This window comes from Capsicum annuum, chromosome 10 (genome assembly GCF_002878395.1).
Source record: "Capsicum annuum cultivar UCD-10X-F1 chromosome 10, UCD10Xv1.1, whole genome shotgun sequence".
Lineage (NCBI taxonomy): Eukaryota > Viridiplantae > Streptophyta > Magnoliopsida > Solanales > Solanaceae > Capsicum > Capsicum annuum.
In genome coordinates, this window is record NC_061120.1 from 62,766,286 (window position 1) to 62,838,374 (window position 72,089).

Sequence of the window (72,089 nt, forward strand, 5' to 3'; positions counted from 1 at the left end):
CTGAAGGTTTTACTATAATCCAAGCCTTTCTTTTGGCTGAAGCCTTTAGCCACAAGCTTGGCTTTATATCTTTCCACCTCATCGGTGGAGAGATACTTAATTTTGTAAATCCATCTACAACCAATGGACTTCTTACCAGGTAGAAGATCAATAATGGATCATGTCTTCTTGTGTTCTAGTGCAGCAATTTCTAACTGCATAGCCTTGACCCATGCTGGATCAACAACAACTTCTTTGAAAGACATAGGTTCACACTGAGCTGAATAAGCTCGCAAGATCTGTCTATACGAGAGGGACAGATGATAATAAGAGAGTCGATTAGACAGAGGGTGAGAGCAGCTAGTACCTTTTGGATTAGTAGCAAAATCTTACAGCCACAAGGGAGGCTTACTATGCCTGTTGGACCTCCTAGATGAAGCAAAACAAGGTAGGAAAACCAATGATGGTGTTGCTTCAGAAGGTGTAGGATTGTCTACAGCAGTAGTATGGGGTAAAGAAATGTTGACATCAGAGTTATCTGCAGTAGCAGTGATATCAGAAGTAGTAGTAGTAGGGGTGTCACTAGGAAGTATGACTTCAAGCATAAGAAATATAGGATTAGATCCAGTTTTGACATGCTTAAAAGGGAAAAAATCCTTTTGAAAGATAACATGTCTGCTAACAAATAAGGAGTGGATATGAATGTCATGTAGTAAGTACCCTTTCTGTGAAGATGAGTACCCCATAAAGACTGTAGGAACTGATTTTGGAGAGAACTTATCCAGGATGGTGGGATTTGCAGCATAACACAAACAACCAAGAACTCTAAGATGAGTTAGAGAAGGATAGTGCTGATGTAGTATTTCAAAATATGACTTAAAGCCAATCACTTTAGATGGGAGTCTATTTAAGAGATAGACTACAGTGGTGACACACTCACCCCAAAACCTGAGTGGTATAGAGGCTTAAAACCTAAGAGACCTGTCCATATTTAAGATAGTTCTGTGCTGTCTTTCAACAATACCATTGTGCTGAGGGTGTACACACAGGTACTTTGATGAGCAATACTAAGACCACTTAATAGAGCTTGAAATGCATGGCTGAAAAATTCAGCCCCATTGTCTGTTCTCAAGGTCTTAACTGTGGTAGAGTATACATTTTGCACATGTGTAAGGAAGTACTTGAGGACCACAATAGTGTCAGCCTTAGTAGCAATTAAGAAAATCCATGTATATCTACTATAATCATCCACTACAGTAACAAAATACCTTTTTTTATTATGAGTTGGAACTCTATAAGGACCCAAATTTCACAATGCAACAACTCAAACACAGATTTAGAAACATGAGAGCTTACAGGAAAATGAAGTTTTGTGTGTTTAGCTAGTGGACAAACTATACAATTAGAGATTTCTTGACTTTTCAGTGGCCTAAGAAAGTCATGTTTCTTTATCATATCTACAGGTGCATAACCTAATATTTTGTGTCAAACATCAATAGACTCAGAGGTAGTAATAGAACAGACATATTTATTGTAAGATTCACTGATAAATGAACTAACCTTTGGAAGCAGCAAGAGCAACAACTGATCTTACTATCACTATTTTAGTAACAGGACTGAAGGTTTCACTATAATCCCAGCCTTCCTTTTTTGCTGAAGCCTTTATCCACAAGCCTGACTTTATAACTTTTCACCTCACCGATGGAGAGATACTTAATTTTGTAGATCCATCTGCGTCCAATGGCCTTCTTGACGGGTGAACGATCAATAATGGACCATGTCTCGTTGTTGTAACGACCTAAAAATTTGATAAAATTTGTAAAATTTGTGATTTTATATGATTTGACTATTTTACCCCTCTCCATAGTTGCATTATGGTATTTCTGGAGTGTGAGAGTGGTTGACATGATTTTTGATGCATTTCGGTATCATTTATGCAATATTGTGATTTTTGATGGCTTCGAGAGCCTTATTTTGGACTTATATGGTTATATTTTGATCCATGCGACGGATGACCAAACGGACTGCACCAGCAGCTCTGGAATATCAATTTTAAGATAGGTAGAACTTTGGTTCGGGTCCTGGTTCACCGAGCTCATTTTGACCTATTGATCAGAAAGTTAGAAAGTTAAAAATATTGGTGTAGGACCCACATTTGATCGAAACGACCTCGTATGGAAAATTTGACTTCGCCAACCAATTTGAAATGTCGATTTTATTGTGTTAGCATATTTGGTATGATTTTATGACTGTTAAATCTCATTTCAACCCTCGGTTTTAAAAATTATGATTTCGAATCTCGGGGGTCAATTGTGAAAATAATTTTTTTTGGAAAATTTGATATCGCCATCACGTCCAGAATATCAAATTTAGTATGGTTGTATAGTTGGTTTGCATAAATAAAACTCCGAATAAATTCTGAGCACCCTGTCGAAGTCCATTTCGAGTTAGAATAAAAAAAAACTACTCAGTTATGCAGAAAAATTAGCAATATATATAACATCTTTTTCACATTTTTGGCCTATTTTACTCATTTTTCATCTTGTCTCTTGAGAGTTAAACCCTAAATATTTGGGAAGCTTAAAAGTGAAGTTTGTGAGAGCTTGGGAAGCTAGATTAACACCTATTTCTTGATTTTAATTACGGATTTAAGGTAAGAATTCACCCTTTTCTTAGAAATTTCTTGATAAATTTCTCAAAACCCCAAATATCTTAGGGCATGATTTTAAACCCAATTTTTACTCATTTTCACTTGAATAATACTTTTATCTTATAATTACTAGTTTTTCATCAATTTAACCTTCAAAAAAACTCTGATTCTGGATTTTAATTCGGATTTTAAATATTTTACCCGGTAAAGCTGAAAAATAGTTTTTCTTTGATTTGAACCTTGTTTTTGACTTGATTTAACTTGAGTTTTCATCTGTAGGTTCCTAAAAATATGGGGAACATGTTTTTGAAGTAAAGTTCCGATTTTGCCCATCTTTTTCAAAAATCCATTTTGAGGGTCTGTTTTGATCCCGAACCAAAAGTGGTCAATATGAGTGTCATTGGTTTTATTTTGATGCATAGATTTATATTTGATGTTTCTAGTGAAGTTTGGGATTGTTCGTAAAAGGTAGAGTTGCGGGTTCAAGTGTAGCGGACCGGTTTTGGCTTTCGAGGTAGGTTATGAATTAACTCTTCAGACCGGGATGTGCAGTAAATAATGGTATAAAATTCATATTAAGGGTGAGAACTAATCATGAAAAATGGCAATCTACATGTGGTGCCCGCGTGGGGGCCTATATGTGATGTAATTGTCGAAATTAAAATATTATGTGATATGTTTGACCGTGTGGGGTCCTATATGACATTGATAGCCTTGAATACATGTGAGTAATTGTATTGTATTGTATCATATTGTTTAATATGGTACCATGGCTATATTATGATTATATTCATACTTTACTGGCATATGAGATATGTGAAAATTCATGGATGAAATGAAAATAACGAGTGAATATTGGCTCATGTGGTTGTAGAAATGTATCATTGTGGTTGGTTGTGGAAATATATCATGTGGTCGATTATGGAAATACTTATTGTGATTGGTTGTGAGAATTACATCTTCAAATCATACTCATTCATAAAACATTGGTACCACCGTGGCAACATCTGAGAAACACTGGCAACACCTTTTTAAAAATATTGTAACACCTTATAAAACCCTTTCCAAGGGATGTGCCAGAAAGGAGATATGAGATATGTGGATTGTATATGGGTTGACGAACCCCCCATGGGTCCTATGTCGGGAAGCTTTGGCTCCGTAGGTGTATACGAGAATTGTACGATGATTTCGGAGGTTGTGCAATAACCTCGTGCATCATCATCATCATCATTATCATATACATTGCACTTACTTTATTATGTTTATATTGTGTTGTATTGCCTTGTTGACTTGTCATCTATGTATTTGTCTTAACCTTCTTTACTTATATTTGATGATCTTGTATCTATATGTTCTCTCTTATTCTATTTTATATATGACATAATCTATACCTGTGTTTTGTATCTTGATGTGTTTTTGTAATATATGTGAGATATATTAGAACTGTTGGTGCAAGCGGTGTGGGCTACCATTGTGGGACATTTTCTGATTGCAGGTGACGTGCCCTTAGTGTATATTTTGTATGCCTTATTTACTACTTTGCTTAATCGGCCTATGATACCTACTGAGTACAAGTGGATTATACTCATGCCTACTGCGTCCTTTCGGTGCAGGTCCTATCTCGAGTGCACCTCAGCTTACTTGATTCAGGCGGTTGTTGGAGCTTCCAAAGTAGCGGTTGGACATTCATGCATCTGAAGTTTACCTCTATCTTTCTATACTAGTTATGTCTTTATTAGTGTTTGGAGACAGTTATTATTTCTTTGTGGTTATTTTTTGATGTATTTGACTCTTGGATTGTATTAGTAGTTCTTACACTATTGACACCTGGTTTTGGTCATGATTGGTATTTTGGATAAGTTTTTTCCGCATTGTTATGATTATTTATATGGTTTGGCTTCATTCTAGAAGCCTTACCTTGGGAATTTCTATTTTTTTTCTCTATTCGTATCAGTTTGGGTGATAGACTTATTTGTCAAGGTACGCCACAACAAGTACCATCATGATCCTCATTTTTGGGTCATGACAAATTGGTATCAGAGCAGCCAAGTTTTATTGGTCTCAATGGTGTAAGAACGGGATGTCTAATAGAGTCTTACGGATTGGTACGCAGACATCTGTATCTATCTTCGAGAGGCTATAGGATGTCTTTAAGAAAATTCCCTCATTTTATTCTTTATAATGCGAAATTCTTTCATATCCTGTATTCTGAGTTGTGTTTCACTCTTTCTATGCGAATGGAGTTGCTTATACCTCTTATCAGTTGAGAGATGCAGCGAGAGATTATTAGATATCATTTATTGGTTGTAGGCTTGTTAATGCTCCTGAGTTGTCATAGGATCAGTTTTTTGATGCTTTTCTGGAGAAATTTGTGCCTTTTAGTTTGAGAGATCATATATGGGACGAGTTTGATAATTTAGAGCAAGGATCTATAACAGTTGTTGAGTATGAGGCACGCTTCCATGCCCTATCCAGATATTCCTATGATAGCATTTCTACTAAGTCTAAGAAGATTTAGAAGTTTGTGAAAGGTTTAGATGTCTCCCTTCAGTTGGCTATGTCTCAGATGGTTGTGTTTGGGGCTTCTTTTCAGAGTATTGTGGATCATGCTAAGATGAAGAGGGTATTCTTAGTGCATCTTATGGAGGCGCCAAGAAGGCGCGATATTTTAGTTAGTTCAGAAGTCAGACTTCTTGAGGTAGAAATTTTAGAGGTACTCATGGATACCTTGGTAGGCCAGTTCAGGCGGCATTACAGAGTTCAGGGGGTGGACCTTTTAGTCTAGCAGTTCAGGATGGCCGTTTAGGCACAATTGTACCTTCTTCTATTAAGACTAGTTGCAGAGGTTGTTATGTGTGTGATGAAATTAGCCATGTGGCCAGGGACTGTCCCCACTGGGTGATTTGAGCTACTCTTATTTCATTTGTGAGGGGTATGGGTACTATCAGAGGTACGGGAGGTAGAGGTAGTGGAGCTCGTGGGGTAGCCGTGGGTCCACTCAGGCATTTAATGGTAGTGAGGCTACCCAGGCAGCTGGTGGTCGTAGTCAGTGTTATGCTATACCAGCCAGACCTGAGGCAGAGATGTCTGATGCTGTGATTACAGGTATTGTCCTTATTTATTTCAAACCTGCATCTGTATTATTTGATCCCGGGTTCGACCTTCTCCTATGTGTCTGTATATTTTGCTTCTGGTTTTAATTCTGTTAGTGAGCCTCTTGCCATGCCTATTTGTGTATTCACCTCGATAGCTGATTATTTAGTGGTGGATCAACCTCATCGATCTTGTGTTGTGACTTTTGCCGGATGTGAGACTTTGATAGACTTATTTGTGTTAGATATGATCAATTTTGATATTATTTAGGTAGGGATTGGTTGTCTCCTTATCATGCTGTCTTAGATTATTTTGCCAAGACCGTTACTTTAGCTTTGCCGGGGGTGCCAAGGATATCTTGGAAAGGTGCACTTCATTCAGGTCCTAAGAGGATTATATCTTATGTTCAGGCTCGTAAATTGGTTGAGAAGGATGTTTATCTTACTTGGCCTATATTCGTGATGCCAGTGTTGTTTTACCTCCTTCTTTAGATTCTGTCCATGTTGTCCATGATTTTATGGACGTGTTCCCTATAGACTTGCCTGGTATACCTCTAGATCGAGATATTGATTTCGCTATTGATGTTGAGTCGGGCACCAAGCCCATTTCTACCCCTCCTTATAGGATGGTCCTAGCTGAGTTGAAAAAACTGAAGGATCAGTTGTAGGAGTTGTTAGATAAGGGATTTATCCGACCTAGTATTTCACCTTGGGGTGTGTCTATCTTGTATGTAAAGAGAAATGATGGGTCTATGCAGATATGTATTGATTATCGACAGTTGAACAAGGTGATGGTTAAGAATAAGTATTCTCTTTCTCGCATTGATGATTTGCTTGATCAGCTTCAGACCGCTGTGGTGTTTTTGAAGATTGAATTGTGGTTCGGTTATCACCAGTTGAGGATTAGAGTTTTAGATAATCCAAAAATAGCTTTTTGGACTCGATATGGTCATTATAAGTTCTTGGTCATGTCTTTTGGGTTGACCAATTCCCCTGCTTCATTTATAGAGTTGATGAATAAGTGTTTCGACCATATATTGGCTCATTTATTATGGTATTTATAGATGATAGCTTGGTTTATTTCAAGAGTGAGGTTGAGCAAGAAGAGCATTTGTGGATTGTGCTTTAGAGATTGAGGGATGAGAAGTTGTATGTTAAGTTCTCTAAGTGTGAGTTTTGGTTAGTGTCTATTTTCTTTCTTGGGTCATGTGGTGACTAAGAAAGGTATTATGGTTGATCCAACTAAGGTTGCAGCGGTTCGTGATTTGGGCTAAACCTACTTTGTCCATCGATATTTGGAGTTTTATTGGCTTGGCTGAGTATTATCGACATTTTGTTGAGGGTTTTTCATCCATTGCAGCTCCATTGACCAAGTTGACCCCGAAGAAGATTTCTTTTCAGTGGTCCGAAGCTTGTGAGGCGAGCTTCTTGAAGCTCAAGGATTTGTTGACTTCAGCTCCTATATTAGCTTTGCCTAAGGAGGGTATGGGCTTTACTATTTTTTGTGATGCTTCAGGTGTTGGGTTAGGTGCTGTGTTGATACAGGAGGGCAAGGTAATTTCTTATGCATCTCGTTAATTGAATCCTCATGAGAAGAATTATCCTACCCATGATTTGGATTTATGCGCAGTTATGTTTGCCTTGAAGTTTTGGAGGCACTACTTGTATGGATTCCATTATGAGATCTTCTCAGATCATCGTAGCCTTTTGTACTTCTTTATCAGCGAGATCTTCTTAGGAGGCAGCGTCATTGGCTTGAGTTGCTTAAGGATTATGACTTGACTATTCTCTACCATTAGGGAAAGACTAATGTGGTTGTGGATACCTTGAGCAAGAAGTCGGCTAGCATGGGTAGCTTAGTGTATCTTTTGACTCCGAAAAGGTCATTGGCCTTGGAGGTTCAGTCTTTAGCTAATCTGATAGTCAGGCTTGATATTTCAACACCAGGGCATGTTTTGGCACTTGTGGATGCTAGACCCTCTTTGATGGAGCAGATTCGAGCTCATTAGTTTGATGATGTTGAGTTGAGGTTGATTCAAGATAAGATATTGAGTGGAGAGTCTAAGGAAGCCTCACCTAATTCAGATGAAGTTTTGAGCATTGAGGGCTGAGTTGGTATACCGAGAGTGGTGATCGAATTAGGTTTAATCTTGGAGGAGGCCTATTGTTCCAGATATTCCATCCATCCAGGTGTGATTAAGATGTATCATGATTTGAGACAACACTACAGGTGAGGTGGTATGAGGCTAAATATAGCAGATTTTGTGTCTTATTTCCTATGTTGTCAGCAGGTGAAGGCCGAGCATATGAGATTTGGTGGTTTACTTCAGAGGTTACCCATTTCTGAGTGGAAGTGGGAACGCATCACTATGGACTTTGTGACTGGTTTGCCGCGTACATCTGATGGTTCCGACAGTGTTTGGGTCATCGTAGATTGATTGACCAAGTCAGCTCATTTTATTCCAGTTCAGGTCTCATTTAGTGCTGAGAGCTTGGCCCGTATCTACATTCGTGAGATTGTGCATTTGCATGGTGTGCCGGTGTCTATTATTTCAAATTTAGGTCCTATGTTCACATCTCACTTTTGGAAGACTTTTCAGGATGAGTTGGGTACTCGAGTAGATCTTAGTACAACGTTTCACCCCAGACTGATGGCCAATTAGAACGGACTATACAAGTTTTGGAGGATATGCTTCGCACATGCGTGATGGATTTTGGTGGCCAGTGGGAGCAACATTTGGCTTTAGCAGAGTTTGCAAATAATAATAGCTACCATTCTAGTATTGATATGACTCCTTTTGAGGCATTGTATGGTAGGCGTTATCGCTCTCTGGTAGGTTGGTTCGATGTTTCAGAGGTGAGACCTTAAGGTACAGACTTGCTTTGCGAGTCCTTGGATAGGATCCGGGTCATTCAGGATTAACTTAGAGCGGCTCAGAGTAGGCAGAAGTGTTATGCTGATCGTAGACTTCGTGTCTTGAGTTTTGGTGTTGGTGATAGTGTTTTTCTTCGAGTTTCACCCATGAAGAGTGTGATGAGGTTTGGGAAGAGGGGCATGCTTAGCCCTAGTATATTGATCCGTTTGAGATTCTTCAGACTATTTGCGATGTGGCTTATGAGTTGGCTTTGCCCCTTGATCTATCTATTTTTTATTCAGTTTTCATATTTGTATGCTTCGTTTCTATATTCTTGATAAGTCTCATGTCATTCGTTGGGATTCAGTTCAGTTAGATGAGTGGTTTTCCTTTGTTGAGGAGCCAGTTTCCATTTTGGCTAGGGATGTTAGGCAGATATGCTCTAAAGTGATCCTTGTGGTTCAAGTCCAGTGGCAACTTTGACCTGTAAATGCGATTACTTGGGAGATTGAGTCTAATATGCGTAGTTCCTATCCCTAGCTTTTCATTGATTCAGGTATTTCCTTGCCTTAGTTCGAGGACGAACTAGATTTTTAGTGGTGGATGATGTAAGACCTAAAAATTTAATGAAATATGTGAAATTTGTGATTTGATGTGATTTGACTGTTTTACCTCTCCCCGTAGTTGCATTATTGTATTTCTGGAGTGTGGAAGTGGTTGACATGATTTTTGATGCATTTTGTTATCATTTATGCAATATTATGGTTTTTGATGGCTTCGAGAGCCTTATTTTGGACTTATGTGGTTATATTTTGATCAGTGCAATGGATGACCAACGGAATGCACTAGCAGCTTCGGAATATCGATTTTAGGCTAGGTAGACCTTCGGTTCGGGTCCTGTTTCACCCGAGCTCATTTTGACCTATTGATTGGAAAGTTGGAAAATTAGAAATATGAGTGTGGGACCCACATTTGATCGAAACGACCTCGTATGGAAAATCTGACTTCGCCAACAGATCCGAAATGTTGATTTTAGTATATTAGCATATTTGGTATGATTTTATGGCTTTTAAATCTCATTTCGATCCTCGGTTTTAAAAATTGTAATTTCAGGCCTCGGGGGTCAATTTTGTGAAAATAAATTTTTCTGAAAAATCTGGTATCGCCATCGCGTCCGTAACATCGAATTTAGTGTGGTTGCATAGTTCGTTTGCATAAATCAGACTCCAAACGAATTTCGAGCACCCCGTTGGAGTCCTTTTCGAGCTAGAATAAAAAAAAACTGCTCAGTTATGCAGAAAAATCTGCAATATATATAGCAGCTTTTTCATATTTTTGGCCCATTTTGCTCATTTTTCATCTTGTCTTTTGAGAGTTAAACCCTAAATATTTTGGGAGCTTAAAAGTGAAGTTTGTGAGAGCTTGGGAAGCTAGATTAACACCTATTTCTTGATTTTAATTACGGATTTAAGGTAGGAATTCACCCTTTTCTTAGAAATTTCTTGATAAATTTCTCAAAACCCCAAAAATCTTAGGGCATAATTTTAAACCTAAATTTTACTTATTTTCACTTGAATAATACTTTTATCTTATAATTACTAATTTTTCATCAATTTAACCTTCAAAACAATTCTGATTCTGGATTTTAATCCGGATTTTAAATATTTTACCCGGTAAAACTCAAAAATGATTTTTCTTCGATTTGAACCTCGTTTTTGACTCGATTTAACTTGAGTTTTCATCTGCAGGTTCCTAAACATATGGGGAACATGTTTTTGAAGTAAAGTTTCAATTTTACCCTTCTTTTTCGAAAATCCATTTTGGGGGTCCGTTTTGACCCCGAACCAAAAGTAGTTGATATGGATGTCGTTGGTTTCGTTTTGATGCGTAGATTTTATATTTGATGTTTCTAGTAAATTTTTGAATTTTTCGTAAAAGGTAGGGTTGCGGGTTCAAGTGTAGCGGACCGCTTTCGCCTTTCGAGGTAGGTTATGGCTTAACTCTTCAGACTGGGCTGGGTAGTAAATGATGGTACAAAATGCATGTTAAGGGTGGGAACTAATCATAAAAAATATCTATCTATGTGTTGTGCCAGCGTGGGGGCCTATATGTGATGTAATTGTCGAAATTAAAATATTATGTGATATGTTTGACCGTGTGGGGTCCTATGTGACATTGATAGCCTTGAATACATGTGAGTAATTGTATTGTATTGTTTAATGTGGTACCATGGGTGTATTGTGATTATATTCATACTTTACTGGCATATGAGACGTGGAAATTCATGGATGAAATAAAAATAACGAGTGAATATTGGTTCATGTGGTTGTGGAAATGTATCATTGTGGTTGATTGTGGAAATATATCATGTGGTTGGTTGTGGAAATACTTATTGTGATTGGTTTTGAGCATTACAGCTTTATATCATATTCATTCATGAAACATTGGTACCACCGTGGCAATATCTGAGAAACACTGACAACACCTTTTTAAAAATATTGTAACACCTTATAAAACCCTTTTTGAGGGATGTGCTAGAAAGGAGATATGAGATATGTGGATTGTATATGGGTTGACGAGCCCCCCATGGGTCCTACGTCGGGAAGCTTTATCTCTGTAGGTGTATATTGGGATTGTACGATGATCCCGAAGGTTGTGCGACAACCTCATGCATCATCATTATCATTATTATCGTATACATTGCACTTACTTTATTGTGTTTATGTTGTGTTGTATTGCCTTATTGACTTGTCATCTTTGTATTTGTCTTACCTTTCTTTACTTATATTTGATGATCTTGTATCTACATGTTCTCTCTTGCTCTATTTTATATGTGACATAATCTATACTTGTGTTCTATATCTTGATGTGTTTTTGCAATATATGTGAGATATATTAGAACTGTTAGTGCAAGCAATGTGGGCTACCGTTGTGGGACATTTTCTAATTGCAGGTGACGTGCCCTTAGTGTATAGTTTGTATGCCTTATTTACTACTTTGCTTAGTCAGCCTATGATACCTACTGAGTACAAGTGAACCGTACTTATGCCTACTGCACCCTTTCGGTGCAGGTCCTAGCTCAAGTGTGCCTCAGCTTACTTGATTCGGGCAGTTGTTGGAGCTTTCAAGGTAGCGGTTGGACATTCATGCGTTCGAAGTTCACCTCTATAGTTTGGGTGATAGGCTTACTTGTCAAGGTACGCCGCGATAAGTGCCATCATGACCTTCGTTTTTGGGTCGTGACAGTTGTGTTCTAGTGCAGTAATTTCTAGCTGCATAGCCTTGAGCCATGCTAGATCAGTAACAACTTCTTTGAAAGACACAGGTTCACACTGAGCTGAATAAGCTTGCAAGATCTGTCTATACGAGGGGGAAAAGTAAGAATAAGAGAGTTGATTAGACAAAAGATGAGAGCATCTGGTACCCTTTGGATTAGTAACAAAATCCTGCAGTCACAAGGGAGGCTTACTATGCCTGTTGGACCTCCTGGATGAATCAAAACAAGGTAGGGAAACCAATGAAACAAGATAGGGAAACCAATGATGGTGTAGCTTCAGAAGGTGTAGGATTGTCTACAGCAGTAGTATGGGGTAAAGAAATGTTGACATCAGAGTTATCTGCAGTAGCAGTGATATCAGAAGTAGTAGTAGTAGGGGTGTCACTAGGAAGTATGACTTCAAGCACAGGAAATATAGGATTAAATCCAACTTTGAGATGCTTAAAAGGGAAAAAATCCTCTTGAAAGGTAAAATGTATGCTAACAAAGAAGGAGTGGGTATGAATGTCATGTAGTAAGTACCCATTTTGTGAAGATGAGTACCCCATAAAGACTGTAGGAACTGATTTTGGAGAGAACTTATCCAGGATGGTGGGATTTGCAGCATAACACAAACAACCAAAAACTCTAAGATGAGTTAGAGAAGGAGAGTGCTGGTGTAGTATTTCAAATGGTGACTTAAAGCCAATCCCTTAAGATGGGAGTCTATTTAAGAGATAGACTGCAATAGTGACACACTCACCCCAAAACTTGAGTGGTATAGAGGCTTGAAAACTGAGAGACCTGGCCATATTCAAGATAGTTCTGTGATGTCTTTCAACAATACCATTCTGCTAAGGGGTTTACACGCAGGTTCTTTGATGAGCAATACTAAGACCACTTAATAGAGCTTGAAATGCATGGCTGAAAAATTCAGCCCCATTGTCTGTTCTCAAGGTCTTAACTGTGGTAGAGTATACATTTTGCACTTGTGTAAGGAAGTACTTGAGGACCACAATAGTGTCAGCCTTAGTAGCAATTAAGAAAATCCATGTATATCTACTATAATCATCCACTACAGTACAAAATACCTTTTTTTATTATGAGTTGGAACTCTATAAGGACCCAAATTTCACAATGCAACAACTCAAACACAGATTTAGAAACATGAGAGCTTACATGAAAATAAAGATTTATGTGTTTAGCTAGTGGACAAACTGTACAATGAGAGATTTCTTGACTTTTCAGTGACCTAAGGAAGTCATGTCTCTTTATTATATCTACAGGTGCATGACCTAATATTTTGTGCCAAACATCAACAGACTCAGAGGTAGTAATAGAACATACATACTTATTGTGAGATTCACTGCTATTGACCAGCTTCTTTGGATATTACTTTGGTCCTTCTCTTAGTATGTAGAGGCCATGTTCTTCTCTACCAATCCCCTTCACCTGACTAGTGGGGAGATCCTGAAAAATACAGAAATCAGGAAAGAATCCTATCATGCATTGCAGTTCTTTAGTGATGTTGGACACTGACTATAGATTGAGTTTAAAGTCAGGTAAATAGAGAACATTGGAGATGGATTGACACTGTAGAACACAAGCACTACCAATATGAGAGATATCAACTATTTTTTCATTTGGTAGTTACTTCTGTCATTATTAGGTATGTGTTTGCTACTATCCAACACATCAAGACTAGATGTAATGTGGTGAGTAGCTCCTGTATCAACTACCCATTCACCTCCCTTAGTATTAGCACAGAAAGTCTAAAATAGACTACCTGCATCTGCAGTTGCAACCTAGATATGTGAGTCTACTCTATTTGTATTTCCAGTCTTGGACAACAGCTACAATATCTGTTGGTACTGATCATGGGTAAAGAAAGTACCTAGAGGTTGAGGCTAAGTAACACCACTAGTATTTTGTGGTAATTCAACTTTATTAGCATACATCCCTGTGTTCATGAGTTTTTTCTTGGACCTAAAGTCAGAAGGATATCCAACAATCTTGTAACACTAGTCTTTGGAGTGACCTTTACATGCACAATGTTCACACTGAAGAAGGTTCTTCTTCACCTTATATCGAGAGTGACTTGCACCATTACCAGAGCTTCCAGTTAAACCATATTCTCTCCCTACACCACTTACAACACCTAAGTAAGGACTAGTATAAGCACCCTTGGAGGTGCCAGCTCCATCACTAAAGCTGGTGTTCTTTCGACTGTATAGAATAATACCCTCTATACCAGGTGAACTGGAAGAGGCAAAACTAACCAAGTTCCGTTGACTTTCCTGATCAATTAACATAACATACGCTTTGTTCAAGGTAGGAAGAGGTATCATCATTAGCAATTGACTCCTAGGTTGAGAATATGACTCATTTAAGCCCATTAAAAACTGAAGTAGTCGTTGATAATCACAATATTCACTAAACTTCTTTGACTTAGGACAAGGACAGCTGGGACAGGGCATAATAGCATCATATTCATCCACAAATCCCTTAATCGTGAGAAATAGTCAGATATATAGAGAGTTTCTTGAGTAAGAGTGTGAATTTCCCTATGAAGGTAAACATACGTGAACCATTCACTGTATCAAATCTCTCTCTCAAATCAAGCCATACTTTACGCACATCAGAGACATACACTGTAGAACTAAGTAAACCAGGTCGCACAACATTCATAATCCAAGACAATACCATAACATTGCATTTTTCCCACTGATCATACAACTTCGGATTAAATTTACTTTTAGGAAATCGCTCGTTAACAAAACCTATCTTACTTCGACCTACCAATCCAATTCTAAAGGATCTACTCCACAAGGCATAATTTTCAGAACCAGTAAGCTGAAGTGTTATCAAGGAACTACCTGGTATATCTGTAGGTTGCAGAAATAACGGATGATTATGGTCTATACCTGGAATTATGGAGGAACTGCGAACACAATTCTCAGTGTCATTAGGTGGAGAGCTTGATGCAGGAGCAGTTGCCATGAAATTGCACTCGAGTAGGTAGAAACCTAACTCTTGGATGCGATACGCAATTCACCTGAAATTTGTGGGTGAAACTTGGCACCAGATGTTAGCTTCAACTACTCTGAAATGGCTACGATTGGTGTCTTTGATACCATGATAACTTCATACAGAAGACTTAAGAAATAGCAGTAGGAGTAAGAAGGAAAAACAGAGAGAATTGAAAGGGAAATTTTTTTTTACCGAGCACTGTTACATTGCAGTGTTACTTAGTTGCTAGCATCCACTCTATATATATACATAGGCATCTAGTAACCGTCCCTACACTAGTGTGACTGCCAGCTCATCATTCTCTGACTAACTACAATTAATCAGCTAACTACTTTCACCATAATCAATCAGCTAACTACTTTCACCGTACAACTTGTTTTCCAATCCTAGCTGTCAACACATAGTACATTCAAATTGCAACATCCATCTCATTTTACTGTCATTAATGTTATGCTGATAATTTTTGAACTCTATCTATAAATAAAAATAAATTAAAACCTTAAAAAGTTTTATACACTCAATTTATCCAACAAATAAATATATGAATTTGTGTATCTATAAGGTCAATAAGATCACAAAATATTCTACTTACATGAACAATCTGAAATCGGTCACCAGAAAAGATTTTTTCATCTTTACCCTCGATGTATAAACATGCAAATGTATTGTTGTTTGCCTAAACCAAACAAAACCTTTTTTTTATAAAGTAGAAAGCCAAATAGTACAACTGTTACTTGTAAGTTTAAGGGTTCGTTTGGTTTGAAAATAAGTTATGTTGGGGTTAGTTATGTTGAAATTAGTTATACTGAAATTAGTTATCCTGGTATTATTTTTTTAGTGGCTGTTTGTTTTGTGGTACTAAAAATAATATGTATTGCATTTTTTTTTAAGAATAAATTATTTGTATATGAAAATACCCCCACACCTTATTTAGCTTAATTATTTTTATGTGTTCATTCCTACGATTTTTATGTGTGTTCGACTATGTGTTCATACATAAGGATTTGAATTGTTTTATAATTGATGTAGTTGCGTAATTTGAAACAATAATATGTATCAAAACTAGACAGTGCCTTTATAATTTTTAAAATATTTAATTGCAGAAATAGAATAACTACCCATAGCAGAAGTAAAGATTCTTTGGGCTTACGAAGAATCAGTGATAGGACGTCAAGTACTCTATTGCCTCCTGAGTATTATTTGTATTTCAAAAGAAAAAAAAATAAGACAACTGAAGTATCTTGGCCATGCAATATTGTTCCAGACTTGTTAAAAGATAGACTAAAAATTATTGAGTTTAAAGATAATTTGATGTACTAATTCACACATCTTTTTAAGCAATTACTAGTTACTAGTACTAAACTTTGTTCGTCTCTTCCAAATTTGACAAATGCCCATTGTTCTTTGTAATTGTTCTGAATGTCTGTCACCAAATAATTTGCTCCACATCCAACAACTATAACCTTTTTGAATAGGACTCTTTTCCTTACAAAATTTACTAAAAATGTGTGAGCAAAAGTTTTCAGCTTTTTGTTAAATACGATAGTGGGTTGATAACTATTTTGTTAGACAAGTAAAGCTAATTTTATTTTGTTATTTTGATTTTTGTGAACGACTTTCAGTTGATCAAAGCACATTTTTGATATTTAGTTCAATGGGTGCTAGAATCTATATCTATATCTATAATTTATATCTATACTCTATAATCTATATCTATAATATATTATAAAAGTGTGAAGAGTCTTAAAATTGTTGTTTGATTTTTTTGCCCTTCATTAAAAGACTCCGCTTTAGACAAAATCGTCTTTTTACCTTTTTTTTTAATTATTTTAGTAATATTAAATATTGACTATATTACCAAGAAAACAAAATCTATCCTCGTGAAAATAGGATTCCTTTTTCACCATCTAAAAAAAACTAACCATATATAGAAACCGAAAAAAAAATTCCTTCCCCAATGTAAACCCAAAAAGTAGTAATAAAGAAAACCAACGTGAAACCAATCCTCCCCCAAGGTGAAACCAAGAAAATAGTAATAAAAATAAAATCACTCCCAACATGAAATTAAAAATAATATAATAATAAAAAATTAGTAACTAAAAACCCCCCACCCTATGTGAACCACCCCCCAAAAAAAATAATAATAATAAAAAAAACTCTATTCTTTCTGAATTTGATTTTAGCATAACTTTTTTTTATTGCAAAATATGGTTAAAAAAACTAAAAAATAAAAAATAATAATTCCTATCCCACGTAAAATAGGCTTTAACATACCTTTTACCAACTTCTATAAAAGTCATGCTAATTTCTTCGTCAACTCGCTTTAGTTTATTTGTGATAAATTTTTTTGCCTTTTTGGTATGTTGATTGTTGCTTGCTTATTAATAATTTAAACACAATATTAATTGACATACCGAGAATTTTGCTTATATTTTTAATTTATTTAATTTGTGTTATTAGTTGAATTTATGTTCTTAATTGATTTAATTTGTATTCTTTGTTGGATCTATTAATAAGTAATGCTCTTCCTCGATTAAATTCACGAAAACGATTCACATATTCAGGTACATTATTTACTCAACTCATCAATTTTTTTCAACTTATCAATTTTTTCCCTTCGACATCATGTGTTGCTTTTATAATTCATTTTCTTTAGGCTACTATTGCAATGGACCCAAGGAAAAGAGGTGCTGCATGACAAACATAAAAGTGATATTCATCAATTACTTGAAACTTTTGGTGGTAAAAGATATATGTGCTTACACTAAAATAGATGTTTATATTTACATTATTATATTTAAGTGTTAAGGATTTTTGAAAATTGATTTGAACTTTTTGTACATTATGACAAATCTCCGTAATAGATAAAATTATTTAATTTAAATAATCAAACTTTACACGTGCGAGGCACGTGTAGTTAGATTAGTTACTCAAAAAATATCTCTCTCTATATGTGTGTGCGCGCGCGTGTGTGTGAAAGTGAAAATCAAAAGGTTTGGGGGTAATTTTGTCATTTTATAGTTTTATCTCAAGGATAAATTATGTTAGGATTATTATACCACCAAATATGTAGGATAACTTATCCCGATATTAGTTCTTAGTCCCGAAATAGTTATCCCGAATATTCACAACCAAACGACGCACCAGCAATTTTATTCCAGGACTATTATATTATCTCGAGATTATTTGTTTTAGTACCTCATACTAAACGATCCCTAATAGTATAGAGATAAAGGAACTCGGAACCAAAATAAGCCAAGATATGAACAAATTGATCAAAATAGGTCACCTCTTTAATAAGTTACCAAAATAGGCTAAACGTAACAAATTATTACATTTTATCCATTTTTTAATGATGAAGTAACGAAGATCCACAATATTTTTTTTAAAACGTAACAATTTATTATATTTTACATGAAAATTCAAATATATATATATATATATATTGTCCCATCACCGCTTTATCTCAACTTTTAGTCAAATCAGTGTATTGTCAAAATTTTTATAAAATGTAAATATTTATTAAACAAAAATTATTACAAAAATGTATTGTTAAATCAACAACTTTATCTCAACTGTAAAAAATTATTACATTTTGCAAAAAAATGAATCGCCTTTTGCATTACACAAAATGAAGCTTTTCAACAAACTTCATCTCATTCTCCCATACATTGCTTCTCTCCATAAACACCATCTTGTCCATTTAACAATCCCCATCTACACCTTAATAAATTCATCAAATTAATAGTCTCTAATTAACCTAGAGAATATCTAAGGAAGGTTAATGTCACCATTAGGTGCCAGCACAACCCGATGGTTGAGGACGAGGGTTGAAGGAGGTTCTTGGTGTATCTTTTTGCAGTTTTTTTGATTTATTCTCTGTTTTTTCAAGCTTTCTTTATTTTGTGGGTAATCTGTAATTTAGTAAAGCTTAATTGTTGATTGTGACGGCTTCTGGGTTAATGATTTCTTGGTTGAAAAATTCAAATTTTGAATCCAGCATCCATCTCCAAAGATTCTTTGCTTTCTTCTATAGTTGCCTCTTACCTGTAATACTAGCCAGGCTGAAGCAATATCAAAGCAATGATAATCAAATCAGCATTGTAAAAATGTTTATGACTTCATTTTGTATAGTGCAAAAGGCAATTCATTTTGTGTAGTGCAAAAGACGATTCATTTTGTGTAAAACATAATAATCTTTTGACAGTTAAGATAAAGTTGTTGATTTAACAATACTATTGTAATATTTTTTATCTAATAAATTTTACCTTTTACAAGAAAAATTGACAATACATTGATTTGATTAATAAATTCATATATATATATATATATATATATATATGAATTTTTGTAAAACGTAATAATTTATTATATTTTACAATTTTTTTTACTGTGGATCTCCGTTATTTCACCGTTAAAAAAAGAATAAAATGTAATAATTTATTATGTGTAGCTTATTTTGGTAACTTATTAAAGAGATGACCTATTTTAGTCACTTTATTCATATTTTGACTTATTTTGATTCCGAGTTCGAGATAAAACATGTATAGACACCATGTCTGTTGATCAGGGGCGGACTTATATTCATTTATGGGGTGATCCAGCACCTACTAAACTCAACGCGAAATAGGTAAAATTACATAGAAAATATACGAAAATAGATATATAATATGTAAAAGCACCCACTAAACAAAAAGTTGGTTGGGTGCATTGATATTTAGGTTGACTTTAAGGTTTTTAAGCATCCACTACCCTTAAATCCTGGGTCCGCCACTGTTGATGTTAGGTGACCTAGACATTCAAAAATTTCATCAACCAACTCAAAATAGTGTCATGCATTGAAAGAATATCACTACGCCAATTATGGAAAAGGACTAAAAGGGTGCAACTTTTTCACCTAATCAACCAGCATGGTCCTCGATATAAAGTATGTGTTGAACTATACTTCTTACCTAGTTCTCTATCCCATTATGTATAACAAAGGTAATCCTTAACAAAGTAAGAAATCTCGACCAACTAATCCAAAACAGATATATACTAGTTGTTGAACCATTATAAATTGAGAAACCTTCCGTATGTTGAAATATTACTATTAAAAAATTTTACACAAAGGAAGTGTCAGGCAAGATTTTTGAGTAAGCATACATGATACAAGGTAAAAGATTGATAGAAAGACGGGGAGTGTTGATTATGTAATTGGTTTCATGAATTTTTTATTTTAGCAAAAGTTGTTCTAGTTTTTAGAGTTTATACTTATTTTGTTGCTGGAAATTAGTGACAAACCTTGTCTAAAATTATTGTGCTACATAGCACTCCTATTGCACTAGGATCTTTAAGCTAGTTAGATCTTTCATTTGTTACCAAAGATCCTCTGAACAACTAAAAATCAAAAGGTGGAATATATTAAGGAAAAACTTCTTAATTACTTAATTTCATACTAAAATATAATGAGAGAGACTCCAACTTTCAACAACAGCAACTCAAATTCCTTACTTACACAATCTGGAGGAAACAAAGTACATAATTACACAAACATGCACGTGCTGAATGTTAAAAATTGAGAAAGCAAAGGAAAGAAACCAATACTTAGCAGCTTAATTGAGACCTTTTCATTGGTCTGAACATTAGTCCTTAAACATGACACAATGAACCTTAAACCATGAAAATAACAAACAGAAATGATTAACCCTCGTTTCTACTAAGCCTGTCCTAAAGAATTATGGTGGTGAAATTACAATATTATTACAACTAAAAAATTACAAGTGAAGAAAATTAGTAAAAGTTATCTTCTTCTTCTTCGGCTGAGGCGCAGATATCTCTCTCTTTAAGGAGATTCAAGCCCACTGCAACAAATTGTTTTACCGGTCTAGCAGTAATCTTCTTGACTTGTCCTTAAACACGACACAATGAAACTTATACCATGAAAAATAACAAAAAGAAATGATTAACCCTCGTTTATACTAAGCCTGCCCTAAGGAACTATGATGGTGAAATTACAATAATATTACAACTGAAAAATTACAAGTGTAAAAGTTATCTTCTTCTTCGTCCTAGGCGCGGATATCTCTCTCTTTAAGGAGATTCAAACCCACTGCAGTAAATTATTTTACCGGTCCAACAGTAATCTTCTCGACTTGTCCTTGAGCAACGCAAGCCATCTCCTCTATCTGATATTCAACTCTTTATAGGTGAATACATACTGCAGGCTCTTATGATCTAACAAAATATCAACATAGACCTCATAAAAATAATGCCACCAAATCTTCAATGCAAACACCACATCTAACAACCCCAAATAATGATTCAGATAATTCCTCTCATGAACTTTTAACTGCCTAGAAACATATGCTACCACCTTGCCTTGATGCATTAATAAAAAATAAAGTCCCACATGAGAAGCATCACAAAAAACAAGGAAACCATCACTACTTACATGCAAAGTCAAAACCAAAGCAAAAGTAAATTTATCTTTCTGCTTCTCAAAACTTCTTTAACAAGCATCGGACCATAGAAACTTCTCCTTCTTTTGAGTTAACCTAGTCATAGGTGCAACAATCGATGAAAATATCTTAACAAACTTCCTATAATAACCTGCTACACCCAAAAAGCTCTGAATATCTATTGGATTTGCAGATTTAGGCCATTTCTTAACTATTGCAACTTTTTATGGATCCACTATGATCCCTTCACTAGAGACAACATGACCTATAAAAGTAATAACATTTAAAAAAATTCACACTTTAAAAACTAAGCATACAATTATTGACCTTTTAGGGTCTGCAACACAACATGGAGGTGATTGGCATAATCCACCTCACTTTTCAAATATACCATAATATCATCTATAAATACAATCATGAACAAGTCCAAAGAGTAATGGAATACCTGATTCATCAGACCCATAAATACCAATGGGCATTAGTTAAACCAAAAGACATGATCAAGAACTCAAAATGTCCACATCGAGTACAAAAACCTATCTTATGAATATCCTTATCCCGTAGCTTAAGTTGATGATAACTCAATCAAATTTCAATCTTAGAGAAATAATTAACACTCTAAAGTTGATCCAACAGATTATTAATCCTAGGAAGAGGGTACTTATTCATCAGAGTTACCTTGTTTAACTGAAGGTAATTAATACACATCTAAAGAAAACCATTCATCTTACACATAAAAAGAACAAGATCATCCTACAGAGACATACTAGGGTGGATAAAACCCTTATCAAGAAGATCCTTTAACTGCTCATTAAGTTCTTCAACTTAGTTAGAGTCATTCTATATGAAGGGATAAAGATAGGACTGGTGTCCAAAAGAAGATCAATCCCAAAATCAATTTCCCTATCGGGAGGGATACCAAAAAAATCATTAAGAAAAACCTTAGGAAATTCCCTAACCACAAGAATGGTTTTTAAAGAAGGACCCTCTGAGTTAGAATCCTTAATCCGAACCAGATGATAAAGACACCCCTTGGAAATTAAATTTTGGCCTCAAAGATAAGATATGAACCTCTCTATAGGAACCAGGGAACTCCTACTCCACTCAATAACAGGCTCATTAGGGAATTTAAATATGACCTTATGAGTTCGACAGTTTAAAGAGGAATAGCACAAGTGCAACTTGTCCATCCCTAAAATAATATCAAAATCTAGCATGTCTAACTCAAATAGATCCACCAAAGTTTCCATACCACCAATAGATATGAAACAACCCCTTTACACCCTTCTAGCAATCACCGAGTCACCCACTGAAGAAGAAATAGAAAAGGGTTTTGAAATACACTCAGGACAGTAACCAAAATACACAACCACAAATGGGGTCACATAAGAAAGAGTAAACCCCATGCTAAGTAAATAGTACACATCACAAGAAAAGAGTTTCAACATACCAGTGACGACATCAGGTGATGCCTAAAACCCCTGATAGGTATTAAGAGCATACAAGCAATTTTAACCTGTGTTGGTACTAGATGTGGCACCCCTTAGTGCAGTAGTTGACGACATGGAAACTGGAACCTTGTTAGCCCCTGAAGCAACCTTTCCCCCAGGGAAATCTATCATCACATATCCCAAATAGCCATAATTGAAAAACCAATTATTCCCCTTATCACAGAAGACACGATAAAACTATTTGCAATGTCTATAAGAAGGATATAATAGAATAGACTTGGCCCCACTAGCCTAAGATTAGTCACCATATGCCCTAGAACCATCACTACTCTGAAAAGTATAATCTTTGAATGACTTTGGATAGGGAACACTAGTCGTCGAATATAAAGCTATGTTGCCCCACCTCTTTTTATACCATTTACCACAATCTCTACCACTCTGTTGTTGACCTCTACCCTTATCTGAATACCAAAACTTCTTACTCCATATCTCCCCTATATCTACTTATTATTTATATTCTCATCAACCTATTGCATATATACCATGAGTTTAGAGATGTCCATATACTTGTTCAATAAGGCAACTTTGCTATCTAAAATCTACTCCCAAGACAAATTGGAAGTAAACTTCCTCATTCTATCCCTTATGCTAGACACTAGCTGATGAACATATCATGACAACTAGTGGAATTTCATGGCATATTCATCCACTGACATCCCAACTTTCTTCAAATTCACAAACTCCTATGCTTTTACCTCCCTCAACTCTTGAGGAAAGTAGCGGTTAAGAAAGGCACTAGAGAAATCCTTCCATAAAGAAGATTCACCATAATCACCACATAAAACACTCCCACTCCTCATACCAATCATATGCCATATCCTTTAACTGATTAGCAGGGAAATCCACACCCTCTACCTCAGTAGCATGCATAACCTGAATGTTCTTCTCTTTCTTATTTGTAAAGCATTGAGAATCCTCCTCAACCTTACTACCAGTGAAATTCAAAAGGCTCAGCCTCATAAACTAGCTAACTCTAGTGGCCTCAGATGAGCTCCTAGTAATACTAAAAAAATCCCATCTGATGTGACTAAGATGTCACCAATTGGGTCAATAAGTGAATGGATTAGTAAAACTTAGCATTAGTGATATCTCCTCGAGGTGACTGTATAAAAGTGTTTCAGAGACCGGTGGAACTCTATGGGGACAATCAGATGTAGTGACCCTTAACTGTATCTGTACCCTATAAGTTGGATGAGATCTACCTATATTGTCCTAGGGTAGGACAAATGAGTTCGCATAAGATTTAGATCGTCTTAGAGGCATAATTTGAAAGGCTAATAAATGAAAATTAAAAAAATCCAAGACCATAGACTCTATAGCCCAAAAATCTGATAAAAAAGGGAAACATTCTTAAATTCCTCATAGACTCATCCTTATAAGTGTGGTGCGCTACACAAACATAAAAGAAACTCTACTTTACATGGATTTGTGAACACCCCATGACACCAAAACCTGTGCTATGGTACCAACTTTGTCACAACTTAATCTAGAGCTTGGACATGATGGGTATCTCAAGTTCACCAAGGACTAAAGACCACCTATACTGCCCTGGGTCTGCACCCTAGATGCCACACGGTGCTCATGACCCTGAAGGACCATAAGTTAACCAATGACTGGCACCTTCTATGAGCACTGAATAATACTGAAATAATGCAAAAAAATTTGCTAAAATGCCATAAGGGTCATAATTTAAAAGCAAATACCGAATACAGATAAATAAATACTAAAAACTAAATATTTTTATGAAATCCTCTAACTGCCTGAACATGGAGTTGATGGGACAAGTCCCCAACTAACTCTAACTTCTAAATATATGAAACTACTAAAATACTAAAATAATAACTCTATTCTCGAACTATGAGAAATCACCACTAAATCTATTGCTGATAGGCTGGGTTGCTAAGTACGGTCAGGAGCCTATGCATCTAAACCTATGACACAAAACATCATAGCGCAAAAGAAAGAGTATGCGTCAGTACTTTGAATGTACTGGTATGCTAAGTGAGGTAGTCTGATATGCAAAGGTTCATATGCATGAACAATAACTGGCTAAGCAACATGAGTATAACTGAATCAGAGTATATATATATCTGAAACTATTGTAAATTCTGATTATGCAATATTGCATGTAAATCTACTTTACTATAACAGAGATTGCTGATTACTGAATTAATGATAACTAAGTTACTGATAATTTGGTGACTGTTTCTTAAAGTCTTAATTTTGTAGAACTAAACTAAGTTTTATGCTGACCTAGGTGACTGTGTCGGACAGTCCTGATTCTAAAAACTGGTTTGATTTTTATACTGAGTCTGAAACTGTAACTGGAATGATATACCCAGATTATAAACTGAGTTGGGGTCTAACCTGTGACCCTAGTTGGAAGGGTGTTAGCACCTTGACAAGGGATACTAATAATAGATGTGAGTTAGCCCTCTCTGGCAGAAAGATATTTTGTCAACCCTCATTGGTAGAAAAACTCATACGAGATGTATCAACCCTTATCTGGGAAGAAAATTGCTTAACCTATGCTGGCTATGGAGTTCTATAATACAGAGATTGCTACTAAGGGTCAAATCCTTCACTGACAAGAATGCCCCCATTCCTAGGTTCGCTCGATGTTTATTCTTACTCCCAACTGAATAGACACTGAACTGATTTCTAGAATTTACTAGATTTGATTGAACTGTTACTGATCATACTAACTGACTAAACCGGACTAAGTTCACTAAATTCTGTTAACTGACTAAATAAACTATTCATGATACTGAGTTGAACTGAACTGATACAAAGTTTCATTGAGTTCTGTAACTAATTGAGTACTATTGTTCGTGACATTACTGAGACTATTTTGTAACTACTGTAGCTCTAGGTAAACAACTAGATTTTTGGGCATTGAATACCCCCGAGACTCAAAAGCATGGAAAGTAAAGTATGGCATGATCATAAAAAGCATAAAAATAAATACTTGTTAACAATACATTCGCCTAGGCATCTTGTCAAGAACTTGAGATAGATGGTGACATATTATGATTTCACTATTCAATTCACATAGGCATTCTAGCAAACACTTGGGGAGCATGGTTATTTCATATGAAGATAGTCAATACAGGAACATCATGGATACAATAATCAATTGTAATTTCAAAGGTTTAACATGCTAATCATATAATTAACCATATATGCTAATTTAATTTCATGAAACTTATAGTAAATCACGGATTAAAACCTACATAATATCATGAACATGAATACAATCAAATTAAATATGAAATTCATGAAAGCAATCAACCTATAGTTTTAAAGGAGGTTCTTAAACTCCAAGGGTGGAAGGAAACCCTTAGATAAACACCTAACATACCTTGATTATTAATTCTCTAAAAGTTGTGGTGAATTTCTTGGGACTTGAATCTTGAATTTGATGGGTTAGAGTTTGTTCTTGAGAGGATTTATGAATAATGAGTGAATTTTGCCTTTAGAAAGTCTTAATGTCGTGTTTTGGGGCTGAATAAAAGTGGGAAAAAGGCCCAAATACCCCTCTGGATGTGGACTTTTAGTAACTAAAAACGTGCCTAGCGACGTGTAGTGTGATTCACCGCGTTGGTGGCTAATGCGATAGCCAACGCGATGCGTCGATATCACGTAGGCTCATTGGAATTTGCACTGAAGGTTGGTAAAAAGGTTTGGTTGATGCGATGGGAGATGCGACACATCGAGATCGCATCGATCCACTATTTTGGACTCCCAAACATGCCTTAAACGATATTTGAAAAATTTGAAACTCACCCGAAGTGACCTATTGACACACCTAATCATTATTCAATCCAAGAATCGACATTCTAAGGTCATAATGGTTGTAAAATAAGATCATGAACTTAAGAAGGCTAAAAATAGTTTCTAAGTATAAACACTTAGCTGAAATCTCTAAGTCTGGAACCTCTTTTCATAGTCTAAAGGACTGAGTTAAGCAAGGATTATGGGAGATCTTACAATATCCCCCTCTTGGGAACATTCATCCTTGAGTGAGACTAACTCAACTGAGAATACTAATAGACTGAGTCTACATACTGAACATGCTCAACTGAAGTATGATTACATGACTGAAACTACTGATATACTGATTTTTCATACTAAACATGCATAACTGAAGCGTGACTGAATTCTGAAGGCATGACATATGATTGAGATATTTCATGATGGTATGCATGATATGACGATATTTTGCAACTGTAATCGATCCAGAGTTTGCAAAGGTGATTTGAGGATGGAACTACAAAATGTCAAGGAAAACTATTTCTTTAAGCTGAGTCTGAGTTTACGGAGAAGAGGTAAGGAAACCTGGTCCGCATATCTGCTTGTACTTCCCAAGTAGCTCCCCTACGAACTGATTCCACCAAAGAACTTTGACTAGAGAAACTTATTTGTTCATTAGTCTGTGAATCTAATGATTAAGAATTTCGATTGGAACTTCTTCATAAGAGAGACTATTTTAAATATCTATTCCCTCTATAGGGATTACAATTGTCGGGTCACCAATGTATTTCTTAAGCAAGGAAATGTGAAAAACTGGGTGCATTGAAGCTAAGTCTGAAGGCAACTCACGCTCATAAGATACCTTTCTGAAATGGCTGAGAACTCGGTAAGGACTGACATATCGGGGACTAAGCTTCCCCTTCTTGCCAAACCTATTCACTCCCTTTATAGGAGAGATTTTCAAATACACATAATTACCAATATCAAACTTGAGATCCTTTCTTCGTACATCATCATACAATTTCTGTCGGCTCTGAACTGTCTTATGCCTTTCCCTGATCAACTGAACATTTTCTAAGGTATCAAATACCAAGTCAGGCCCTACCACTGTGGCATTACCCACTTTAAACCAACTAATGGGAGATCTACATCTCCTCCCATAAAGTGCATCAAATGGAGCCATCTGAATGGTGGAATGATAACTGTTGTTATACGAGAACTCAATCACAGGAAAACGGTCATCCCAACTATACTTAAAATAAATGACAAACGCACTTAAAATATCTTCCAAAGTCTGAATGGTCCTTTTCACTTGGCCATCTGTCTGAGGATGAAAGGTTGTACTAAGGTGAACTTGGGTACCAAGACCCTTCTGGAAGGTTTTTTAGAAATAAGAGGTGAACTGCATACCTCTATCTAAAATGATGGACAATAGAAATCCATGCAATCTGACCAACTCTTTAACATAGAGCTTGGTATAATCCTCGGTTGAATAAGAGGTGTGACCTAATAAGAAATGAGATAATTTGTCCATCCTATCCACAATGACCCTAATTGAATGTTGTTGATGATGAGTACAGGGCAAAACAGTCACAAAATCCATGTTCACCTCCTCCCACTTCAAAGTGGGAATATTGAACTCCTACATAGATCCACTAGGCTTTTGATGTTTAATCTTAACCTACTGACATGTCGAGCACTTAGCTTCAAACTCTGCAATGTCTCTCTTCATCCTAGTCCACTAATAGACTTCCTGCAAGTCGCGGTATGTCTTTGTGGCCCCTGGGTGAATCGAGTAGCGTGCACTATGAATTTCTACAAGAATTTGTTATCTCATGCTATCCATACATGGCACACATAGTCGACCCTGGCAACGTAACACACCATCTCCCCCAGGGAGAAAACCTTTACTTTCTGATCTTTGACTGATCCTTTTACCTAAAATAGACTGGGATACCTGTTCTTTTTTTCTTTTACTTTAGAAACTAGAGATAATTCAGAACTATTCTGAACCTATACGCTATCCTCCACTGAATCAAATAAACAGACTCATAGTTGGGCAAGCTGATGAACTTCCTGAACTAAATTCTTCTTACCATCCATCAAATGAGTAATACTACCCATAGACATCCTATTGAGAGAATCATCCACTATATTAGCCTTGCCTGGATGATACAGAACACTGATGTCATAGTCTTTCAACAACTCTAACTACTTTCTCTGACATAGGTTCAGGTCTTTCTGATAAAACACATACCGCTGGCTTTTATGGTATGTGAACATATCGACATGAACCCCATACAAACAATTCCTCCAAATCTTTAAGTCAAACACCATCACTGCTAACTCAAGATCATGAGTGGGATAGTTCTTCTCATAGGGCTTAAGCTATCTAGAGGAATAGGCTATGAACTTACCTCTGTGCATCAAAACACACCCCAAACTAACTCTGGAAGCATCGTAATATACCATAAATCCACCTGAACCATCTGGTAAAGTCAAAGCTAGGGCTGTAGTGAGTCGAGTCTTCAACTCCTGAAAATATTTCTCATAAGAATCTGACCACTGGAACTTGGCCTTATTTTGAGCCATTCTGGACATGAGGGATACAATAGACAAAGATCCCTTAACAAACCATCGGTAATAGCCAACCAAACCCAAGAAACTCCTGATATCTAACAAAGAGATGGGTCTGGGCCAGTTTCTTACTGCTTTATTCTTTTGAGGGTCATTTCTAATGCCATCACCAAAAACGATATGACCAAGAAAAGCTACTAACCTTAGCCAAAATTTCTATTTATTGAATTTAGCGAACAACTAATGGGCTCTGAGGGTCTGTAACACTATTCTGAGATGGTCTGCATAATTATATTCACTATAGGAGTAGACAAGAATGTCATCAACAAAGACAATGACGAACATATCTAAGTACTTCTTGAACATGCGGTTCATCAATTCCATGAAAGTTGTTGGGGCATTGGTAAGACCAAATAACATGACTAAGAATTTGAAGTGATTGTATCGAGTTCTGAAGGCTATTTTAGGAATGTCACATTCTATGACTTTGAGCTGATGATAACCTGATCTGAGGTCTATCTTAGAAAAATAACTGGCACCCTAAAGTTGTTCAAACAAGTCATTAATTCTAGGAAGTGGATACGTATTCTTGACCGTGACTTTATTCAACTAATGGTAGTCAATACATATTTTGAGAGAACCATCTTTCTTACACACAAATAAGACTAGTGTACCCCAAGGGGTTATGCTGTGTCTGATAAATCCCTTATCTAGGAGATCCTACAATAGTTTTTTAGCTCTCTGAGTTCAGTTGGTGCCATTTTATATGGAAAAATAGAGATAGGCTGAGTATCGAGAAGAAGGTCAAGTCCAAAGTTAATTTCCCGCTCATGGGGAACTCCAGTAAGATCTTTAGGAAAAACTTCTAGAAATTCACATACTACTAGAACAAACTCAAGACTAGGAGTCTCGAAACTAGAATCCTTAACTTGGCCAAGATGTTAGAAAGACCCTTTAGATATCATTTTTCTCACCCTTAGGTAAGAAACAAACTGATCCCTAATTGCTGAAGTACTACCCATCCATTCAAGGATAGGTTCATTCAGAAATTAAAAATAGATAATTTTGTTTCTGCAGTCAACTGAAGGATAGCATGAGTGGAGCCGATTAATACTGAGAATGATATCAAAATCCGTCATCTTTAGCTCTACTAAGTATGATGAAGTAACTTTCTACATTACCATAACCAAAGAGTTCCTGTATACCCATTGGACTATGATATATTTACCTACTGGGTTAGAGACTGAGAAGGGCTCTGCTAGGATTTTGGGATTGACTCCGAAGTCAAAAGCTATATAAGGAGTTACAAAGAACAAGGAACCTCCTAAATATATCAAATCATAAATATTTCAATGATAAACATGTAAAATACCAGTGACCATATCAGAAGAACTTTCTTGATTCTGTCAGGACTGAAGTGCATAGAGTCTATTTGGGCGTTGCTCACTAGTGGCACTGAAAGCGGCACCCTGCTGATTGGGACGACTGTACTGAACTGGGGGAAAATTATGCTAACTCTACAAACCCACCTGAGGACACTCTCTAACCCTATGGCCTATCTTTCCACATCAAAATATACATCACTGCCAGCTTTACAGACACCCTAGTAGTTCCTGCCACATTTTTCGCCAAGAGAATTTTTTCGGGCACTGCTAATACTACCCTGGAGGTTAGGGCCTGGTGCCCTATATTTATTATTGTCTTTGCATTTCAGCACTGGGGCGCTATCTATGGGTGGATCTGGAACTAAAGATTTCAGGCGAAACTAAGAATGAGTGCTACCCCTTGACTTAGGTTAAGTGAAGTTGAAGCTACCTATTCTAGCTCATTTATTCTCCCCCTCCTTCTCCTTATTCTTAGCCTTCTCAATCTTCTAAGCATGGACCATGATCCTTTGTATATCCATCTCTTTAATCAACATTGCGGTCCTACATTCTTTAACCATACTATTAGACACACCCAACACAAACTTACTCATCTTAGATCTGTTATCTGCTAACACATGAGGGGCATATCTAGCTAACTGAGTAAACTTGAGGGAATACTCTTTAACTATAATGTTCCCCTGTTACATATTAATAAACTCCAAAACCTTAGGTTTCCTCAACTCCAGTAGGAAGAACCTATCAAGGAAAGCAGTAGCAAGCTTTTCCCATTCTACAAGACCTACATCAACGCCCTTATCTAACTTTCACTGCTTAAACCATGTGTGAGCCATATCCTGTAATTAATATGTATCTAACTCAGTGCTTTCAATGGAAGTCACCACCATGATACTTGTTAATTTATGCACCATGTAAAGGAATTCCTGTGGGTCCTTCTCAGACTTAGACCCTATAAGTAATGGAGGATTCATTGAGGTGAAGTCCTAAATTCTAGCTACAGTAGTACTGGCCACTGGGTTGGACTAACAGGAGTTTGGCATTCATGTTGGGATGCCATAGAATAAGCCAAAGTGATGAAAGCTGCTCTGAATTCTGAATAGAAGAGATGCTCATTTAGGGGATCTGCCTGAATGGACTTAGGTGCTGCCTGATTTCTAGTTCTTTTTTTGTTGGTTCATTTGGGAGGCATACTCTATAAATGAAAGGGGAAAACTAAATTAGACTGAGAGTTTAACTTAAGCTCATGCCCACCCGCATGATATAAATACTGAAAAGAGGGAAACTTTTCCTAAAAGGCCTCATAGCCTCTTGTCCATAAGTGTGGCGCACTACACACCTATGGACAAAACTCTACTAGATGCGTCTTTGAGACTCCCTAGGACTTTATTGAACCTTAGGCTCTGATACAAAGTTTATAATTCCCCGTGTCTACACCCCTAACGCCATACAGTGCTTATGACCCAGAAGGACCACAAGCTAACCCATGACTGGTACCTACTTTAAGCAATGAATAATAATAGTGAAAGAATGTAATGATAGGATGAATACCATAAGGTTCATAACCTAAAAACAAATAATGAATACTGATAAATAAATACTAAAAACTGAACATCTGTCTGAAATATTCTAGACTAAAAGCCTCTAACTGTCTTAACATAGAGTTGATGCGACAATTCCCCAACTAACTCTAACTACCAAATATATGGAACTACTGAAATACTAAAATGATAACTCTGTCCTCAAATTAAAAGGACTCACTACTAAATCTGTTGCTGATAGGCTGGGCTGCTAAGTATGGCTAAGAGCCCTGCGTCTGAACCTTTGATATAAGACATCATATCATAAAAAAAAGTATGTATCATTACTTTCAATGTACTGTTATGCTAAGCGAGGTAGGCTAATATGCAAGGGTTCATATGCATGTACAATAACTGGCTGAGTAATATGAGTATAACTGAATAAGAGTACATATATATCTGAAACTAGTGTAAACACTGATTATGCAATATTGCATTTAAATCTACTTTACTGTAACTGAGATCACTTATAACTAAATTACTAATAACTGGATGACTATTTCTAACAATCTTGATTCTGTAGAACTAAATTGAGTTAGATACTGAGCTGGGTAACTGTGTCTGACAGTCCTAATTCTGAAAACTGATCTGAGGTCTTATACTGAGTCTAAAATAGAAACAATAACTATGTGAGTGTTCATCTAACCGACATACTCCGATTATAAACTGAGTTGGGGTCATACCTTGACCCTAGTTGGAAGGGTGTTAGCACTTTCCAAGGATACTAATAATTGTTGTGAGTTAACCCTATCTGGTAGGAAGACATTTCATCATCCCTTACTGGCAGGAAGATATCTGAACCTATGCTGGCTATGTAGTTCTGTAACACAGGGATTGCTACTAAGGGTCAAACCCTTCACTGACAAGAATGCCCACATCCCTAGGTTCGATCGGTGCTGAATTCCTACACCCAACTGAAGACACTAAAATGATTTCTAAGTTGTACTAGGCTTAACTAAATGTTAGTAATCGTTCTAACTAACTGAACTGGACTGAGTTTACTGAATTCTATTAACTGACTGAATACACTATTTGTGATACTAAGCTGAACTGGACTGATACTGAGTTTCACTGAGTTTTGTAACTGACTGAGTACTACCATTCAAGATATTACTGAAACTATACTATAAGTACTGTAGCTCTAGGTAAACAACCAGATTTTTGGGTATTAAATACCCCCATGACTCGAAAGCATAGAAAGTAAATCATGACATAATCTTGAAAAGCATAACAATAAATACTTGTTAACCATACATTTACCTTGGCATCTTGTAAAGCACGTGATATATATGAACTTGTACATGAATGGGACCACATGATGACATACCATGAATTCACTATTCAATTCACATAAGCATTCTATTAAACGCTTAGGAACATGGTTATTTCACATGAGGATAGCCAACACATGACATAATGGATACAATAATCAATTGTAATTTCAAGAGTTTAACATGCAAATCATATAATTCACCACACATGATAATTTAATTTCATGAAACTTATAGTAAATCATGGATTAAAACCCAAATAATATCATAAACATGAATACAATCAAATTCAACATGAAATTCATGAAAGCAATAAACTTATAGTTTTAAAGGAGGTTCTTGAACTCCAAGGGTGGAAGGAAACCCTTAGATGAACACCTAACATAACTTGATTGTTAACTCTATGAAAGTTGTGTTGAATTTCTTGGGACTTGAATCTTGAATTTGATGGGTTAGGGTTTGTTCTTAAGTGGATTTGTGAATAACGAATGAATTTTTCCTTTAGAAAGGCTTAATCTTATGTTTTGGGGTTGAATAAAAGTTGGAAAAGACCCAAATACCCCTCTAGATGTGGACTTTTAATTACTGAAAATGTTTTCAATCATGCAATAGGCAACGCGCCGCATCGATGGCCAACGCAATAGCCAACACGACGCGTCGATTTTGCGTTTGCTCACTAGAATATGCACTGAAATCTAGTGAAAAGTTCTGGTCGATACAATGGGCGATGCGATGCATCGAGATCATGTCGATCCACTATTTTGGACTCCCAAACATGCCTTAAATGACATCTGAAAAATCTAAAACTCACCTTAAGTGGCCTATTGACACACCTGATCATGATTCAATCCAAAGATCGACATTCTAAGGTCATAAGGGTTGTAAAATAAGATTGCCAACTTAAGAAGGCTAAAAATAGTTTCTGAGTATAAAAACTTAGCTGAAATCTCTAAGTCTAGAACCTCTTTTTATGCTCTAAAGGACTGAGTTAAGCTAGGATTCTATGGGGTCTTACACCACCCCCTTAGCCTATTCCAATATAACCAATATATGTAGGATAATGTAGGAAATATAACCTTAAAAGACTATATGAGATCATTATCCGAAAAACCATCCATTGTACCAAAATAAATACCGAACATCAACCATAATACCCATGTCCACATTAATCTAACAAAACCAAATACCAATAAAAAATTAGGACATGCCCCCGACTATCACCAAAACAAATCTAAAATAAAGTCTAAGACAAGAAAACCAAAACATAAAATGAAGTCTTCCAAAGGATGGAAGCTCACCATTAAAAGTCAACTCTTTATCTAACCATAAATACCTGATTACTGTACAAGAAATATAGACTTGTCTATGACCCAACATTGCATGGGGATACAACTCAGAAGACGGTTAGCGGTTAGAGTGAGGAGTATAGTAATACCATAATCCATAATATGAATACTAGTAAAACCTAATGCAAAACATCATATGCAATGTGTGAATATTTATGTATATCATATGCCGAGAAAAAGGGGAGCAAATCTTATCATACATTTTAAATCATTAACCTGGACTTGTAGCTCTACCGTCCTAAAGGCACCTGCGGGCTATGTGGGTTCAATTACCCTTGTTAAAAGGGTCCCAGTACATATTAGCCACACGTACTAGAGAAAAATCAAGAAGGATAATTCTATTCCCAAAATATAAAGTTTGTCTCATGCATATAGTCATCACGAGAAATCCTCACATTGGCAAATATAAGTTTTCAGTATTATTCCCCACCGGGACGTCCACCTTCCATTGATTTTATACATAACCTCCTTTAATACCTTATTAAAACTATTTACACATTCACAACCATTTATGAAGGAGACTTTTAATTAGGCATTTACCGTTGGTATCATAATACAAAAATTAGAGCTGGAAGTCTATTCGTTTTATGCCGTACAAAAACATTAAACAAAATTTAACTCTAAAGTTTCTAATAAAACCAAAACCATGGCCACCAAGGATTTTCCAAGACCATTTGAAAACCAAACAAAACCAATTTATGTTCCATTGACCATTTACCAATGCAAGGATTCAAATAATAGTCAACCTATGATTGTTAAATTCACAAATAGGTTGAGGGCACATAATTTCCAACACCATATGTCAAGGAAAAATCATCAAATTAGGGATTAACCATGACCTATTAGATTAATTACCATTTCCATACATCCCAAAATGTTAAAAATCATAATTAAAGCATAATCATTGCACAATAAGCCATGGAAAAATATTTAAACCAATCACATCCACAACCTTAACCCATATTTCAAAACCCATTATACAAATTATGAATAATAACCAATTTCATGCCATTGATAAATGCAAGTATAGGGAAAGAGGTCTATCCCTTAATTACCAAGAAACTTGAAGAAATTGACACCCTTGGGACCTTAGATGACTACCTCTTTGAACCCTAGTCTTGACGTGAAAAGAAAAATTTGTGAGAGGATGTTTAAGAGTTAATAATGACCTTCGCATATTGAAAACTAATAGAAATAGGTCCTTGTAGTGATTAAAAACATTTATAGGTGAAATGACCCCTTTACCCCTAATCCTACTTTAAAAAGAATAAGACAACCAAAAATTACTATAGGTTCGTAAAATAGATGTTATCGGGGAGGTCCAGCCTCCGTGTCAAAGACCTTATTGTGGTGATTATCATCCATGTAATAGAGGTTATTACAGAGACTAACTTCGTGGCAAGCCAATATTGTGGAGGCTTACTACCTCCGTTACCCAACTATCCTAAATACCATTCACAAATTCTAGAACTCTTATAGTTTACCCTTTTAACATCACCGAACATAATTTGAGTAAAAGTTTATATTTGAAGTATAGGAAGGACAAACATAAAAATACCTAAAATTTCAAGGGTGTTACATAAACATTTGAGATAGCCATAGTGGTTGAGTGGTATTAAGATAGATATGGACAATTTTGTAGCTTGTTGCCTATGTTTTTAGTAGGTGAAGGCCGAGCATAAAAAATCTTGTGGCTTGGCTCAGATGTTTCCCATTCCTAAGTGGAAATAGGAGCGGATTATCATGGACTTTATTAGTGGTTTTCCTCATACTTCTTATTGTTTTAATGGTATTTGGGTCATGGTGGATCGGTAGACCAAGTCAAAACATTTCATTCCTATTTAGATGTCCTTCAGCTTTGAGAGGTTAGACAATATATATGTCATTAAGATATTCCATTCATATGGTGTGCTTGTATCTATCATTTCAGACTAGGGTTCCATGTTCACTTCTAGCTTTTAGAGGAGTTGGTTATTTAGGTAGATCTTAGTACAACTTTTCATCCTTAGACTGACAAGCAGTTAAAGTAGACTATTAGGGTTCTTGATGATATGCTCTGAGCCAATGTTATGGATTTTGAAGGTCAGTAAGGGCAACACTTGGATTTAGTAGAGTTTGTATATAATAGCTATGATTCGAGTCCTGAGATAGAACTTTTTGAGGTTTTATATGGTATAAAATGTCATTCTCTGATTGGATAGTTTGATACCTCTGAGATTAGACACTGTGGTACTGTATTTCTTTAGGACTCATTGGACAGATTCAGGGTGATTTAGAATAGGATGAGAGCTACTTAGAGTAGGAAAAAGGCTTATGTAGATCGATGACTTCATTTCTAGAGATTTGGAGTTGGTGATCCAATATTCATTTGAGTATCTCCCACAAAGGGTGTGATGAGGTTTGGGAGGAAAGGTAATCTTAGCCCCAGATATGACTCAATTCAGTAGGATAAGCGATTGACCTTTGTGTAGGATCCTATGCTCATATTTGTGAGTGATGTCAGGCGGTTTTCCACTAAAGAGATTCTAGTATATAAGGTTTAGTAAAGGCATTGTCAAGTAGAGGATCCTACTTAGGATATCTAAAGAGAGATGTAGACGAAGTATTGTCATATGTTTGAGGTTATAGGTATATCCTAATTTTACTTTTGTAGACGTTAGTTATTTTAGAAGTAGATATTGTAATGACCCTCTAAGTTATTTTATGTATTTGAACTCATTCTCATTGTTTAAAGCTTTCCTATACTTTCCTCAAGTTAATTATGACTTGCCGGAGCTAACAGTTTGGTTATCAGGCAGTTTATTTGGTCTTAGAGCCAATTTCCTATGTTGAAGTCTTCGCGCTACTGGGCAAAAACATCATTCAAACAGTCCTGTAACCTGATTTTAATTGTTCTAACATCTTTGATATGTCAATTTTAGGTTAGGTGGACCCTTGACTTTTGTCCCGAGGCTTCCAAAACTTATTTTAGAACATTAGATAGAAGTTAAGAAAAATGGCATACTAGTGTGTGACCTATTTTTCATTTAAATGACCTTAGATGGAAGTTTCGACTACTCTCTTGAGTGTTGAACATATAATTTGGTAGGGTAGCATAGTCCTTTTGCATACATAGGATTCCGAATGAATCTTGAGGGGTTGGCCGGGACTTGGAAAAATCTACGTCTCAACTAGTGCTGGCACACCTCTTAAGCTCTCTTTCAAACTCTTAGGAAAAGGGGTCACTAAATTTGCATCCAATTGACTAAGCGACTGGTTCATCCCAGTGATGTCTGCTTAAGTGAAACTACTACTGCTTAAGCGATAACCACTTAAGAGGTAAGGGACCGCTTAAAAAATACTTGTGCCATTGACTAGATGTCGCTAAAGCTACACTAGTTTGCTTAAGAGATGACCACTTAAGTGGCTCAATGTCTTCTTAAGCGACATCCGGTAACTGAGAAGGTTATACAAACCCCACTTATCCCAATTTCCCTATTTTTTATCCATTCTCAAGGATATTAAACCTAAAAATGGTAAAACTTGGGAAAATCATTTATGGCTAATTTTGGAGCTTTGGTAAAGTTAATTTACTCATATGTGTTAAGTTTCTATCAATTTCTTTAATTCTCCATATCTTTCTAAAATATCTAAAAGCTTAATGTCTTGATTGAAGCACCATTAGAGCATAAAATTCACTTATTTTCTAGGATAAACGTTACTTGAACATATAGGGATGTTGTTTTTGAAAGTGTAATTCCACCAGCAAGACACACATGGGATTTTTATGTAATTTTGGACCTGAATCACAATAGTGCAATATGGTATTATTATTCTCATTTTGATGAGTAAATTGTGATATTCATAGCGTGTCATCTTGCAGAAGCTTCTGGGAAAAGGGAATCACAGGTTTAGGGGATTCTTAGGGATTCTCTTCAGTTTTTGGGTGGGCTAGGTTTACCTTCTTCATAGATTTAGCTAATTTGTAGTATAATTACGATATTATGCTAGATATGGAATGTGATTTAGGTATTGGAAGCATGATTTGTATGATTAAACTTATTTAAACTTTTTAGGCTATATTGAAATTATGATTTAGGCATAATTGACATAGTTTCTCATGTTTAGGAAAAATTTCATAGGGCTAATTATGGTTGATTTAATATCTAGAAGTGGATATAGATACCTTAGCCTAGTCTGGGGTAGAAATTGCCTAAAAATAAATTTTAGGGATTAAAAGTTGCCCGTCTGGCCCACCTTAGGCCAAGATATATGTTGGATTTTGTAGACTTAATATGCATGTTATATCCTTATTAATGAGTATTTTGATACTTTGAGGATATTGAATACTTACTGATCATTCTAGTTTGGTATTTGGTAGTTGGTGCTAATTTCACATAAAACCCGATGGTTTTTTGGTATGGCTTTCTATTGTAGTTTTATAGATATGACTTATTATTATGGTTTATAGATGTAGTTATTGGTATGCTTCTTCAATATAGTTATTGGCATGTTTCATGGACATAGTTATTGATATGGATTATTTTGAAATGGTTTTTTATGATATTTCATGGATAGAGTTTATTGATATGTGTTTTGGTTTAAGTTTGACAATTGATATGGTATTGATGATATGAGTTCTGGATCAAGTCCAACAATTGATGGTATATTGATAATATGAGTTCCCATTCAAGTCCAACAATTAATGTTACGATATTGGTACTATTAAGGATGTTATGAGAATAATGACATAAGCTCTAGTTCAAGCCCAACATTGAGAGTTGGATATGATGTGATACAGTATGTATGGTTTGATAGATATGGCTGATATTCAGTAAAGTTATGGATATTCGGTATTAACTTTCCTTTGGTTGTACCCTCCGGGCTTATAAGGGCCTGCATTGGGTTTTTTTTTACTTTTTTGAACTTATTGGTTTATGAGGGCCTATTTAGTAGTTATAATTGTGTGATCTTCATTTTACTACTTTAGATTTATTTATTTATGCATGGTAGTGTTGGAGCTTATTTCTAGCTTTTTCCTATTACCTTGACTTAGCTTATTTTAACTTATATATTATAGTATTTATATCATGATTTAGCTTAGTCGACTGATGATTCCAACTGAGTATCCATAGTTTTTGTGCTCATACTATACTTCTATCCCTTTTTGGTGAAAATATGAGTACTAGAAGCCATAACTAAAATGACATTCGTATTGAGTAAATTTCAAAGATACGGTGAGCTCTTAGAGTCGGAGGTGCCTCTCTTTCCTTCTAATAGCTATGTCTTGTCTTTCATTTTTAGAGACATATTGTATTAACTATTTCAGTACTTATGTTCCCTTTGTAGTAGCTATTGTATTGACACTACTTGTTTGTAGGATGGTTGTTGATCTTTAATCTATCTATTAGACTATTCTGACTATCTTATTATTATTGTAATTTTTGAATTGTTGATTTTCATCTTTTAGGCTATTTTCCACAAAATTATCCCATTTTTCATAGCTTCAGGCTATAGTTTGGCTTACCTACTGCAAGATAAAGTTAATGCTATCATGACTTATCAATTGGATCATGACAGTCATAGACTTTGGAGGTTAGTGGGAGAAGCATCTAGCTTTGGTGGAGTTTCTATATAATAATATCTATTATTCTAGTATTAAGATGGCTCATTTTGAGGCCAAGTATAGAAGACATTGTCACTTTTTAGTTAGTTGGTTTGAGGTTTCTAAGGTTAGAACTCATGGTACAGATCTTCTTCACTAGTCTTTGGATAGATTTTAGGTCATTTAGGATTGACATCAAGCAGCTTAGAGTAAGCAAAAGTGCTATATAGACTATAGACTTCATGCCTAGAGATTTAGTATTGGTGATCAGGTCTTCTTTTGTGTTTCTCTCATGAAGGGCGTTCTGAGGTTTGGGAAGAGGGGCAATCTTATCCTTAGGTTTATTAGACCATTTAAGATTCTTTAAACTATTGGGGACATAGCCTATAAGTTAGCATTGCCCCTAGATTTATATGCTATTCATCAAGTTTTTCATGTTTTCATGCTTCAAAGATATATTTTGGATGAATCTCATGTCATTCAGTAGGACTCAGTATAGTTAGATTAGATATCTTCCTTTCTTGAGGAGCTAGTCTTCATCCTAGCAAGAGATATTAGATGTTTGCATTCTAGTTATATTCTAGTGGTTAAGCTCCAATGGAGACATCGACCTGTAGATGAGGCTACTTGGGAGGTCGAGTCCTATTTGTGTGGTAGTTATCCTAAGATTTTCTATGATTTTAGTATTTCCTTTGGCTCTAGTTCAAGGACGAACTAGATTCTTAGTGGTGGATATTGTAATGGCTTGATTTATGTGAATTATTCATTTTTATGTGATTGGACCATTTTACCCCTTCCCATTATTGCTTCATGACATTTAGGGGTATAGGGATAATCGACACGGTTCTTAATGTATTACGGTGTAATTTCTATGAGTTTGCAATCTTTGAAGGTTAAAAAGGCATTATAGTTGACTTCAGTCAACATTTATTATTTTGTGCGCCGGATGAAAGTATGGATGGTGAAGTAGTTCTGGAATATTGATTATGGGTTTATAGCATAGTTAGTTTAATTTTATGACTTTTATATCTCATTTCAACCCTCGATTCAAGAAATTATGAAATTGGCCGCAAGGGTCAATTTTGTAAAAACAACCTCTTTTAAAAAAATCTAATGTCTCCATTGAGTCCAGAGCACCAAATTTGATAGGCTAGCATAGTTTGTTTGTATTCTAGAGATTTAGTATGAATCCTGAGGGGTCGATGGAAACTTGAAGTTTTCCAAGTCTTCAGTTGGTGCACCCAACTAGAGCATTCACTTAAGCACCCCTTGGGTTGTTTAAGTAGCTAGACGGTCACTTAAGCATCCAAATAGTCTCTTAAGCGACACGGTTTTTAGTTGGTATACGACTTAAGTAGTTGTCGGTAAGCTTAAGTGGATGGCTTAGGTTTGGCGGGTCCACTAAAGCTGCACTTGGCCGAGAAAGCGATAACCACTTAAGCGGACTAGTGTCCACTTAAGTGGTACCTAGGTAGCCTTAAATAACCCTTGCTTGATTTTCCACTATTTTTGAGACTTTGAGATTTAGGTATTAGAGTTTTGGATTATTTCTTCCATTTTCAAGCTTGGGTAAGGTCCAAATCCCTATTTCAATTATTGTACTTTGATTCTTGGCATTTAAAGTTTGTTAAAACACAATTTCAAAAGTGAAATTGGGGAATTTTGGCCAAAAAGACCTAAAATGGTTTTCATCAAATTTAAACCTCATTTTAACCCATTTTAACTTGAATTTTATTCTATGGCTTCCTTCACACATGGGTAAGGTACTTATGAACTACAATTCTAGTTACCCTTTTTAAAAAACCCATTTCGGGTCCATTTTGACCCTGACTCAGAAAAAGACAATATGGGTATCGTTGGTATCTTTTTGATGCATAGATTCTATATTAGTATGTTTTAGTTGATTTTTAGGCCGTTCGTGACGGTAAGTCTTCATTATTAGAGGCTTTTGGATTGGGATTTCTTCTTTTGAGGTAGGTCATGTCTTAACTTTCTTTAGACTGGGTTAGGTAGTTAATTCTGGTATATAGAATGTTATGGGTATGGGAATTAATCATAAAATGGTTTTAATAATATTAAGTGCACATGTAGGGGTGTGTGCTATCGTTATTGGTGGATTGAGACATAAGTTGCTATATATGACCCGTGTGAGGGTCTAATATGATGTTGTTGGCCTTGTGTATATATTTTTGGTTGTTTTCTTCTTGGTAAAAAATGCCTTAGTTGGGGTTTATGTTGTATCAATGACATATTACTTGTTTATCTCACTCTAATGGTACATTAACTATATTAGATCATAGATGGTTGGCCTAATTAGGTGGATTCTACATCATGTGTATGTGTATTGGTTGGATTTGAAATGCTCATTATGGTTTGGTTGTAAGCATTACATCCTCATATCATATATACATTCATGAGGCATTGGCACCACTACAAAAATATTGGTTTTTTTATGGATATATGACACCTTTAAAACCCCTATGTTGAATATAACATGTCGAAGAGGAGTTACAAATATTGGATTGTCATTAGTTATTGGATTGTATATGGGCTACGAACCTCCCATGGGTCCTACCTCAGGAGAACTGGTCTGTAGGTATATACGGAGGTTGGGTGACAACCTCAGACATATCTTACCATCATCATATTCATTATCATTCTCACTGCATTTCATATATGATGCACCTTCCGTGTTATACTTTCATGCTTAATTTGATGTCTATCTATTCGGTGCTTCTTTTTTGTACTTATACTTAGTATATATTCTTATATCTAAAATTATTAGTGGAGAGAGAGTTTGGGCTACCATTTGGGATATTTTCTCATTATAGGTGACATGCCCATAGTGTATTTTTATATACTTTATTTTCTACTTTACTCAGTTGGCCTATGATACGTACTAATTATAAGTGGACTGTACTCACCCCTACTCTACCCTTTTGGTGCAGATTTAGGTACGAGTGCACCACGCGATAGCTAATTTGGTGTTTCTTTGAGTATTTTCTAGGTAGTGGTCACCCTATGCTTCAATGTCAACCTCCAACCTCATTCTATTTGGATTATGTCTCCTAATGTTTTTATAGACGGACTAGTTCTTTATTTTGGATTTTCAATTGTATTATTTTTGACATTGGCTTTTGGGGTGATTTATGGTATCATTGCTATGCATGATTCCACTATTATTGTATATGTATGGTTTGACTTCATTCTATAAATCTTGTCTTAGGTTCTTGATGTTATTTTCTCTTTCCATATCAGTTTGGGTAATTGGCTTACTTTTCAAGAATTTTCATGACAAGTTCCATCATGACACCTTTTTAGGTCATGACACCAAAATCAACTTCGGGACAAAAAAAACATAATAGTGTAGAAAGGATCAAAATCTCCTCTGACCAAAGTAAATATGGTAAAAGAGTGGATCAATAAAATACCAAAATTAGACTCGATCTAATTTCTCAAATAGCATATTTAATTCCAAAATATCATAGTTCATTTATAATGTGGTACGATTACGATTGTAAAAGAATCCATTTTATAAGTAAAAAGTTGGAATGAATCCCTTTTTAGAAAAGGTAGTAAAAACAAGAATTTGGTTGGAATCGTACTATAAGAGAGCATGTATAATGGCCTTTCAAGTCATTTTTTTGTATTTTTTCTTATTTTTTCATTAGAGCTTTCCTATAGCTAGCCTATATTATTTATGACTTTTTGGTGCAGACAGTTCGGCTATTGTGTAGTTCATTTAGTTTTTAGAGCCAATTCCCTGTTTTGGAGTCTTTGATGGTTCAATTGGCTACCGGGAAACACATCAGTCAAATAGTGTCGTATGCTAAATAGGATGTCAATTTTAGGCTAGGTAGACCTTTGGTTTAGTTCTCGAGGCACTTGGGCTCAATTTGAGCTTTTCATCAAAAGTTAAGAAAATGAAAAATGGGTGTGGGACCCACTTTTCATCAAAATGATCTTGAATGAAAATTTTGACTGCCTAGTTGACTCCAAAACATTAAATTTTGTAGGGTAGCATAGTCCGTTGCGTAAAAGGGATTTTGGATAAATCCAAGTGTCAGCTTGTGTTGGTGCACTCGCATCTGCGAGTCACCGATCTCGATAGCGATTTATCTATGGTAGAAAATTCTGTAGACACGACACTTATGTCACAAAAGTGGATGCTATGGTAGCCATCAAATGTCATGATCATGACCGATAGGTCACATACGAGACTCCCGAGCACCTATTTTAGCTCTTTTTTCCCATTCCTCATCCATTCTCAAGGGACTTAAACCCTAAGGAGTGGATTAGCTTAGAAATAGCATTGTGGGTACTTTTAGGAGCTTAGGTAAAGATAAATTATGCACTTTTCCTTTAAATTACAAGTAAGATTCCTCTATTTCCATGGTTGATTTCCTTTTTCCTTCTCCAAAATTTCTAAGCCTTGGTGACTTGATTTTAGAACCAATATATCATAATTCACCCATTTTTAGTGTAAATGTTCCTTGAAAATATAGGGATGTTGAGTTGGTTTCAAAAATGTGATTTTCTTAAATATGCCCTACATGGGATTTTACGTGTTTTTTGGCTTGAAGCACAATAGTGCAATATGAGTATCGTTTTTCTCATTTTGATGATTAGATTGTGATTTTAATAGTGTGTCATATTGTGGAAGCTTCTTGGAAGGGAAAATCGATGATTTAGTAGAATCTTCGAGCTTTCTTTGGTGTCAAGTAGGCCAGGTTTTCCCTCTTCATAAGTTAAGGTACATTATAGTACACTTGTTATATTATGTTAGGATTTGGGATGGGTTATAGGTGTTGGTTATGGAATTTGTAAAACTTAGGTTAGTTGGACCTTTTAGGCCATCCAATGATCGTAATTTTGGCATAATTGGCATAATAGCTCATGCTTTAGGTAAAATCTCTAACTTAGGGTCGATTGCAGCTTAGTTAACATCTAAAAGTGGATTTAGATAACTTAGACTAGTATGGGTTAGAATTTTCCTTGTGATAAAATTTGGGGATTTTGAACTGGGCCCTTCGACCCACCGTAGCACAAGATTTATGTTGACCTGTATAACTTTTTATATGCTTATTATACAACTTAAAAATGCTTACTAAGGTAATATTAAGGAGATTCGGCGCTTGATGGTTAGGGTGGGTTGGTATTAGAAGCTGATGCTTATTGGTATTATGATAATGATATATTTACCTATTCAAATCTAGCTATTGATTATACTACTGATGATAAATTTATCAATTTGAGTCTGGGTATTGTTTATGATATCGATTATATATATATATATATACCAGTTCAAGTCATGATATTGGCCATGATAATGATTATATGATTACCAGTTCAATTTTGGCTATTTGTTATAATTTTGATAATATAATTATTGTTTTTAGTTCAAGTACTAATTATGATGATTATATAATTACTGGTTTGAGTTTGGATATTGATGATTACTGTGATGATACATGTATCGATTCAAGTTTGAAAAGGGAGTTTGATATTGATATTATAGATACCAATTCAAGTCCAAAAATGAGAAAATTGTTATAATGTTGCACGCCATGATGAATTCTAGTTGGATCATGGAAGTTAGTAAATGATAATGGTTTGGGTTATACATTACTTGATTATACCTTCTAGGATTATGGGGTCTTACGTTGGGTTACTAACTTTTTTGCACATATTGGCTAATGGGGACCAATTTTATAGTTATAACTACTTGCTTATTTATGTTATTATTATGCTTTATTTATGTTATTATTGACTGGGCCATGTATACCAATGTTAGAGTTACTCTCAGCTTGGCCCCTTTTTCTTGACTTATTTTATCTCCCATTTTATTGTATTTATATCATGATTTAGCTTAGTCGGTCGATGATGCATACTAAGTATGCATGGCTTTGGTAATCAAACCAAACTTCTGTGCCTTCTTAGTGTAGATCATAGTACTAGCTGCATCGTTGATATGAGGATCATGCTATTATAGATTTCAGAGATAGGGAGAGCTCCTCGAGTCGGAGTTGCCCCATTTTCTTCTATTTATCTATTTCTATCCCTTTGTTTCAATACAAATTACATTGAATATTCTAGAACTTATGGTGTGTTGTAGTAGTTTTTGTACTGACTTTAATAAGTCGTGGGATAGTTTTATATGTTATGTCTACCTTTTAGACAATTTCTATTTCTTGGTTAATTATGAATTGAATTGTCTATTTTGCCCTTTTAGGTGAATTTTCCACAAAGTAAGCCCATTGTAATATAGCTTTGGGCTATGGTTTCGATTACCAACTGGCAGGGTTTAGTAGGTGCAATCATGACTTATAAATTGGGTCATAACAAATTGGTATCAAATCCCAAGCTTCACTAGTATTATTGGCACAAGAACAAGAGTTCTTAGGAGTTCCATTTATTATCTTTTGGAGGCTATAGGAAATTCTTAGGAGTTCTTCACTTCTTTCACTAATTTTGTGTTATGTGTCTGAGTTGGTTTCTAAAGTGTTCCTTTGGTTTTACTCTTTCATAGATGGCCAGGATATATGCTACCGCTACATAAGATGAGGGCCCCAAGACTGAACCTAGGAATCCTATCATTGTTCATGGATTTCCAAGAGGTCTTGAACCTTGATATATGTCCCCCGCCAGAGGGCAGGATAGGGGGACTTTACCAAACCCAATTCTTTCTACTAAGCTAAAGGTTCTTTCGCCCCAATGAGCAATAGGCTAGTGACCAGTGTAGGCTTTAGGATTCATTTCTTTTTTAGTGATCAAGGATGCATTGGTTTATCTTTTAAGGTTGGTCAGTGGTGCACTTTCTAATAGAGCATAATCTACAAATCAGAGTGGTATTGAGGAGTGGGCATAGCCTATAGTTGCGGCTCCTAGAGTTGAGGTCCTTTCCTCATCGGTAGTTTCTCAACGTGTAGTTGCTCAGCTAGTGGTTTCCCAACCATTTATGTCTATTAAGGCACAAAAGTTATTGGGCAAATTCTTGAGATAGTCTTCTACTAAGTTTTCTGGTGTCCCAAGCGAGGATGCATATATGTTTCTGATTACATGTAAGGATAGACTCCATAATTTAGGCCTAATTGAGACTCTTGGTAGATTAAACCACCTTTTAGTTGGACTTGGTAGCTCAACATTAGTGGAGAGGTCATTTTATTTTAGGCCAGCTGGATGCTCTCTTTTGACTTGGGCTCCATTCTCTTGAGATTTTTTAGAGAAGTACATGCCTCAAAATCTTAGGGATCATTTAAAGGACCAGTTCTTAGGGTTGGACTAGGACTCCATGATGGTTTTGGTGTGTGTGGCTCATTTTTATGAGTTGTCTAGGTATGTTATTTCTATTTTGTCTACTTAGTATGAGAGTTTTTGTTTCTTTTTTCAAGGATTGAGACTTTCTCTACACATATCTACTCAAAGTTTGGTTGTTGTGAGCTGGTCTTTTGCTGAGGTTTTTGAGTATGCTCGAGTAATGGAGTAGATGCATCAGAAGGCCCAAGGAGATAGTGATAAGAGGCCTCAGTATCAGAGTAGTTTTAGTGGGATTCGTACTATCTCCTTATTCAAAGGAGGCAATTCTTAGGATAGATACCCTCTGTGTCATCTTATCATCCTTAGAGTCAGCCTAGTAGACCCGTTTAGGCAGTGCTCTAAATTACTAATGGAGGTCAGTCTTGTGTTAGTAATAGCCCTAGTCATGGTGGTGGTCATTCGTCGAGTGGCTCATCTTCTAGTTATTATAGTCATGGTGGTTATTTTGAGTCCACTGAATCTTTTACTTCTGGTTCAGCTAATTTGACATGGTATGGTTGTGGATATTTTTGTCATTACTGTGCGAGTGCCCTAGTTGTGGGGTGATTGTTACAGTATGTTAGGGTGTTCCCCTATTAGAGAAGTTCATCCCTCAGCTAGAGGTGATAGGCATGGTCCTATGGGTAGTCCCCAGGGTGTTCATGGAGATTCTTAGGTAGTAGGATAGGAGATCGGTTAGGAGCCTAGCTGGGTGGCAGGCATGGTTAGTTGTATGCAATACCTACTATACTCGAGGCTGAGTCTTAAGAGGTTGTTATTACACTTATAATTCTGGTGTGCCATCAGTGGACCTTTGCTTTATTTGATCGGAGATCCACTTACTCTTATGTGTCTGCTTATTATGCCCAGTTGTTAGACTTATCTTGGGATTCACTATTTGTGCTTTTATCTGTATCAAATACTATGAGTGATTCTTTAGTATTAGATCGAGTGTTCAGATCATGTATTGTGATTTTTAAAGATGTTGGTACTCATGCTAATCTCATTATATTGGACATGATATATTTTGATGTGATTCTGGGCATGGATTTCCTATTACCAAAACCATTACCATAGCATGCTTGGTATACCCATGATGGTGTGGCAGGGAGTTTTTAGCCACGAGATGATAGGGATTATTTCTTATATGTATGCTAGGAGACTTGTCTTGAGGGGTTGCGAGTCTTATCTTAATTATATTCATGATGTTAGTATAAGTCTATCGCTTGACTCTATTTATATTGTCCATGAGTTTCCTAATATTTTCTCAACCAATCTGCCTGGTATACTTTCTGCCCATGAGATTGAGTTTGTTATTGATCTTGAGCCTGACACTTTATTGTGTGGCTCCTGCTGAGCTTAAGAAGCTGAATTCTTAGCTTCAAGAGCTTCTTGGCAAGGGTTTTATTAGATCAAGTGTGTCCCTTTGAGGAGCTCCTATATTGTTTGGGAAGATAAAAGATTTCTATATGCGTATGTGTATTGATTATAGGTATCTTAATAAGGTGAAGGTGAACAACCGTTATTCTATGCCTTATATGGATGATTGTGTGACCAGATTTAGAGTGAAGCAGTGTTTTATAAGATTGATTTGAGTTCTACTTACAATCAATTGAGGATTTGGGCTGAGGATATCCCGAAGATAGCCTTTAGGACCTGTTATGGTTATTAGGAGTTCCTAGTGATGTCCTTTGGGTTGACTAATGCCCCAACCGTGTTCATGGATTTGATGAACCAAGTGTTCATGAATTATTTAAATTCCTTCATGATTACGTCTATCGATGATAGCCTTGTATATTCGAGAAGTAGAGAGGAGCATGTGTAATATTTAAGGATTGTGCTCCAGACTTTTAGAGATAATGTGTTTTTTGCCAAGTTCTCTAAGTGTGAATTTTGGTTTGAGTCAGTGACATTCTATGGGCATGTGGTGTCTAAAGATAGAATTATGGTAGACCTAATAAAGATTGAGGCTATTCGTGATTGGGCCATGCCTATATCTCTGACATAAGTTTGTAGTTTTGTTGGCTTGGCTGATTATTATAGATTATCCATTAAGGGTTTGCTACTATCTCATCACCAATGACTATTCAAGGAGTTCCTTACATCATCTCCTATTTGTCTCTTCTTGTTGAGGGTGAGGGATTCATCGTGTATCGTGATGCTTTTGGTGTTGGTTTGGGTTGTGAATTGATGCAGCAAGGTTGTGTTATCGCGTATTCCTTGAGGCAATTTAAGTTGCATGAGTACAAATACCCTACTTATGATTTTGAGTTAGCGATGGTAGTTTTCTCACTTAAGATTTTAAGGCATTATCTTTATGGTGTGCATTGTGAGATTTTCATAGATCACCGCAGTCTTCAACATCTTATGATCTAGAGGGAGCTAAATACTAGGTAAAGTAGATGGATGGAGTTTCTTACGGATTATAAAATTTACATCTTGTATCATTCAAGCAAGGTGAATATGGTAGCAAATGCCTTGAGTCATAAGGCAGTTAATAAGTGCAGCTTGGCTTGTATTTTAGTTTCTAAGAGGCTGTTGGCACAGGATATTCAGTCATTAGCCAACTCGATGGTGCTACTTAATATTTCAAATCCTAGGAGGGTCCTTGCTTGTGTTGAGGCTACGTCCTCACTATTTCTGCAAATTTGGGATCGTCAGTTTAAGGATAATAGACTTCGCATCCTCCGTGATCAGGTTTTGAGTGGTGAGTCCAAGAGTGCTACCATAGGTTCTGAGGGTGTCTTGAGATTTTATATATGCATTTATGTTCCAAAGATTGATGACTTGATTCAATTGATTTTGCACAAGGCTCGTAGCTCTAGATATTTTGTTCATCTGAGTACAATAAAGATATATAGAGATTTGAGACAATATTATTAGTAGAGTGGAATAAAGAGAGATATGGTAGACGTTGGAGCTCATTGGCTATGTTTTTTGAAGGTGACGGCCGAGCATCAATGACTTGGTGGATTGATTTAGAGATTTCCTATTCTCAAGTTAAAATGGGAGCAGATTACTATGGTCTTTATTATTGGTTTGCCTCGTACTTCCCGTGGTTTTGATGGTATTTGGGTAATTGTGAATCGGTTGACCAAGTTGGCACATTTAACCATATTTAGATGTCCTTCACTGCTGATAGATTAGCTGGTATCTATGTGCATGAGATTGTCCATTTGTAAGGTGTACCTATATACATCATTTTATATCGAGGTTTATGTTAACTTTTAGCTTTTCAAGAGCTTTCCAGGAGTAGTTGGGTACTCGGAGGATCTTAGTACAACCTTTCATCCATAGTCAGATAGTCTATTGGAGCGAACTATCTAGGTTATCAAGGATATGCTCTGAGCCTGTGTTATAGATTTCGGAGGTCAGTTGGAGAAACACTTAGCCTTGGCAGAGTTCACATATAATAACAATTATCATTTGAGTATTGAGAAGGCGCCTTTTATGGCTTTGTATGGTAGGTAATGGCATTCTTTGATTGGATGGTTTGAGACTTCCGAGGTTAGACGGAATGGTACTAACTTGCTTCAGGAGTCGTTAGATAGAGTCAGGGTGGTTCAGGATAAGTTGAGGGTAGCTCGGAGTAGGCACAAGGCATATGCAGACCGTAGACTTCATGCCTTGATATTTGTAGTTGGTGATCTGGTATTCCTCCCCGTGTTACCCATTAAAGGTGTTATGAGCTTCGTAAGAAAACACAATCTTAGTCCCAGATATGTTGGAACTTTTGAGATTCTTTGCATAGTGGATGAGGTGACTTATGAGTTATCCTTACTGCCAGATTTTATTGTTGTTCATCAAATTTTCCATGTTTCCATGTTGCGATGATTCATTTCCTAATCCATATCATATACTTAGATTCGATTGAGTTTAGATGGAAGAGTGGTTGACCTTCGTGGAGGAGCCTGTGCTCATTTTGGCTAGTTATATTAGGCGGTTGTGCTCTAGAGAGATTCCTATAGTTAAGGTTCAGTAGGGGTACCACCTAGTTGAGAAGTCTACTTAGGAGATGGAGAACGAGAAGTGGATCCAGTATCCTCACCTGTTTGAGACTTACGGTACATCCTAGTCCTTTACTTTCACGAACAAAAGTCCTTTAATAGTGGATATTGTAATGACTCTTACGTTATTTTCTATATTTCCACTTATTTTCTCTGTTAGAGCTTTCCTATAGCTTCCATGCTTTATTTGTGACTTGTTAGGACTGATAGTTACGTTACTGGGCAGTTTGTTTGGTTTTTAGAGCCAATTCCCTATTTTGATGTCTTTGCTGGTTTAAATTGGCTACCAGGAAAAGCATCAGTCAAAAGATCTCGTATGCTAAATTTTACTATTCCAACAGCTCCAGGAGGTCAATTTTAGGCTATGCGGACCTTTAGTTTAGGTCCCGAGGCACCCAAGCTCAGTTTGATCTATTAGTCAAAAGTTAAGAAAATAAAAAATAGGTGTAGGACCCACATTTTTCGAAACAACCTCAGATGGAAATTTTGACTACGCCATTTAGTCTGGAATGTCAAATTTAATAGGATAGCATAGTTCGTTGTGTCTACGGGATTCCATATGAATCTCGAGGTGTAATGGCCTAAATTTTTGATGTTATATGTGAAAAATATGTTTGTGTATTGACTATTTTACCCCTCCCATAGTTGCATTGGGTATTTTTGTAGTGTGGGGATGATTGGAACGGTTCTCAAATCATTTTTTTTCCTTTTATATGATATTTTATTCGGTGGCTTTGAGAGCCTTCTTATGGACTTCTGTGGTTATCTTTTGAACAATACAACAAATGGTTGAACGGACTGCGTAGAAGATCCATAATGTCAATTTTAGGCTGGTAACATGTTTGGTATGGTTTTATGGATTTTAAATCTCATTTCAATCCTTGATTTGGAAAATTGTGATTTTGAATTTCTGGGGTCAACTTTATGCAAAATGATGTCTTTTTTAAAATATGATATCGCCATTGAGTATGGAGCATCGAATTTAGTGTGGTTACATAGTTTGTTTGCATATATCAGATTTTGAATGAATCCCATGGTCTTGGCGGAAACTTGGAAGAATTTCTAAGTTTCAGCTGGTTTCTGGTACATGTGCGATCACACAAGTATGGCAGAGCGGGTAGTGTGATCGGTTTTATCCGGTAAAGTTTTAAAATGATTTTCTTTGATTTGAACCTCATTTTTAACTCAATTTGACTTGGGTTTTCAGCTGTAGGTTCTTAAAGGTATAGGAACATGTTTTTGAAATAAAGTTATGATTTTGACCTTATTTTTCAAAAGCCCATTCTGGGGGTTCGTTTTGGCCCTGAACCAATAGTAGGCAATATGGGTATCATTGACTTTTTTTGACACTTAGATTCAATATTTCTTGATTTTAGTTAATTTCAGGATCATTTATGAGAAGTAAGCTCATAGGTTGAAGTGTTGTGGACTATTTTTCGGCCTTGAGGTAGGCTGTGACTTAACTCTTTCAGACTGGCTTGAGTAGTTAATTTGTATACAAATGCACGTTAATGGGATGGGACCTAATCATGCATTTTGCTATCTTACTGCGCTGAGCTAGTGTGAGGTCCTATATGTGATGTAATTGTTTCTTTTGATATATTATGCGTTATGTGTGACCGTGTGGGGTCCTATGTGTTGTAGATAGCCTGAAATACATGTGAACAATTGTATTGCGTTGTTGAAATGCCTAATGTTATACTATTGGTTTATTGTGCTATATTCATACTTTATCGGCAGATGAATCATGTGGAATTTCATGGATGGTAGGAACAATAAGTGAAATTTGGCTTACGTTGTTGTAAAATATATCATTGTGGATGATTGTAGAAATATATCATTGTGGATGATTGTAAAATATATCATTGTGGATAATTGTAGAGATATATCATTGTAATTGATTGTGAGCATTACATCCTTATATGATACTCACTCATGAAACATTGGTACCACCATGGCAACATCTGAGAAACACTAGAAACATCTTTCTAAAACCCTTCTTGAGGGATATGCTGGGAATGAGATATTGTGACATCTTATAAAACTCTTCCTGAGGGATGTGCCTTGAAGGAGATATGATATATGGATTGTATATGGGTTGACGAACCCCTCATGGATCCTATATTAGGAAGCTTACTTCCGTGGTTGTATACAGAGGTTGTCCAATGATCAATGCCCAAACTACACCTCCAATTAAGGAAAAAACGGCTGTTGTCAAGTAAAGTAACCCAACTAGGTTAGGGTCAAACCCACAAGGAAGACTTGAATGTATGTATCGAGTTTGTTGAACTTAACGAGTAAAATAGGAAGTAAATAAATGGTTGTTGTTGTGATCTCAAACAAGAAAGAGTATATAACTTTGGTTGTAAATAGTCGGAGATGAAGACTAAAGTTGTGTTCCCCCTGACTTCTCGAATTCATAGATTTTTTCTGCTTTGCTAAACCATCCCATTACCTTGTATGGGGAATCTGATAAATCATGTATCCTCAACTGTCTTTTGGACTCGTTGACGCACTTCATTCCTTACCTTTTGAGTATCAAGATATCGCATTACTAACCCTTATCCTAGATTCTAGTTAACTATTATCTTTTGAGTCTCAAGTTAATAGATGATAGATAACCATCTTACTTAGATAATACTAGTTATCTTGGATCGATAGTCAGTCTTCAAATTACTACTGTATTAACTTTTCTGAGTTACTACACATCTTGTGGATTAAGTAGAAATAATCTAGGTGGGATCCTAACGTTTGCAACCACTAGAACGTCTATCAAATCCAAGATAATACAATACATGCAATGATACTGGTTCAGAAAAACTTAGCACTTTCCTACTTCATAATAATCCAAGGTTCCCACAACCCTAGCTAAAGGTTTTAGCCGTTCATGCTTGTGAGAAGATCAGAAAAATTCATGATTGAAGCTATTAAACAACATCACAAGTATAATTGAATAAAACTCAAAGTCTGAAACAAAATTATTAACAAAAATCAACACGAGTAATCCCAAGATCAAAGGCAAATCTTGGAATAAAAATATATGTTTGTAAATGTTAAGAGTGCGTAACCTAACTAGAAAACATTAAAAGGGTATATATAGTACACAAGGAAAACCTAAATTTCAAATCTCTAATGAAAGAGGAAATTTGAGGTTGGTGGACACTCACTTAGGCCACATACGGACCGTATGTACCATATACAAACCATATGTTGACCTAGGTAAGTGTAGAACTTTTGCACAGATCCTGGAGCTCTCTAGACTTTTGATCTCTACACATACCTGGGACTCATACGGACTGTATGTACGATATACAAACTATATGTGGAAATAGGTATGTGCAGAGTCTTCATTTTTCCTGTTCCTGAGCCTCTGGACTTCAAGTTATGATACATACTTTGATCACCTATGACCGACAAGTAGCACATACGCCTAAAATTGCCTCGGTAAGTAGCCAAAAACTTTAATTTTCATCTTTATCGTCAATTTGTCATCCAAAACCTAATTTCCTGTAAAACATACCCAAAACACATCATATCTCATAAAACAAACTAAGAAACTTGCAAATTTTCATAGTTTTAAGCATTAAAAGTGCATTAAATCCATAGCACATCAACACCATCAACTTAGAACATCTGCATGTCCTCAGCTAACATAACAAAACAAAACAAAAACATGATGCTTAACTAGGAAAATCTAAGCTGTCTAAGTCAGTCAATCATCACATTAAGCTCAAACAAAGTTAACCCCTCCTACTTAATAATGTCAAAGCCAATTGTGTATAAATGTGAATGCTAATAATGTGACACAATGGGATCAAGGTATTGCAATTACATTAGCAATAGACAACCATGCAAATATATAAGGTACAGTACCAAAGAGTAAGCAACTAGTAATGCAACCCATGTGCTCTCAAAACAAAGAAGTCTTACTCACTCATATGAAATAAGCATGTCAATGAAGGGATGGTCAAGAGAAACTCACACTCAAAAGAAAAGTTCAACCAATGTGCATCAAATTCCATAAGCTTGCCCTTATTTTATTTACCTTGGTTTTCTAACAGTCAAGTTAGGATCACTTTAGGACTTTATTTGACTTGTAATTGACCCGACCCAACCCGGGGCCTTGTCGTATTGGGCATCCCAAGTCAAACTAGGACTGGAGATCACCCCCATTACCCAACCCAACCAACCTACGCATATCTTGAGTCGGATGAATTCCGAATGTATAATAAAATAACGTTATTGTGTAACCCAAGACTTTGGGATAGGTCTATGATTCTAACCACCAAAATAAGTCCAACTGTCTGATATCCAATCGACAACCAATACAAAACCAAACCATAAACCAAAACCATAATAATAACCAAACAAAGTTCTATAACATAGGATAAAAGTATGGAATAGTGAGAAATTTAGTCCAATGGTATCAGTCCCAATACCGATGCCAATACTAAGGCTGATACCAATACCGATCCTGCCTATACACACCTATAGTAGTTCCGCAAAATCCTTTAACCAAAGAAAACCAATATTCGATTGAGACATGCCCCCAACCATAGCCAAAAACAATATCTATAAATAAACCGAAGTGTGTTAAAACATCCATGGACATGAAATGGAGCATTTCAAAATATGGAAGCTCACAACTTCAATACAATAGCTGATCCTGAAGTCTTGTCACTATAGAGGAGGAGTAGAATGGTCGGTCCCTGCATCACATAGAGTAAAGATGCCCGAGGATGGGTTAGTGAGTAAACGCTAGCAAGTACTTAGGATAAGTATAAAATAATTTCATCTAGTAAAACCAAGTAAACCAAGTACATGCATACAAACCATAAATACAATATATATAACCATGTCTGGAAAGGGAACTGAGTTTAGCATGCCTTTAAAACCATTAACCTGGCCATGTGAATCTTAATCGTTCTAAAACAACCCACGGGTTATATGGGTCCAGTGTAACCTCCTGAATGAGCCATGATTTATGTAGCCGCACAAATCAGAGATACCATAAGAGCAGGGGATTCCTAAGTACCATTCGCTCTCCATGATACATATGTATAGTGTACTTAGAGGATTCCCATTTATCTTATAGTATCATACATAATCTCTATGACCAACCCGTCATGTCAGCAAATATGAGTTTCCAATGTCGATCCATTGGACTCGCACCTTCACGGTTAGCTATCATACCCTGCCATTATTTCCCAATTAAAACCATTTCCAAACAACCAAATGATTATTTTATTATTATTAACCAAGGCTATAAGAAGTGGTATCTTCATACAGAATATAGCTTGCAAGCAATGTCCTTAGCCAACCTTTTTATGTAAAGGGATTCCCATGTACCCAAAGATTACATTATCAAGTTATCTTGGAGGATTCCTATATACCCCACAAGTGTTCCATTATTAAGTATACTTGGGGGATTCTATAGAACCCCGTAGGGAAGTTCAATTAACAATAAACATAACCACCAAACCATTCCACTTAACCATTCCAAGACATTCACCAAACCATTCCATTTAACCATTCCAAGCCATTTAAACAATTTATACCATTTGGAGTTCCATTACCGAACCATGTCATGCAATAGTTCTATTAAAAATCCAATAATATAGTAAACGCATTACCATAGGCATTTTATCAAGAATGTTGGGGGAATAATGTTTCCAAATCCAATTCCTATTACCAACTAACTATTTCCATGCAACCAATTTTCCAAAACACCATTAAAGCATGTAAAATTATAATTAAAACATGGGAAAGCCATAACTAAGAATTTAATACCAAAACCCCAAAATATATTTGAAAACCCTAAAACCATACAATAATCATGCCATGAAAACATTGTATAAAACATGCCATTAGTTGGAACTAACAATGAAGGAGAAGTATCTTGCCTTAGATGATGAATAAGATGGAGATAAATATCACAATCAAGCCCCAAATAGACAACCTTAGTGAAACCCTAGCCTTCATTTACACAAGAGCCTTAGAGATAATTGTACAGTGTTTAAGAGAGTTTTCTAAGTGTTAATGAATAGAAAAATAGGGTAAAAAACTGCCCAAGTGTGATATAAGTCATGGGCCTTAATAGGTTAAGTGGAGAAATGTCCTAATTGCCCCTACTTAACTGCAAAAAAGGGTACGACTATATAATACCGATCGTACCTTCCAATATGAGTGGTACCCATCATTCATAACCTAGGCCTCCTCATTGGATCCAACATTGTCCAACATACAATTTACCCGAACCAATTTGTACCTAAGAATATGACTAGTACCTTTGACCTGTACCCCTGGCAGAATAGAATCACAAGAAGTTTGAACAGTGTCCACTATACAAGTTCATGGTACGACTTGTACCCTTGCTTACGTTTCATGGGACTAAGATCCAAGTTATTTTATGAAGTCTCAGAACACGTGAAGGAAAAACCCAAACCAAATGACCTGTATCCAACCATATGACTCGTACCAACCCAAGTCGTTCCTATTCTAGAAAACAATCCAACCCACCTACCAACAATGGTCAGCATACGACTAAGGCATACCACTCATACCCCATTATATGAATGGTACCCACCAGTCATATGTTGTCCAAAACCCAAAAATCTGAATAGTTTTCTAAGGATCAAAATATAGAATATTTCAGTCTCCCCTACTAGGATCATTCGTCCTCGAATGATGGAAAAGTTAGGTCAAAGACAAGCAGGATTCAATTAAATTATCAAATATCAATCCAACCTTTAACCAAGTTAGAAAATAAAGATGCAAGTATCTATTCTAACCCTTAAATAGGTTAGAAAATAAAGATGTGATGAAGAACACATACCTTTGTCACGAATATCCAAAGCAGAAAACAAATGTGAATATTAGGACTTCATGCCCGCTTCCACTTCCCATATAGCCTCTTGTACCTTGTGGTTCTGCAATAGAATCTTAATCGAGGCCACATCCTTGGTCCATAATTGACGAACCTGTCAAATCAAGATCTCAATCAGGGCCTCTTCATAAGACAAAGAATCTGAGATATCCAACCCTTCAAAAGAAAACATTGAAGAAGGATCACCAAGACACTTCCCCAATATCGAGACGTGAAATACCAGATGAATGGATCTCAAACTAGAAGTCAACTCTAATTCATATAACACGTTACCAACCCTACGCAAAATTACATAAGGACCAATATACTGGGGACTAAGCTTTCCCTTCTTTCTGAACCATATCACTCCCTTTATGGGAGATACCTCTAGAAAAACCTTATCTCCAACCTTAAATTTTCACCAAAATCAATCATACATGCCCGAAGCACAGCCTTTAATTTAATAATAGTCCTCTCAGCTTGTCCATCTATCTGCTGATAAAAAGTAGTCCTCTGACTTACCATAGTACCCAACCCTTCTGGAAAGACCTCCAGAAGTGTGATAAAAATTATGTACCACGATCAGAGATAATCGAAATTGCCAATTCATGCAGCTTAACTATCTCATTAAGATACAACTTCACATAGTCCTCAGCCAAAAAGTTAGTCTGCATCGGTAAGAAGTGAGCGAACTTGGTCATCCTATCTACGATGACCCAAATTAAATCTAATTGGTTCTGAGATCGAGGAAGTCTAGTAACAAAGTCCATATTGATTACTTCCCATTTCCATTCCGGCTATTCTATTTCCTGATGCATCTCACCAAGCCTCATGCACTCAACTTTGACTTGTTAGCTCACCAAGCATTTGGCCACAAAATCTACCACATCTCTTTTCACACCATTCCACCAATACATCTTATTGAGATTATGATACATTTTTGTCGAATTGGGTTGAACAACATAGCATAATCATGCACCTCAATTAAAACCCTTTGTCGCAAACAATAAACATCAGTAACACACAACCACCCTTGGTATCTCAAGGTACCATCACAACTGATCTCAAACACCATTACCTTTTGCCCATAAATATCACTCTTAATTTCCATCAAGATAGGATCTAGTATTTCTTCTCCTTGATCTCTTCTCCAAGAGACGTTCGAACCACTTCCTGTACCATCATTAGAGTCCAAGAGACAAACTTCAAGATTAGCCAAGCAGTGAATATCCTTCACCAATTCCCACTTCTCCTTTTCCATATGAGTTAAACTAGCCATAGATAACCTACTAAGAGCATCAACAACCACATTAACTTTACCTGGGTGGTAGTGAATACTCATATCATAGTCCTTGAGAAGCTCCAACCATCTCCTCTACCTAAGATTTAACTCCTTCTGAGTGACCAACTCTTATGATCATAAAAAATATCTATGTGCATTCCATATAAATAATGCAGCCAGGTTTTCAAGCAAAAACCCCCACTAAAAGATCAAAATCATGAGTAGGATAATTCCTCTTATGCACCTAGACTGCCTAGAAACATAGGCAATCGCCTTCTAATGTTTCATCAAAACACAACCAATTCCTACGTGGGACACATTTCAATAAACCACAAACCCCTCATTACCTTCAGACAATGTCAAAATTGGAGCCAAAGTTAACTTATCCTTCAGATTCTCGAAACTCCTCTCAGATGCATCCGACCAAGAAAACTTTACCTTCTTCTAAGTCAACTTAGTCAAAGGAGAAACCTTTCACGAACTGCCTATAATACCTAGCCAAACCCAAAAAGCTCTGTAAGTCAGTTGGAGTCATAGGTCTAGGCCACCTTTTAACCACAACCACCTTTTGTGAATCCACCATGATCCCCTCACTAGAAATAATATGACCAAAATAAGTCACAGTGTCTAACAAAAACTCATACTTGAAGGACTTGGCATTTAAGCACTTCACTTTCAAGGTATGAAATACCACATGGAGGTGCTTGGCAAGATCCACCTCACTCTTAGAATACACCAACATGTCATCAATGAACATAATGACAAAAAGATCTAAAAACTACCTGAAAAACCTATTCATCAAATCCATAAATGTCATCGGAGCATCAGTCAAATCGAATAACATAACCAAGAACTCAAAGTCCCCATATAGAGTTTGAAAAACTGTCGTAGGAATATCCTCCTTCCTAATCATAAGATGATTATACCCAGACCGAAGATCTATCTTAAAAAAGAACTTGGCACCTTGCAATTGATCAAATATGTCATCTATTCTTGGAAGAGAACACTTGTACTGAATCGTTACCTTATTCAACCGTCTATAGGTAATGCACGTCTTAAGGGAACCATCCTTCTTGCGCATAAAAATACTGGTGCACCCCAAGGTGATACACTAGGATGGAGAAACCCCTTATCCAGAAGATCTTTAAGTTGCTTCTTAAGTTTCCCTAACTTAGTTGAAACCATTCTATAAGGAGGAATAGATATTGGATGAGTGTCTGGAACAAAATAAATACAAAACTCAATCTCCCTATCTGGAAGAATACTTGGAAGATCATCCTGAAAGACCTCAGGAAATTAATTTATCACTAGAAACAAATAAAAAGAAAGACCTTCTAAGTTAGAGTCTTTAACCTATACCAAGTAATAGAGACACTCTTTAGAGATTAACCTCTAATATCTAAGATAAGAAATTAAACTCCCCCTAGGAAATAGGGAACCACTCTTTCACTCTGTATTTAGTTCACCAAGGAACCAAAAGACAGCCTTGCGGGTCTGACAATCTAAGGACATAAAATAAGAGTGTAACTAATCCATCCCCAGAATAACATTGAAATCCACCATATTCATTTTAAAAAATCCACCAAAGTCTGCCTACTTCCAATAAATACCACAATCCCTATAGACTCTTTTAGAAACCACAAAGTCTCCTACCGAAGTAAGAATAGAAAAAGGATCCAAAAAAACCTTTGGATCAAAACCAAAATACACATCCATAAATGGGGTCACATAAGAGAGAGTGGACCTTGGATCAAGCAAGCAATACATGCCATGAAAAATGAGTTGTACTGTACTAGTCACGATCTTAGGTGATGCCTCAAATTCCTACTAAGTAGCAAGAGCATATAACCTATTTTGACCTGTGCCAATATCAGAAGCAGAAGTAGCACCCTTTGATGTAGAAGTAGAAGATGATGAAACTAAAGCCTTACTTGCTCCCAAAACACCATATCTAACTAGATAGTTTCTAAGTATATGGCCTGGCTAGCCATATTTGAACACTTGTCCCTTCCCCCATCCTAGAAACCCCTATGCAGCTTACCACAGAACCAATAAGAAAGGCATGATAAGGCCGACTAAGAACCACTTGACTGTGATTGGATGCCCTGTGCCCAAAAATTATCACCACCCTACTAACTCCTATCACCCAACTATTTCAAGTAAGGAGGTACTAGCTGTAGAAAAGGAACAAGAACTCCACTACTTCTTCTTTGTCCACTTACCACCATCACGACCATGTTATTTTTGCCCACCATGTTATTCAGATAACCTGAACTTCTTACCCTACCTTTCCCAAACTCATCTTGTGTCTTCTTTTCTTCCTCCACCTACTGCATATGAACAATCAACCTAGAAATATCCATATCCTTGATCAGTAATGCAGTCTTGTTTTAAAGGACCAACTTAAGAAGTACCCCAAAAGTGAACTTTCTTATCTTTGCCCGCAAATCTGACATTATATCCAGAGCATACCTTGAAAACTAATGGAATTTCAAGGCATATTCCTTGAATGACTATTTTTCTTGCTTTAAATTAAGAAATTTCTCTACCTTTGCTTCCCTTAACTCCTGAGGAAAGAAGTGGTCCAGAAAAGCATTAAAGAAAGTCTCCCATAAAGTCGACTCTTCAATATTACCTTTCACCCTACCCCACTCATCATACCATTAGTGTGCCACTTCCTTAAGCTTAGAAGCAACAAAAAATTCACCCCTTCCATATTCGTGGCCTACATCACCCTGAGTATTCTCTATTTCATCCAGGAAACCATGATGATCCTCCTCCACCTACGCACCCATAAAAGTAGGAGGATTCATCTTGATAAATTGGCCAACCCTTATTCCCTCAGCAGATGGAACACCAGATGTATCATGCTCAGCCTGAGCAGTAACCAGCTGAGCAATAACATGAATTGATTAGCAAAATTCTGCATTAGTCACCTCATCTTGAGGAGGACTAGTAGTAATCGATGGAACGCCAAAAATATTAGGGACTGGACCCCTTAACCGAGATGGATCCCCTGAGTAGTGCGATGCTTCTAAACATTATCCCTGGTTGGGATAGAAGAGTTACCTTACATCTTAAATCATCAAGAAATGATCTGAAAAGCAAACAAACTAGGATTAGAATGAACCTTAGACCTTGTAGCTTGAAAATTGAATACTACGAAAGTGAGACATTCCTAAATGCCTTGTAGCCTCTCCCATCTAATTGTGGATCGAAACATGCCCCTAAAGAATACTCTACTCAAAATGGCTTTGTGGACTCCCAATTGACTATGAACCTAAAGCCCTGACACTAACTTGATATGATCGGACCCGGGGCCTTATCATAATGGGAATCCTAAGTCCAACAAGGACTGGAGACCATCCCTATTACCCAACCAAACCAACCTATGCATATTATGAGTTAGATAAATTCTGAATGTACAAAGAGATAGCATTATTGTGTAACCTAAGAATCTGGATAGGTCTATGACCGAGACCACCCCAATGAGTCCAACCATCCGATATCCAACCGATAACAAATACAATACCAAAACCATAACAATAACCATACCATGTTTCATAACATAACATAAAAGGATTGAACAGTGAGAAATCTAGTCCAACGATATCAACCCCAATAACAATGCCAATACTAAGGATGACACCAATGCTATCCCACCCATACCAATCTATAGTAGTTCCACAAAAGCCTTTAACTAAAAGAAAACCAATATCCAGTTGGGAAATGGCCCCAATCATGCCAAAACCAATATTCATAAATAAACCAAAGTGTGTAAAATCATCCATGAACATGTAATGGAGATTTTGAGAATATGATAGCTCACCACTTCAATCCAATATCTGATCCTGAAGTCCAATCACTATACAGAAGGAGTAAAATAGTTGATCCCTGCATCGCATGGGGATAAAGCCACCCAAGGATGGGTTAGCGAGTGAACTTTAGCAAGTACTCAGGATAAGGATAAAAAACAAAGTAAACCAACCACAAGAATACAAACCATACATATAATATATATAACCATACCGAGAAAGGAAACTGGGTTTAGCATGCCTTTAAATCCATTAACCTAGGCATGTGAAGCTCTACTATCCTAAACCACACACGGGCTATAAGGGTCCTGTGTAACCCCTTAAAAGGGCCTCGATAACTATAGCTGCATGAACTGGAGATACCATAAGAGTAGGGGATTCCCAAGTACCATTCGATCTTCATGATATATATGTACAGTGTACTTAGTGGATTACCATGTATCGTATAGTATCATATTTGGTCACTATGACCAACCCCTTATATCGGCAAACATGAGTTTCTAGTGTTCATCCATTGGACTCGCACCTTCATGATTAGCTATCACACTCTACCATTATTGCCAATTAAAACTATTTCTAACCAACCAAACCATTATTTCATTAGTATTAACTAAGGCCATCAGAAGTGGTATCATCATACTAACTATATCTTGTAAGCAATGTCCTTAGCCAACTTTTTTATGTAAAGGGATTCCCATGTATCCAAAAATTACATTATCAAGTTAACTTGGAGGATTCTCATGTACTCCATAAGTTTTCAATTATTAATACTTGGGGGATTCCATTGTACCCCACAAGGAAGTTTAATTAACGATAACCATGACCACCAAACCATTCCATTTAACCATTTCAAACCATTTATACCATTTAGGATTCCATAACCAAACCATACCATGGAATGGTTCCATTAAAAGTCCAATAGTATCGTAAAAACATTATCATAGGCATTTTAACAAACATGTTGGGGGCATAGTATTTTCAAAACCAATTTCAATTACCAACTAACTATTCCCATGCAACTAATTATCCAAACCACCATTAAATCATGTAAAAGCTCAATTAAAACATGCGATATCCATAACCAAGAATTTAATACCAAAACCCCAACACATATTTGAAAGCCCAAAACCATACAATAATCATGGTATGAAAACATTGTATAAAACATACCTTTAGCCAGAACTAAAAATAAGGGAGATGCATCTTGCTTTAGATGATAAAGATGATAGAGAGAAATTACCCAATCTAGCCACAAATATACCACCTTAGTGAAACCCTAGGGATCTGATGACGCTCAACTTACACATCCAATTTAGTGCAAAGTGGTCATAGTCAATATATTTACCCAACTTTAGAGTCGGGGTCAAATCCACAAGGAACAATATGAGTGGAAATCAAGTTGATTCAAAATAATAGACACGAGTCAAATTCAAACCAATGTTACACAAGGATAATAATGGGGGAGACAAATATCTACACTGTATTTTCTTTTTGGATTTTTTTTCTACTTTTAATTTAGGGCTATGAATAATTAGAGTTTTGACAATTATGCATGAATCTTGGGATTATACACTACTAAGGGAGTGTTATATGGGTGTTAGAAATTAACATCAATTTAGTAAGCCAAATATGGGTAGGTATGGTTATAGATTTTGATGCTAGTCTTTCCACAAAATACCAAACTTTCACCTATTGATTCTTTTGAATAGCTAATAGGTGTATTCAACAATTCATAACCGCAACCTCAATCTAGGCATCCCTATTTCTAAGATGAAACCTATGGTGTATGCAGCCCCATATTCACCCTTATGTCTAAGATAGAGAACATTTAGCAAACTACACACATAATTGTCTATCATTGCTTTGGTCTCCACATCCTTCTTTCAAGGATGATATAAATTCCTAAACTTCACCTAAAACCCTTTTTTCAAAGATGGGTTTGGGTTTTCTAGAGCATAGAGCTTTCACTCATCATACCCATGTGGGTATTTAGGGCTTTCACCTATCAAATCCCAAACAAAATAGCTTAGCAATGATAAAACCTATAAACATAAACTTTTAAATAAAAGCTAATCAATAACAACCCATACACACTTTAACTTCTATTCACACATAACCCCAAGAGGAAGATCTAGCTACACATAAGATAAATAACCATAGATATACCCAAAATCTCCATTAAAATAACTTGTTGAAGATTAAGAGAATGCTACTTCAAACTTGACACCACCATAAATCAATAATGGAAGTGAGTTAATCCTCTACTTAGAAAGTCTCTAATATATTCTTCGCCCAAAATTTTTACAATATTTTCTTCTCCAAGAATGGAGGCTATGAATCCAAGAATTAAAACATAATAAAATTAGGGAAGATATAATCCCCATAATGTTAGGGTTTAAGTCATTTTGTCAAAATTGGGATCATCCAATTGCATTTTCAGTTTTGCCTTTGGGCTGCTTTTTTCTGCTAAGCCGCAATCGCGGTGTTGAATAACTTTTGCTTGACTGCTGTGATCATGGTCAGCAGACCATAACAGCATTACCAGAGGCCTTTCTACTCCAAGTCTTTAGCTGGACTTTTCTTGCTCCCTTTTGATCAATTTACGATCCATTCGTCATCTTTTGATCTCCTCAACTCTATGCTTGCAAATAGTGGATATTAGTTCATTTTATCTCTAATATGTCTCATTCATTCTTTCAAAACATGGTAATGTGCACTAATGTTTAGTGAGAAAAAGTGGTAAAATCATCACTTATCAAGACCGCCAACTTAAAGCATTTTCTTGTCCTCAAGCAAGACTAACTCTTACTATGAGACAATAATCCTCTATACCCAAACTTCATGCCTTAAAGATCGAGATGACTTTAACTTTAGTCACTACCACAAGTAGCTTATTGCACATGGGCTAAGCTTTTTTTTACTGCACCCCTCATTATAAGATGCTATATCGAAGGATATATAGGACTTCAGAGATCAATCAAGAAACAACGACTAATGCTCTAGAAATGACTTACTTTTTGACAAAAAGTAAACCATACTCTATTTGCCTTATTTCTGGAAGGTGACATAATCACCCAGCTCAACTTGTTTCATATGCCGACCACACCAGAAAGAGAATTCCATACACCAAAATAATAAATATGCATAAAGGAATATTAAGTGACAAAGCTCTCTCCCTCACAAAAGAAATCTCTATGCAACAAGTGTCATACCATAGGTTTGCCCCTATTTTTTAATCACCACTACAAAGAGAGTAACTGGTTGGAGATCTCAAAGGACCCTTTTTAAGCTTGTAACGTAGGTTCAGGCTAGGATAGTAGAGCATTTAGGAAAACATGGCTACACCCTTTCTTGAACATCTACATCATATTTTTTCAATCCTCCTTTTTTACTATGGGCCATTTCTTTATTTTCTTTTTTTTATCATGCCAACTTCTTGCTTCCTTTGTTCACCAGTTTTCTTTTATTTCTTTTTATTTTAATTCTCATGCATCCCTTTTCTTTGTTGAACTTTTTCTTTTTCTATTCATTCATTTTTAAAGCTTAGGCCCATTAGGCATTTCACTTACAGTTTCGTAGCCCTAAACTTATGTCCATCAATGTTTTCCACCCCCAACTTAAGCTTTTAGCCTCAAGTTTCATCTTCAAGTTCACGATTGGTATGGTTTAAAAGAGGGATAAAAAGAATGGTTGACAAATTGTAATCTATTTGCCAAAGAAAGGTCCAAAGGCTGAAATTGGGTAACTAGGGGTTACACTCATGCTTGGGTTGGCTTTTCAGGATAAAAGTGGCTTCCAAAATCATAAAGATGGCCTAAGATCATTTTTCCAACCAAATACACTCAAAATTAGCATTAAAAGACTAATGGAGAAACTTCTAGATAACACAAGTATACAAGGGATGAATTCTAAAAGCTCACCACACATGGCATACAAAATCTCACCAAGGAAACTCAATTTTCTTTCCCGTGAAACAAAATTGGAGTATCAGACATTATTTACAAGTCAACAGCTTATGGAGCTACAAAAAGAGAAAAATATTTGTTACAAAGTTGCTCACATCCATGCCCTCAATTTTGTAAAAATTTAGGATGGAGGAAGTGGTTTGGTTTGCATTCGTACCATGCATAATTTGTTAATCATGGCAACAACCAAAGCCATTGTCTCATATTTTGGCACAAAAAATAGGCAAATAAATCATATGGCAACTCAGACTTTTTTAATGGTATAAAATGAGATGCAAAATCTGCACTTTACAATGCCACAAGGACTTAAACTTCCCTTGCATTTCTTACATTTATGCTACAGGTAATCATAATTCCCCTGCATCTATGCCTCAAACCCAAATAGGATGTTTTACCCTTAAGAATGTCATCACTCAATCCATTATAGGGCAAAGCTAGTCATGTATTACCAAGATCAAAATAATTAAATTAAAAAGATACTAAAAATAAAAGAAAAGCATGCTAATCCATAAAATGTTGGCACCATTAGGGTACCCAAAAATGTAGCATTCCAAAAACACAAAAATAGTAGTATCCAAAATGTCATCCCAAGACAACATAAACCAAAAAATATCCAGCAACACATCAAATTAAACAAATCTGGTGGTGCACCCAACTAAAAGCGTGTAGTGTCCCCACTATATGTATAAGCAAGCAAGAGTAGAAGAGGTCTTCCTGAATATTCATCAAGAGCTAGCCTCTCCCACTGACTCTGCCTCATTACCCTAAGCATTCTCAGTAGACCAATCAGTAGGGGCCTTATCCTTGCTATCCATCCTAGGTGAAGGTAGTTGATGGTTGGCTTTGAGAACCTTAAAGATGCCCTTCACCGCCTTCCATAACTTCTTGAAGAATTTATCTTGCTTCTTCTCTCTCTTTACTATTTTATGATGTGATTCCCTGGGGTCCCTATATGATGTAGCTAAGGTTGAATAATCTATCTCCAAGTGGGCAACAGTGGCTCCCTACTTCTCCTATTCCTCCCTATATTTCTCATAGTCAGACTGAGCTACGTATGAGTGATGAGTAGTCAAAGGCTCTTATATTCATTGAGAAAATCTGGATACTAGCTTTTGAACCTCCCTCATTTGATCTGAGATATCATCAAGGGGGTTGACTGATAAAGGTCTACAAAAACTTGTGTCCACTTAGGTCAATTTATCGGAGTCTTCTTTCCTCTTTTTGGTCTAGCCTAGAGCACTCTCACATCTAAATTTGAGTGGGATGCGGGGACCTGGGAGCACCCAGGTTTCTATAGAATACTCTTTCACCTGTACCCTCATGCATAACTCTGTGAAAATGAAAAAGAGGAGAAGATGTGTATCTCTATGATTTTTGCTGTACCTCCATTCTAAATGTAAAACTTTCCCCATATTAAGGGTGATGCCAAAGAGAAGATAGGTCACCATCTAAGCTCGTAATTCTGTAACAATGGTCATGTGTGTGCATAGAGATACTCAGCTATAGATAATATTCAGCCAAAGTCTAGCCTCAGTTATGAAGTCATTCATTAGAATTTCTCTCTTAGTAGTGGCCCAGAGAACATCTTTACTAGGACATAAAATATTTTCCATCAAAGTCCTTGGCTTAGATAATTTTGAATGGAATTACTCCATGTCAGCATTTAGGAGTCTATACACCTCGTTGATCCACTCTATTCTATAGTTCACTTACTTTCCCCGAATTATCATCACTGGGTTCGTGAAATAAACTACTCTTAAGTTAGCATAGAGTTCATGATCCCTATGATCATTAGCAACACAGGGTTCTGGGGCAAAGCATCGCCACCCAATTTGAGTGAGTCTATCATGAAAGCTTGAGAACTTTTTCTCTACTTTGTCCAAGCTAATACCCCTTTCAGGGAGTAACTTTGTCCTGAAAAAATCCGTAATATAGAGGTTCTGACATTCTTGGGTCATGAATCTAGTGATGTCAATCCCTCTATCTCTGAGGCTTAGATCCTGTAAACAATGAACTTAGGACATCATAGTACTATCATATAGAGACCATGCTAGATCAAACAAATAAATGCATGCAGTAGTGTTATAAAAGGTTTTAGGGGAAGAGATGGATATGCAGAACTTTTTAGTTCCTATAGACATAACCCTCAAGTATAGTGATCGTGGAGCAGTGACCGCGACTCTAATGATGCGATTGCGGTCATCAGGACTGCAATCAAAATACCTGAGATCGTATTCTAAAATTATGTACTTCAGTTAAAGCATTTAATTTTATTCGTACATTCATGTTCTACTAGGAACATCAGCATTAAGAATGAGTGACGCGGACATAGTTATCATGATTATACCCCAAACTTAAAGAATTTAACATGTAATTCATAGGGGCATTGAATTGAACACAATGTGTACACACTCATTTCAACTGTTTAAACCTTAAATTTTGGGTACTCAAAACTTCCCCATGTGTGTGTACACTAACTACAACAGCTAACCACAACAATTGTCAAAAATAAGCATGCATTTAGCAGTGAAAGCACTATTTTAGGCCATTCTCTATACTATGAATTCTAAGCATTTAGTTATATAGAAATCGGGGAGATTTAGGCAACTTATTAAATTATATGATGCACGGGATGAATTGACACTTGGATATGCAATGTAAGGCCACAAATTTGAGATAAAATTTTTGAGAATTTGAAAATAAGGCACAAGGGAAAATGACATTCGGGTGGTCATTTTAATCGCGATCGCAGTCCTAGTAATGCGGTCGAAGTCATGTGGATTCCGCAATAATGATGGCATGAACCATGGTTATGGTAACTGAGACTAGGAATCTAAAATTCTGCACTTCCTGTTCAATCTTAATTGCCAAATTCAAACTTTTCTTTTTTCAAATTCAATTATAATTCCTTTTAGCACTATGTTTCATAGATTATACATGCATAAAAAAAATAAAAATCTATTCTACCATGCATAATTAAAAAGGATATGTGCCACTAGTAGTGGCCTGATGGGTTTTCTCCCATCAAGTGCTTAGTTTAATGTCTTAGCAAGATGCCCCTTCCACTACCTTTTGTGCTTCCACTTAGAATATTTTAAATGATTCAGATTCAGATCTTTCAAGATGAGGCTTGGAAGAGGTGATAAAATGGCAAGCAAGATTTTATCTTGCTATTTTGAAGATTTTAACCTTTTACCTAACTTCACATTAAACTTCCAAATTTATTCCTTGGGTAAAAGTAAGCACATCACTAGGCCATTCTTTGTAGTTTAGAAGTTGAGTATCCTGGCCCTTGATGGATCGGATTCCATGTGCTCCTCTGGAATGTCAAGCTCTAAAATATAAGAGTCGGACTCCTTCAACCCATAATCCACCATTTGTTTGAAGGCATGGATCCTCATAACATCCTCTAAGCATAATGTTGAAAATTGGTTTGAACGACGTCAACCCCTAATTCCAGGATAGCCTCCTTCAAAGCATCTTCACCCCGAAATGAGTTAGAACCATCATAAGAGATTTTCTTTGCTTCTTTTTGACACTCTATTACCATTCCTTTTGTAATGGGTTCTTCTTTCTCATATGACTCGGTTGATTATGAAGTCACCAAGGAGTCTTCACTACCTAGCTCATCATAGTAGATTATTTTCTCTTCTTGATGAACCTCCTCTTAGGAAATGGCAAGGTTTTTAGATTTGCAAGAATGATCTTCTTACCTAATTCCCTTGCCTTAACATTTGCCTAATCAAACACCCCATAAGATTGATGTAAGTCTTGTACATTCTCTTTGGTTATAGTCACTCAATCCAAAATAGTTTGAAGCATCGGTCCAAAACCAATGAGTCTGGTTTATTGCTCCTCCTTCTTCTCATCATAAGACCTATCAATCTCATAAGAAGTACTAGCAATTCAGTTAGTATAATAGAGGGAGGTCATTTGGACAATCATCTCAATGTCCATCTCGACCACTACATAACAAGCACATATACTTCCTATAGGGAGTATAGTTACAATCTCTCCTGAAGTGTGGTCCTTCATAGATTGGACATGGGTCGTTAGGATAGGAATCCCAACTACTGATATCATACTTGTCAGAAGATTCCATAGAGAAAAATAAAAAAAATTAACATATACCAACAAAGATAAATCACAAACAAATATATTCATGTTTGAATTCAAGCAAGTAACAAAAATTCCAAAATAACCTAACACATCAAATTGCTCCCTGGCAATGGCATCATTTTTTGATAATGCTCAACTTATATGTCCAATTAAGTGCAAGACGGTCATCGTCAATATATTTACCCAAATTTGAGTTGAGGTTTAATCCACGAGGAACAATGCGAGTGGAAATCAAGTAGATTCAAAATAATAGACATGAATTAAATTCAAACCAGTGTTACACAAAGATAAAAATGGGGGAGATAGATATCTACACTACTATTTATTTTTGAGTTTTTTTTCTAGTACAAATTTAGGGCTATAAATATTTAGAGTTTTGATAACTATACACAGATCTTGGGATTAAGCATCACTAAGGGAGTGATATGTGGGTG